The sequence below is a fragment of the Polypterus senegalus genome, chromosome 7 (assembly GCF_016835505.1).
Source record: "Polypterus senegalus isolate Bchr_013 chromosome 7, ASM1683550v1, whole genome shotgun sequence".
NCBI lineage: Eukaryota > Metazoa > Chordata > Cladistia > Polypteriformes > Polypteridae > Polypterus > Polypterus senegalus.
In genome coordinates this window covers 84,472,474-84,544,562 of record NC_053160.1, presented here as the reverse complement: position 1 = coordinate 84,544,562, position 72,089 = coordinate 84,472,474, and positions in this window count along the sequence as shown.

Below are 72,089 nucleotides of genomic sequence, written 5' to 3'. Positions count from 1 at the left end.
ACAATAATTTTTGATGATGTTCTTTTTATTAACGTTCGTCACTTTTTTTTGAGAGTTTAGCTTGTTCCATTACACCCTCAGATTCCCATGATCCTTTGAGGAATGCATGATTGATAATGTCATGTTGCGCAACAGTATAAAGGAACACCACTGGACTTTATTCATTATGTGAAATTGGATAAAAAAAGTAGTGATTCATGTAGCTTTCTTTCTGACTTTGTTATTGACCCCTGCTACCCAATTTGAGTATTATTCTTTCAGTTTGCGTTTAGGTTTTCTTTGATCTTACCGTATTGACATTGCTTTGTTTTCCTGACTATGGTTATCTCCCAACCCTTTCATAAAAAATAATACTGTTTAGCTGCTAGTCAGCACAGTTCCCTCTGTATTGATCTGACATAGAAAGTCACTGCTGTAATCTGAGTTTTATTTTTTCCTGTTCTAATTTCTTTACTTGTCTGTACAGGTTGTACTGTATTTGAGTCTGAAAATATTTTTATGTTATGATGGTGACAGCTCCATCAACTCAACACCATCATAGGAACTCACTTTTTAATAGAACTTTTGATTTTGTGCCTGTCTTTTCCATTTTGTGCTTGTCTTTGCAGTTGCTATATCTGTTACTGTCATGTTCCACCTATTTACAAGGGGGAGTCACACTAAAGTTAGAAAATGGGATTTATCAGAAAATGGAACAAACCTTAACAAAACTGATAGTCATTTCTCAATGTTGCCTCCACCCTTCTCAATGCACTTGTGTCACCTGCCTGGAAAGGCCTGGATTCCAGCAGAATAAAAGGATTTCTTAAAAGGAGCAATAAGGGCTCATCAGTAGTTTAGGGCAGTATAAGAAAAAGTGTTAATCAACACAGAAATTAGATCAAAGACGAGATACAGTATCACAAGTTCATTTGGTTGATGGCAACATAAACTACTTAAAAAAAAGAAAAAACTTTATTTAAGTATGGCAGGGACCCACAGTAAAAGTGAGCATGTAAGGTAGACCTAGCTCAACTGTCCATAATTTTATGCAAATTACCTTGTTAACTTTTTTTGTGTCGTTAATATTTTTAAGTAAAAAATAAGCTGGAGCTCCCAGCATATTTAAATTAGTTAATCATGAGGGATTAAAGATTTATAGAATTAGCAGACTTCCACTTGTAAATCATCAAGGCTGATTGGAAATATTTTCCAATTTACTTGCTATTTGTATGACTATAAGTATTGGTCAAAAGTTTTTTATGAGGTTTTAAGTAATAATAATCAAATCTTCAAAGGCTGTAACACTGTTTGTTTAATTAAAAAAACAAACAAACAAAAAAGTACACACCAGCAACCATAATGAAGTCTTTTTGTTTTCCTTTTAGACTTACACCTTTAAGTGAGCCATATCTCATACTGCAGAGAATCCCAGCAGCATTAACTTCTTGTATTTGTAATACTGAAGTGCAAAGATGTAGTTTAAAGTAGTCTTTTTATATTCTAATAGTGATTTCCCAACTAAGATTGAATTAGCAACATTTCCTAACAATATTTTATTGTCCCTTCTCTGGAAAAGCTGCACTCTCAGTTATACTTTTCTGCTCAAGCTAGAGTTACAATACTCTGTCGATGAGCTTACTTAACCACCATTGCCCCAAAAGAAGTAGAACAAGCTTATTAAAGAATTACAGCTATACAAATATCAGGCATACTGCCTCTGACTGTTTCACTTTCTAAAATTTGTTAATCTCTAAATAAAAAAAATTGCAATAAGAAATTGGTTGGTAAGCTGACATTTCACTGATAAGTTCTGGTTAGCAAGACACTTTCACAGCATGCAATTACTAACATTGTTTTGAAAAAATCCAATTTTTACTTTTATAATGCCAAAAATTGATCTGACCAAATCCACTGCAAAATGTTATGCATATTTCAAAGCCAGATGCAGAGTTTATGTATTTCATGGTTTGTTATATAATCTTATGATGTAATAATTCACTTGAAGACTTTTTGCAGTTACTTAATTTTGAAAAGAAAAAATATATATTGAGTTTTTTTCTCTATTCTCCTTTGTCCCTCCTTTTTTACAAATGGAGAAATGTGAGCTGCCTTCAAACATCTATGAAGGTAAAGAAGCTAGTGAGTCTTTCTGACAAAATACAGTATGTTGTGCCCACTTCAGTTCATCACTGATAGTCATTACAAGAAATTTAAAGCTGCTAACTCTTTTAACCCTTTGATGCAGACGGAAGTGTATCAGTCTTATGCTTTCACAAGTCAATGACCAGCTCCTTGGTTTTGCTTACAATAATGGTGAGATTATTATTCTATGGTATCTTATGTGGACTAGTTGAGACAATATGCAAACTGGAGGTGATCAAGTCTATTTGGACTATATGTGTCCCAATACCAGTGTCTCAAAGCACTTCTGTATGATTAGAGTAAGTACCAATGGTCTGTAGTCATTCAGATAGTCAGTCCAATTTTGCTTTCTTAGGCACAGGAAGGCAGGCAGGGAAAACAGATTCTCTCAGGTTAGGTCAGGTTAGGCTGGAAAGCATGCACTGGTACAGCACGTTGCCACACCCACCACACAATGAAACAGCTTGGGATACTGGTTGGCAACCCCCCAGGCAGACACATGGTCCAGTCCCACCCTCCAGAAATGACCCTCTATCTGCTGCAGCTATGTGCAGCTCGCCTCGTCCAGCCACTCAGGTTCCCAACCATGAGGGTCCTGCAAGCTGGATCAACCTTGGGGAATTACGCCACATGGCCATAGCGCCGTAACTGATGCTCCCTCAAAATGCAGGTAATGTGCCTCATTTGGGACTCCAACCTCTCATTCGACACAAAGTCAAACCAGCAGTACCCAAGGATTCTTCGAAGAGGCACAGTACCAAATGAGTCCATTCTTCATCTCAGGTCACTGGATAGGATCCTTGTCTCACAACCATAAAGCAAGACAGGAAGTACTAGGACTCTAATGATTTGGACTTTCCTCCTTTTGCATAGATATCGGGAGCACCACACACCCCTTTCCAGCGACCTCATGATTCCCCATGTTCTCTCAGTCCAACTGCTGACTTCAGGAAGAGTCACCAGAGATATGAATGTCACCGCCAAGGTAAGTAAACCTCTCAACAAGGTCGACACTCTCTCCGCAGACAGAGAAAGTGCTGGTGGTTGTGCCTAAGAGGTCATTAAAGATTCTCTCAGAGAAATATTAAAGTCATCACTGAAGATGTTAGATAATTTGGTTGCTACAGATTTTTAAAACACATCCTGTAATTCCATCTGGACCATATCCCTTGAGGACATTAACTTGTTAAAAATTTCTCGTTAAGTCATGCACGGTACATAAACAAGGAAGGATGATTCATGAGGTATTGTTGGTAATCAGATGATGGGCTGCATGTTGTTGCAATCAAAATATCTATAGAAAACATGAACTTGGTCTCATAGGTTAAATAAAGATTCTATTTGGTTAGAATTTACGTTGTAGTCTGTAAGTATTACTAATTCCTGCCAAAGTCTGCAAGAATTTAAAATAACATGGTAAAGCATCACCATAGTGAGTGTGAAAGAGAATTTTTTGAAATGAAAAAAGACAAAATTCATCTGCAGCTGCTAAGAATGACATATAGAGTATGAAGCTTTGTCAGTGCATTGTATAATGACCAAGATTGTGGATTTTTTTTAAAGAGCAGGGGAATAACATTCAAACTTTAAAGGAAAGCACCAGATAAACAAAGTGAAGAGCTGATTGTACTCCAGCAGAAGTCATATGTAATGACTTTGGAGAGAATTAGGTAAATTTTGATTTGAACAGGCCATTCAGCTCAACAAATCTTGGCAATGCTAATCACCTAATTTCTACTCAATAACATTGTGTACAGTTTTGAAGGTCCCTAAAGTTCAATTTATTACCATGCCATTTATTAATTTATTACATGTGTCTAAGTTTCTCTATGTGAAGAAAAATAAACTAAGGTTTGTGTTAAGTTTACTTTTTATGAGCTGCCACCTGTGTCCCTGTATTTTTCCTGATGAATTTTACACAAATGGCTTGGATATATTGTAATAATGTACTTTGTAATTTTTAACGGTTCAGTCATGTCACCTCTTATTGTCATTTTTCTATATTGAAAAGGTTCCGCTTCATCGATCTTTCTTCATAACTCCTACCTGGCATTCTTTGAACTAACCTAGTTTCTCCTATCTGGACTTTCTCTAGATCTGAGAAAACTATATGGAGGTTAACGCAATACACAACATTCCTGATACAGCCTCACTAGTGCATTATATAGCACTACATACAAGCATAACCTCCATTGACTTGTCCATCCATCCATCCATTGTCTAACCCGCTGAATCCGAATAGGGTCACGGGGGTCTGCTGGAGCCAATCCCAGCCAACACAGGGCACAAGGCAGGAACCAATCCTGGGCAGGGTGCCAACCCACTGCAGGACACACACAAACACACCCACACACCAAGCACACACTAGGGCCAATTTAGAATCACCAATCCACCTAACCTGCATGTCTTTGGATTGTGGGAGGAAACCGAGCGCCCGGAGGAAACCCACGCAGACACGGGGAGAACATGCAAACTCCACGCAGGGAGGACCCGGGAAGCGAAACCGGGTCTCCTAACTGCGAGGCAGCAGCGCTACCACCGTGCCGCCCCATTGACTTGTACTCTTATGAAATACATAATTTAACAGCCCATTAGTATTTTTAATGGCTTTTGTACACTGTCTGGATTTAAATGATGATGAGTGTACTACCACTCCTGGCTCTTTCGCTTAATGTATACTCTTAAGTATCAGATCTATCATTGTGCATTCAAATCTAGCATTATTACTTAGCTCACATTTACTTCCATTAAATTTCATCTGCCATAAATCTACCAAACCCTGTTTTCTGTCCAAGTACATATGCAAACTCTGCAAGCTTAACCAGTTTATTATTTATATTGTTATCAAGATTATATAACATATGTACAGTATATTGAAAACAGCAGTGGCTCCAGCAAAAATGCCCAGAAGACATGTAGTTCTGATTAGGTTCCCCGCACCATAACCCTTTTCTTACCGTGTTTGTGTCCATCTATACATTGCAACTTGAACTCTCACCTCTTTTAATTTGATCGGTAGCCTCTCATGTGGTTCTTTACCAAAACATTCCCGAAAGTCAAGATAAATAATATGATACGTATGCACATTTAATCTCTACAATATATGCATTAATCTTATGCCAGTAAATCCAATTTAAAATTGCTGAAGTCTACAATGTGGCATCAGCAGGTTATTTACAATAACAATAAAAGTGATCTCACAATGCCTGTTTTCTGAGTAAGCATAATTATCACCCAATTATCTGCTGCCTCAGACTGCCCTTACGCATTTGCATTGCAATTAATACTTTATAAAAATTATAGTTAAACCACACCATTTTGTAGACTTGAAGCTACCAAGCAGATTTTCTGGTTATAGTCTACAAAAAACTACTAAAATCATGAGGGGGTTTAAGGGATCATGTACACTTTTGTTCTACTGCTGCTGAACATTTTATTCTCTACTTTTGAGTCATCATCTTCCTAGTAATTATTATTCTGCTCCATATCCCACCATTGACAAAGAGCCACAGTTGACAAATAATCCAACAAATAGTTTATAAAGTGTGATAAATAATGTATTTTAATAGCTTACTCCATCATACAAATTGTAAATAATAATAAACAGTAAATTATTAAACATTACTATGATATTGATGAATATGGATGTTTTGTTGTTGTCATAGAAATAACAAAATGTACTTCATGAAGGATGATTCTAAAAATGATATGAAATGGGATAGGTGATATTTATTGTTCAAATGCATTTAGAAAAATATAATGAATTAGTTTAGAAGTTCATCCAACTGTTTCAAAAATCTGTTTATTCCAGGCAGAGTTGTGCCAAGTGAAGGTCTATCCAAGTAGCATTAACCCTAAGGCAAACGCCAACCACATATGACAAACCAGGTCACTCTACCACAGACAGTGGCATTCATATTGTAGGACAAAGTAGGCATTGTCCATTCTGCTAGGCTTTAGTCGTAAACCAGGCCTGTTAAGAAAACAGTTTCAACGTGGATGCAGGCATCCAGCTGCACCTTCCACTACTTGCATTCCAAACTATGTGATTGAACTCCAACTTGTACCAGGATCTGCTTGGACTTCATCTGATAACAAAGGTATAAATCAGAGATGCACTGACTTTAATCCAATCAGGAGAAGGTTCCTTCCTTTAAATCCACATATACCCCATCATTCAAAGGAAAAAGCAAAAATAGGGAGAGAATGGTGAGTGAAGAGACGTTCAGAGATTATCTCAGGGAGGGATAACTTTCTGAAATGACTGAAAACCTCTGAAACCTGCTCTCTTAACCTAAAAACTATGAACTGCTCCTCCTTGGAGAGCCAAAGCTGACAAACTCTTTTCTTTGTGAGGAGAACTAAGATCCAGTCTACTAAGCTAAGCGCTGAGCCATGTTGAGGAGCATCTGCTACTTGAAAAGGGAACTTCAGCATTTAAAGTCTTGTCCCAGAAAGACACGTTTTTCTCAATGAAGAGGCAGATGATACAAAAAAGGGCCTAAATGAGGAAAGAACTCCACACGATAAACTGCAAAAAAGCATATGCAAAAACTAGACAAAAAACTTTAAATGGGAGTTGTTCTGCTTGTATTTAGCAAACAAATCTGCCAAAGGGGTAAGCAAAATTTACTTGACAAGATTTCTTAAAGTAAACTAATTTCTGGATTAGTCAATAATTCTTACAATAAAGAAAACTAGATTTCATGATTTAAATACTTTTCACTTGGCTTAGATTTCATTTTTTGCAGTGTAGAATCGTTAAGCAGAGAGAAACAGTGAACTCCACCGCATGAAGAAGCCTCCGCTTGAGCCCAGACCAGCACCAAAACTCCACACAACGTCGGACATCACCTTTAAAGACTCAGTAGATTAAAACTATTTATATTTGCCAAGATAAAGTAAAACTCAAAATTCCAGTAAATAGCCAGCCTATATGAGATATGTTTGTCTGTCTGCACCCAGTCTTATATGTCAATACATATATGCATTTATCACATTTTTATAATCCTTGGGTTTATTAATAGTATCATTCTGTTCCTTAAAACATGTGTGCCTTGGTTACCATGATATAAATGTAAAGGCCGGAGAACCACTTGCTACAACAGAAAAACGTAAGTTAAAGAAAGCAGGAACCTTGCCATAGTATCTGGAAAATTACCGGTATTGGTGAACTTTAAATTCACTCTATTCCTACATTTAAATGAACTGTCCTTAGGTGGGCAAGTTAAAATTTCTTTTTCAAATTCTACAACTTACACTGAGCTAATTCTGAATTGTCAATCAAAATAACATGTATGACTTTGAGATGAGAGAGGAAACTCAAATGATCTGAGAAAACTGGACACAAAACACGCATATGCAACTGAGACCGTAACTGTGCTAAGATTCAAACTCAGACATCTTAAATTGCGTGACAGTAATGTTAGCCTCCTTGGTATTGTTTATTGTTATATTTATATGTGGAATTTACTTCCATAATGTTTGTGTAATAAATAATGAAATTATGGTTAAGGACTAAGAATAAAAGTCTTAGTAACCATAACATACACACAAATATATATGCATATTTTAGGTATTCAAGGTTTTAATGCATCTAGAATCTGAATATGTCATCTTTTTTGTATTTTTTATGTAATTAAAAAACATTATTTTTCTTATTGTCTTGTTTTACTGTATTAACACAGGATTGCCAGCTGTAATCACTTGGTTGCGATTGTTGTGCTTATAATAGTGCAGAAAGTTTGCCATAAATAGGGCAATACTTGTGTACTGGGCTATCTCTCAGTGAATACAAAAATATTTTTGTCCTCTTCAGTGATTAATTAAAGTAGGCCCTAATGCTATATGTGTGTCTTTTGTTTTGACCGTTTCTAACTTTAACTTATGGCTTCATTTTGCTCTTTGTTCCTTGTTTCTTAATCTCGTATTGTTTCTGCTATTCCTTTAACAACAATTTCTAGCCTTTCTTCCATCTTCTGCACAATAATCCTTAAACACTCTGCATGTCCTCAATAATAATAGACTAATTTAGGGCTTTCCATTAATGTTACTCTCATATCTTTGGGATGTGGGAGAAAACAGAAGTACCTGGAGAAAACCCAGACAGACCCAGGGTGAAAATGCAATCTCCCCATATATACTTGAACCCATATCCATGGCGGTGTGAAATAAAAATGTTAATTGCTACACCATCACATCCATTTAAGCAAAATATAATGTCAATTTTCCTCAAGTGCAGTATACATATCAAAACCTTTAGTATTTATTAAATAAATAAAGACATCATTGTGGAAGATTAAAGTTTATAAAATTACAGTAGTACATTTTAAAACAAGTTAATGCAAGACATTATTCATCTGTAACACACTTATTTAAACTTGATCATTACCAACAAGACAATCTTTGTTAACATAACTATAGCACAACGGTTATGAGTTTAAAAGCAATACATTATACATATATACATTTTCAAACAGGCTTAATTCAGTTCTCAGTTACATGATGTCAGAATCTATTCTGACAACACCCAGCACAAGGCAGGAAACAGTCACATAGTGCCAGTCCACCAAAGGATACACACACACACACACACACACACACACCAAACCTAAGTTGCAAGTCTTACATTAAATATGAAATATTGTTTAAATCTACATTAACACCTTCACAAATAAAAATAATGAAATATAGTAAAGAATGCGAGGAAAGAAACCTACGGTGCAGCATATGTCTGAAATATTTCTAACTAAACACAAAGTACTGTCAAAACAGAGAGTAGCAAATCCTATGATATGTAATTCAATATTTTTTCTTATCAGGGATAGGATGCGTCCTTTTAATCTGAACATCTGTTACTCAGAAGTCAATTTCTTTTGCTCTCAGTGGACATTTACAAGTTTTTCATTACTGCTTATTTTGGATTGCAATATCAGACCTCATTTACTCTTTGCAGCTAAACCTACAAGCTTTGACAGGCTCAGGAAAGAGAAATATACCTTTTGTCATCTAACTCCATTCTATTCTCATTTTCACCTATGTTAGGAAAAGTCTTTTTTTGTACCATATAATTTTCTGCCTGTCATTTTTTTCCATTCACCACTTCTCCAATTAAGGTATGATTTACATTATTATATCCATTACACATTAATTGTTTTAATAATAAACTACAATTATAATATTAAATTTGGAAGCTGTTAAAACTACTGCTTTCCTCATTCTGCCTCATGTCAGCATATCTGATTTGATTGCATCTGATGGAAAGTCAGTTATTTCACAGTTTATCCAGCTTAAACAAAAACCTACAGCAATCTGGTATTCCATAAGGTTATTTTCATTTCCAGTAAGCACCAGCTTGCTCATATCTATGCCAGAAATCCAGCAGAACACTTTAAAAAAAAGTTTTGTCATGTTTAAATGTTGATGACATGCTTCCTGTCAATTTCTTCAAAGCAGCCCAAAGTGATTCACTTCATTTTAATAAGAGTGTGTGATGCAGTGATAAAGAAAGCATTTCACGACTGGCACTGTTAAGAAGCTCATCTGTTGTGCGCAATTTAGGAAAACGCTAAATTTGCATTCCAACATTCCACACAAAATGAAACATTATGCTTGCATAGCCATACTCAAACTCCTGTTCTCTGGTCATGCCAGGTTTTTATCTGCCTCTCCGCAGTAGAAGGGAGTCTTGTCAAGAATCACAACAGATGGTGGAGTGATATTTGAATATTTTAAGACATTTTCCTTGCTATAGCATCACATTCCAAAGCTGTCACTCAGAGTAGAGTGCAGTCATTTTCAAGTTTAGTGTTTTCTGATGAATATTTCCCTCCCAGGAGACATTTTTGGCTCATTGGCCAAGAAAAGTTTTTCAAATTTCTATTTCCTGGCCTTTAATTTCCATGAATTAATCTTGATGTTGTCAGCACAGTAATACATGCAGTATTTATAGATCAACTGAACATATGCTATTTAAGGTTTACATTTTACACAATGTTTGTCTGAAACAGATATTGTGTACTAGACATTTAACCATGTCTTAAAAGTGTACGATAGATACTCTATTTATTATATAAAACAAGAAATGTCCCTTTTGGAACCTGAAATAAATCTTTAGTTAAGGTTCTACCTGTAATGCATTTGTATGCCACATATGTTTCTGTAATCATAAACAAAGGCCTCCTTTGGTCCTAATAACACTTGCAAAGCATTAGTAAAATGTTTATTTATCTGTATGTTGTGAGACATATTAAAAGCTTGTGATATGCATATACAATTACTTATGAATATGAGGGTTGCATTCGGTCTTATTCAGCATTACTTGACAATTCACAAGCATTATACTGAAGTATGCAATACTGTGAGAAACATAGAAGGCACCAAAATGTGACATTTCACAGAGATAAACACTTTAGTGATGCTTTGTAAGTGTTATTAAGACCAAAAGAAACATTTTATAATGTCTTGTTACAAAACAGCATTTGATTATTAGATGCATTATGGGTAGTACCTCATCTAAACCGTTACCAGTGTCTTTTCCAACAACACAACAGTGTTATTCTTTTCACTTTCTTGTCTTCTCTCTCTGTTGACTCAGCTAGTTTTGCATCCTAATGAGACTAACCTTTACTCTACAATGAAGATAATCAATTCAGTTAAATTCATGACTCAAGGTATAATTTATGGGTTGCTTTAACAAAACCCTGCAAATGCCTCTGTCCTTAATTACAATCCTTTATAGACAGACAGTCATAGGGTGCATTGTGACATTAAAAACCTTCATAGTACCCATGTTTACCCATTTTTTCTATGCTGCATATCACTTTCATATTATATTTTATATAAAGTATTTTACTGTATATAGGGGCACAGTGATTGAGTCATTAGCATGGAAGGTTCATAGTTTCACCATCTTGGATTCTAACCCATTAACTTTGTTGTTTGTTTGGAGTTTGTCCTTTCTTTATGAGTTTTATAGATCTTCCTCCACATGTACCATCTTCCAGTTCAAAGATATGTGTGTTAATATAACTGGAGACTTGAAGTTGGCACTGCTTAAGTGTGTGTGTGCCTGGGCCCTGCAATGGACTTAGCATTCTGTCTGGAGCTGTTTCCTGCCTTGGACCTACAACTTTTGGGACGATGAAGTGTTTAGGCATTTACTTATTCATTTATATATTACTGTTGGAAGGTTTCGTGTTTAGATTACAATATTTTATCAAAGCAGCCTCATATATTTTACTTTAATTTTGATTTACTCCAAGGTTCTCCTTTTTTTAGCTCACCCCCTGACCCTGTTACATAGAGTGAGTCCAGCAACTCTGCTAAGGAATCTTACCCCACAGATAAAGAATTTGAGTGTGGAGCCATAGCTCATGTTGAATAAAATCCCTGTTTAAAAGAATCAGGCTTCCTCTCTGGATGGATGGAAGAATACAATTTTAAATGGAAAACTACACACAAAAACTAAGAGATGCAGGATGTCAAGAATTGTAGTTGACCTCAGAGAATTGACTTGTTGGGGAGACAAGAGGAAAGTGAAACTTTCTTCTGAAACTGCTCCTAGAGAGAGAGAGAGAAAGGTTAAGTGCATGTTTTGATACAGCACGTTGCTGTACCCATCACATGACGAACCACCTCAGGATCCCAAATAAGGACTCGAGTGTGGCCGTGCAACACCTCAGCTCCACACTAGTTTGAATGGAATGGAACTGTATGAGGTTTTTTACAATGGTTGGAGTGCCAATCCTTCCACCAACCCGTAGAATTTTCCCTTTCAATTTGGAGGACCTGTTTGCAGGGCTGGATGCAGGTTAATGTCACACCCAGGACAGAGCAATTGCAGGATAAGGTCCTTGCTCAAGGGCCCAATGGAGTGGAATCACTTCTGACATATGGGATTTTGCTTGAGGAAGGAAAAGCTACAATATCACTAGAACAGGAAGGAGAACGAATAGCAGCCAAAATGAAGAAGAAGAATCCTGATTTGGCCTTTGTGGATGCTACAATGAACAGTACATATTCTTTAAGAAGGCAGGAAGTAGTAGAGGATAAGCCTCATGTGTCTGATCATCAGATGGCCAGGCATTTTCATAGAAAGGCAGGCATTTAATTTTTTTACTGATTGTAACTTAATGAGGTATATTTGTTCAATTCAGTTTAAGAATTCCATAGCATACTTACAGTTGTATGTATTTTGTTCATAAATTGTGCTTTCAGAAGTTATGGAATTCACTATTCATAAGGAAAATTTACTGCTGAAAGGTTGATCGTTGATAGCTCACATGACTTAAAAGAGATTATCATTTATGTTTAATTTAAAAATTATCTTCGTCACAGATATTTCTCCTGAAATTCCTTAGGAGACAGCTTTAGACAGAAAGGAGACATAAGATACAACTGCGGTAAAAGGAGTCAAATTTTGTTTGAGAAACATGCTGTATTTTATGAGATCTCTTTCTAGTCTAGTTTTAATCTCTTTCAATTCGTTATGTTTTTCTCATCAATGGACTGATGCCTTTATCTAAGGTAACTTACAACATTTGAGATACGATTGGGTACATTTCTTTTGTCTTTCCAATTGGAGCACAGACAGATGAAGTGACTTTATCATGGCCACATGGTCCAGACTCTTAACCACTATGCCACACTGCCTGCCTTTTCTTCTAATTGGAGCACAGCAACATAAATTAGAGCAACTAATATGATTATTCAGAATCAAGAACTACAATTTAGCCATCCTAGTAAAGTGCTTTATTAACACAAAGAACCGTTTATGCATTTCACCAGATATGACTGATTGCACACTGTAAATATTTTCAAATTGAAAAAAAGATGTCATCACACTACTTGGAAAATCGGAGCCCACTGTGTGACTTTGCTGAGATCTCTACTGAAACTGAAGAGGAGACACTTGTGAAAACACTGGGGGATTTCGTCTCAGGGGAAAAATCTGAGAAACGTGAAACAAAAGATAATGTTACCATTTTATTTCTATCTCATCTCATTGTTGTCTAGGAGAAACCAAAAAGATATTAAGGAGATCTCCTTTTTGGTTTTTCATTCCTATGGGTAATATGATCTATTCTGATGTTTAGCAACTCTTTTTACAAAGGTTCTGACCAGCATCTAACAAAACCTCTGCACTTTTACAATTCAACCCGTTGAGAAGGGGTTTATTATATGACTGCTCTGCCTCAGAGCATTGACAAGGATATACATATTTTGTTTAACATTTCTTTTATATATTTTTTTTTATTTATAGTTCAACAAAAATATTTTTTGTTCAAAGGGATAGCTATTGGCATTGGATGAGTTCTTTGTGTAATTAGAGGTGATATTTCAAACTGTAGTATTTCCCATGAAGGGTTGTGTAAATCACTTAAATTATATTAGTTGTTTCTTTATAGCCCCTAAAATATTTATCTAATAATTCTATATAGTCAATCACCTATGTAAATGCTTGTGATGCTGATTCTGCTCATATTTTCCAGACACATGCACAAATACAGAATATAATATAGTTCTGTGTTTGCATGTCTATTTATGAAGAAGATGTTTCATGTCTAGGTAAATCTGTCAGTCTATAAGTGTTGTAAAAACCTTGTTTCCTGAGATTTTCAGGAAGTGTAATTGAGTTGGGCGTTTGGTGTTTTGATGATTTTGCATTGACTTGAGACAATATATTTTGTTAAAAATGTTTGTTGTTTTGTTTTCTATTCATGTTAGAGCATGTGATCTGAGATATTACAAGTTAAAACACTTGAACTGAGAATGTTAGCAATGACCTTCTATGACATGGGTGTCAAACTCCGGGCCTGGAGGGCCGTAGTGGCTGCAGGTTTTCATTCTAACCCTTTTCTTAATAAATGACCAGTTTACACTACTAATTAACTTATTTTCTCTTCATTTTAATAACCTTGTTTTTAAGGATTTAGTCCTCTGAATTTATTCTTTTTTTTCGTTAAATGACAGCCAAACAGAAATGAGATTTGAACAAATGACAAGCTGAGTCTGGCATCAAACTTCATTTCATTTCAACAAATGACCAGCTAAATTGGGATTTCAAACTCAACCAATTTCACTCCAACCAATCTCTTAATTAGAAGCCAATTCTTGCTGATAATTAAACCCGTTATTTAATTCCATGGCTTGTTGCTGCTCTCATTCTGCCACAGCAGATATTTCCGAAACTGTTGATTTTCTGTTTTTTTTCTAAGAACGCCATCAAGATGTTTTGGTGACCCAAGAGATCAGCCTTACTGAGACCTTCACCTTTCTTTATTTTCAGATATTGTGTGATGAGCACAGCTGAGCTGATCATGTGGCAGCTTGTTTTGTGTCTCATTATTGTATGGCTGCTAGATAAGGAAAAAGAAACAACTAAGGGGCCAAGTTAATTAAAACTAAGGCAAAATAAATTAATTAGCAGCAAAAACTGGTCACTAATTAAGAAGATGGTTAGAATGAAAACCTGCAGCCACTGCAGCCCTCCAGGACCGGAGTTTGACAACCCTGTTCTATGAGAAACATATTTTCCTGATTATTATATTCCCCATTTTGAGGGATACGGATTTTATTAGTATACACAACATACAACACAAATTTTAGTTGTATTTGCTTTTTGTATGCAGTTTTCACATATCTGTTTTAGACCAAACAAGCTGAGTTTTTTGTTTAAACACCATTTCTAAGATGGTAAATAACACATGCCTTATTTTTTGTAATCTTGTTTTCCCCAGTTGGAAGGACAGTAACTTGGGCTTTATGTGTGCAACCAGCACAAGCTCAAAGTATTAGGCAGGTTAAACTCTTTTGAATTAATTTCTCCTTAAATTATAATTGCAGATTTTGGTTGGTGAAAATAGTATGTTTCAGAATATGGGCATCCCAGTGCCAAAGCTAATTTACAGGCATTAATTCAGTTCATTAATAAGGCTGATGCATGCTGAATTTCTTTTTATGCTCTTCATTGTGTTTACATTAAGATAAAGGTTGTGCAATTAAACCAGACCAATCTAATTTATTTTTATATCTGCTTTATTAAAGTACTGTAGTTTGCATTAACTTGATTAAGGTCGTTTGGAAACACATAGTTTATTATGTTTTCTACCCTTAAACTTAAGATATTGGAAAGAATAAACTTGTAAGTATTAACACACATGCTCAGGATCCTCTTCTAAAGAGCAACAAAAAGCAGGAGAGAAAGATCATCTTTGATCTTGAAGTCTGCTTTCAGAGCCATGCTATGGGTGGAAGAAACACAACAGGCTTAATAATTTAACTCACAAAATCAAGGATTTATTTGTAATTCTACATGCAGAACCACAACGGACAGAACAGTTTATGTCAAGGTGTCTGTCCTCTCTCTGAGTCCAATCATTTTTTTATGTTCTTTACCAACCCACAAAGCCACAATGGCACAATTCTATCAAAGTCCATTACACATCAAGCAAGCAGGTTTAACCAGATCTGCTAAATTCCCCTTTCAACTATAACTTGTTTGTGTAGTTTTTTTATCAATTGCTGTCTCAAAGGTCAATACTGTGCTTGCTATAGAATCGGCTAATAACAAGTACAAGATATACTGGATTAACAGATTAAGATTTATACTGATTTATACTAAAATGTATAAATAAAAATAAAATAAAAGGTCAATACTTAAATATTTCAACATATGCATAGAGGTGAGTCCAGCTGTACCTTACTGTTGATTTTCAGTCTGCTGCATGACCTTTTAACCACAGAAGTTACCGTCTACATCCTAAAAGTCATTTTCCATTTCAAAGACTACTACCTGGATCTTTCCCTCTCACCTGACCATTATTGCTCCCAACCTTCATCCTTTGAACTGTAGTTTTTAGCCCATAAGGCAGCTATAACCAGCTTTTCTGAGACTGAGACTGACAGTTCTAAGTCATGCATCTGTGCCAGAGATCCTCACACCCAGTCCTAGCTTCCCTGTCTTAGTCAAAGTTCTCTTTCATTTATTTGAGATTTTCATGAGGGCTATTGATGGACTGCTCTTTGTCTGGACGTTATGCAGACCACCTTGGCATAATTCTCTCTATCAGGACTACACAACTCATGACAACTTAGCTCCAAGGGTTATTAAGGCACACAGACCTATGGACATTTTAGAAAATGTCTATTATTCATGTGCACGTGTTGTCAGCATAAATTGAATATTCTAGTTTTTCACAACAGTGTTTATTAAAGCTATTGGACCATTCAGGTTTGCCTTGGAACTACTTTATATAACAAGATAAAACATAAAGTTTACAAATAAAATAATAATTAAAACATATTCCTTGCTGTCCCGTAGGGAAATTAAAAAAAACACTGATTGGAAGAAGCATCTGGTGGTAATAAATATTTCATTTTGGAGTTAGGCATTTGCTAAGAAACAAAATGCCAGTGGCAGTACATTATTTCAACTGGAATTAAAAAGACAAGTATGTTGACGTTTACGTTTTATGACAACATGAAAATATGTATTTGATTGTAATAACAGCTAGCATCAATGTATGAAAACAAATGATCAAATCCTTGTAATGCCTTCAAATTTTTTTCTACTTCCCACACTTTTTTTATTGATTTTATTATAATCATTCCATACAAACAGACCAATTTTTACAAAAATTAGGATTGAAAACAAATCAACCCCCAACCCTGAGAAAGAGAGCATGGCCAATGAAGTAAAACTTAAAGCTTGTAAAAATACATAAATTGATGAGTTTAATAGGCGGATAAAGATAAATGGAGAAGAATGCTTTAAGAGCCTTTTCTAAAACATTATTGATTAGATCCTGCCAGGTTTTGAAAAAGTTCTGTACAGATCCTCAAACTGAGAATTAGATTTTTTCCAATTTCAAATAGTATAAAACATCAGTTGTAGGTGGCACGGTGGTGCAGTGGGTAGCGCTGCTGCCTCACATTTAGCAGACCCGGGTTTGTTTCCCGGGTCCTCCCTGTGTGGAGTTTGCATGTTCTCCACGTGTCTGTGTGGGTTTCCTCTGGGTGCTCCAGTTTCCTCCCACAGTCCAAAGACATGCATGTTAAGTGTATTGCCGATCCTAAATTGTCCCTGGTGTGTGGGTGGGTGTGTGTGCCCTGCGGCGGGCCGGTGCCCTGCCTGGGGTTTGTTTCCTGCCTTGCCCCCTGTGTTGGCTGGGATTGGCTCCAGCGGACCCCTGTGACCCTGTAGTTAGGATATAGCGGGTTGGATAATGGATGGATGGATAAAACATCAGTTACCCACTGACTTAAAAGAGAAGAGTTTGAATTCTTCCAGTTTATCAAAATAAGTCTGCGTGCCACTAGCCTAGTGAAGGCAATCACAGTTTGTTTGTCTTTCTCTACTTTAAGCCCATCTGGAAGAACACCAAACACAGCTGTTAGTGGGTTAGGAGGGATTGTGACACCAAGGCTGTCTGAAAGGCACTTAACATTTTGGTCCAAAATAATGTTAATTTGGTGCAGGCCCAAAATATGTGACCCAGTGAGGATGGGACTTGATTGCAGCATTTGCAGGTTGGAACTTGCCCTGGAAACATTCTGGACAGTTTTAAGTGAGACAGATGTGCTCAATATATAATTTTGAGTTGAATAATTGTATGCTTTGCGATTATGGAGCTCGAGTGAATTCTCTGCATTGCTACCTTCCACTCCTTTTCTGATATGTTGAATGACAGATATTTTTCCCATTGCCCTCTTGGATGTTTGAAAGGGAGGGACTGTAAAATAATTTTATATATTGCAAAAATGCTGTCTGAGTCCTCGAAACTGAGCAATATTTTTTCCAGCATAGAGGTGGGTGTGAGATGAGAAAATCGGGCAGGTTCTGTTTAACAAAGTTTCTAATTTGAAGATAGTGAAAGAAATGTGTTGCTGGAAAGTTAAATTTGCAATGTAATTGTTCATAGGATGCAAAGATGTTGCCTATATAAAGATCACTAAGCAATTTAATCACAAATGTTTTCCAGATATTAAAAACTGCATATGTTTGCGAGGGTAGAAAAAGGTGGTTCTCATGCAGAGGTGCCACAGATAAACAATTCTCTATCTTAAAATGCCTTCTACATTGGTTCCATATTCTAAGTGAGTGAAGCACAACTGGGTTATTAGTATATTGGCGATAACTTGCATTTATTGTGGGCACAAAGCAGGGAATATAAAGAAGCACTGCAGGATGTTATTTCTATTGCTGACCAAGCCTGTGTATTTTCATCTATTTGTGTCCGGGTTTTTATAGCTTGTATGTTTGCTGCCCAGTAATAAAACTGAAAGTTAGGTAGAGCCATGCCACCTTCTGCCTTAGGTCTTTGTAGGGTCGCTCTTTGGATACATGGATGTTTTGAGTTCCAAATAAATGAGGTTATGGTTGAATCTAGTTGCTTAAAAAATTATTTATTGATGTATGTTGGAATGTTTTGAAATAACAAGAGAAGCTTAGGAAGGATATTCATCTTAACGTTAATTCTTCCAGCTAGAGTGAGATGAAGGGTTGACCATCTATGCAATTCTTGCTTCATTTTTTCCATACAGATGGTGAAATTTTGTTGATAAAGAGCTTTATGTTTACTTGTGATACTTACCCCTAGGTATTTAAACTGATCTGCAAGGATAAAAGGGAAGTTGTCCAATCTAATATCATATGCTTGAGAATTAACTGGAAAGAGCACATTTTTATTCAAATTAATTCTGAAGCCAGAGATCTTTTGAAATTCTGTAAGTGCTGTTAAGACTGCAGGCACAGTATTTTGTAGGTCTGATATATACAGTACTGTAATATCTGCATATAGAGAAATTTTCTGTTCAACTCCTTCTCTGATAATCCCCTTTATCTGATAAGCATTTCGACAGTGAACTGGCAGTGGTTCAATGGTGATTGCAAATAGCAGTGGTGACAAGAGGCATCCTTGTCTGGTACCACATTCTAGTTTAAAGTAGTCTGAACAAATGTTGTTAATACAAACTGAAGCTTCTAGACTGGTATACAGTAGTTTGGTGCATGCACAAATGTTTGAGACAAACCCACATTTCTCTAATGTAGTGAAAAGGTAGTTCCATTCAATCATGTCAAATGCTTTTTCTGCATCTGGGGTGTTTGACTTTGCTGGTGAATATACAGTATTACATTAAACAGGCGGTAGAGATTGGAAGCTAAGTGTTGGCCTTTAATAAATTCAGTTTGATCTTGTGATATTACTGAAGGCAGCACTTTCTCCATCCTTCTAGCTAGGATTTTTGAGAGTATCTTAACATCATTATTCAGAAGTGAAATTGGTCTGTATGATGCACATTGTAATAAGTCCTTATTTTGTTTAGGAAAGACGGTGATTAATGCTTGGCGAAAAGTTTGAGGTTGAATTTGTTTTCCTCTAGCTTCTGTATATGTTGCTAATAAGAGGGAAGCTAGCTGAGTGGAGAATTTCTTATAAAATTCTACATGGTAGCCATCAGGGCCTGCTGCTTTCCTACTTTGAAGTGACTTTTTAGCATCTACTAATTCTGATAGCGCCAAAGGTTTATTCAGTTCCTCTCCTCTCCTATTTGTGGTATCTGTAATGTATCCAGAAAAGCATTAGATTGTGTGTTGTCTTCTTTAAACTCAGTAGAATATAAGGATTTATAGCAGCCTCTAAATGTATGCATTATATTTTTATAGTCAATGATTTTATCTCTGTGTGTAAAATTCGCACTATAACATGAAGTAAGCACAAAAGCAGAAATGTTCTTATGCACAAAAAAATCCAGATGCATAAATCTTTGCGTACTCCATCTTCCACGTTCTTCTGCTACATAAATCCCGGTCAGCATGGAAATTAACACACGTGCACGCGCCTGCTGTCCCGCCTTAACTCCTCCAAGAATTACACTAATTTGAATATGTAAATCAATATAAATAGCCCTTAAGCTTAGTGTTCTGTGAAAAGACAATGGCAAAACCATGATGAAGAATAGAACAATTTCAGCGAATACCAAGTAGAGGCAAGGAAACAATGGTATAAACAAGAAAAGTAAGTTGATTGAGTGACATAGCGTGTTGGAGAAACTCAAAAGCTAAAATTCACAAAGTCGCACAGTGTCCAAAATAAAAAAAAGAAGTTGTCAGATATCAAATTCGCCGTGAAAAGCCAAGTCGTAGCCCACTGTCTGAGTTTCTTATGAAAGCTTATTAGGGTACAGAGAAAAAAAAATAGGCACACAGTGGGAAAAAAAGCATGAAATGTCAAATTTAATCTTGAAATTTCCACTTTAATCACGTAGTTTATTTTGTCATTAAAGTAGAACATCATAAACGTCATGTTAAAATCGTTTAATTTACTAGTTTCTCAAATCCCATCGTAACTAAAGTAGCACATTAAATTCTTTGTTTTGTATTTGATCTTCTATGTGCTCTATGTGTTTGAATTACTACGTGCTTCCGTGCTTTGTCTTCCTCCGACAGAACACAGAATCTATTACATTCATAATATTACAGCTCTCTGAATATTTAAAATACTGAGATGTATATTTGATATAATTTTCATGATGATAGGAGTTAAAGCATGTTATTAAAATGGGAACACAGTGGCGCAGTGATTGTGAGCGACCTTTGATGAAATAATTTATTGCAGCAGTACTATGTCTTTCAAATGTAGTAAACTCCCAATTCCTGTCCTTCCTTTTCTTTCTCCAAATACCCAATCGGCACACAACCAGACGTTAAGCCATCTGTAGGCTTATAACGCTGATTCTTCAAAACTTTTAATAAACACTGAAATATATTCGTAGTACATGTTTAATTATTCTATCCTTCACACCAGTTAGGTGAGAAAATACTTTCTTCCTCTTTAATTGGTGATTCAGGCCTTTAACATTCCAGCTCACAAAGTTAACTGTCCAATCATGGAGACATTGATTCTGAAAGAAAAAAAAAAAAACTACTTAATTTCTTCCACACGTATAGCTAGAATTGTAATTAAAACTATTTAAACAAAAAGTGTTTGAAAAGAGATAAGGGTGTATAATTAAGGTACCCATATCGTTGCAAGCGGATCAGACAGCAGGTAATATCTTCTTGCCATGCCATGACAGGAAGCGACTCGTATCTATCGTATTTCAAAAAAGCATCGAGATCGGCTTTCATAATTCCTTTTCTGCTTCCTCCTTGCTGGAGAATATATATTTGTCTTCATTATCCACTTTCAGTTTGGCAGGATAGAAGAGGCTGTATCTGATATCGGCTTTCCGTAACCGGTGTTTAATGTTGTAAAAAGCTGCATGTTTAGCAGCTGTTGAGGGTGAGAAATCAGGGAAAATGCAAATGTGGTTATTTTCAAATATAATTTCTTGTTTCTGTCTGAGAAGTGCCATTACATTAAGCTTAAATTGTAATCTCTTGAAGCGGCCAATTAGAGTCCTAGGTTTAGAGGTATTTGACCCACGTATGCGATAAGCTAACGGTATCTCGGTATCTGATTTAAAGTTCTCTCCAATTATTTTTGAGAATAGTTCAACTACAAATTTCACTGGGTTTGGACTTTCACAATTCTAAGGTAGACCTTCGATTCTAATATTATTCCTTCTGCATCCATCTTCCAGAGCCGCAAGTCTGTCTCCGAGTTTTTTGCATTTGGAATTTGCAGGTGTTGCTTTTCCATCGGCGGTAGATGCTGAAAGTGCAGCTGTTTCAATTCGAGTCGTGAATGTCTGCTTAACATCTTCCTGTTGATCAGCAAGTTCTCGCATTTTCCTGAATGTGTTCCTCAATTTTTCCCAGCATACCTTTAAAGGTTGCATCAAAACGATTATATATATACGTTGTTCCAAGTCTTTATTATCCTGCCGCAGCTTCTCCTTTGTCTCGTTTTGCAGCTTCTCGTTTGTCTTGAACAAGCCATTTATGTCTTTCTTCATATTTTTCTGAATGTCTTTCTTTTTTTTTTTTTTTTTATTAATTTTATTACACTCCATACAAAGCAATCAAGCTTTTACAAAAAGAAAAATAGAGTTAAGAACAGATCGATCCCCACCCTTGAGAGAGAGAGCAAGCCAAACGGCATAAAAATTTTACAGCTTTTAAACATACCTAAATTAATAAATTCTCTATGCTTCATGAACTTATTTTAAAATATTACTGATTAGATCCTGCCATGTTTTGAAAAACGTCAGTACGGATCCTCTGAGTATTTGATTTTTCCAATTTCAAATAATATAACACATTAGTTTCCCACTGACTTAAAATAGGAGAGTTTGGATTCTTCCAGTTTATCAGAATAAGTCTGCGTGCCAAAAGTGTAGTGAATGCAATCACAATTAGTTTGTCTTTCTCCACTTTAAGCCCCTCTGGAAGAACCCCAAACACAGCTGTTAATGGGTTAGGAGGGATTGTGAGTCCAAGGATGTCTGAAAGGTAATTAAAAATTTTTGTCCAGAATAATGTTAATTTGGTGCAGGCCCAGAACATGTGACCTAGTGAGGCTGGAACTAATTTGCAGCGTTCGCAGGTTGGATCATGCCCTGGATACATTTTGGAGAGTTTTAGTCGAGACAGATGTGCTCGATAAATAATTTTAAGTTGTATAATTGTATGCTTTGCGCATATGGAGCTCGAGTGAATTCTCTGCATTGCTACTTTCCACTCCTTTTCTGATATATTAATTGAGAGATCTTTTTCCCAGTGTCCTCTTGGATCTTTGAAAGGGAGGGATTGTAAAATGATTTTATATATTGCAGAGATGGAGTCTAAGTCCTTGAGATTGAGCAATATTTTTTCCAGCATGGATGAGGGTGCAAGATGAGGAAAATCTGAAGGTTCTGTTTAACAAAGTTCCTGATTTGAAGATAGTGAAAGAAATGTGTAGCTGGAATGTTAAATTTGGAATGTAATTGTTCATAGGAAGCAAAGACGCTTGTCTATATAAAGATCTCTAAGCAAGTTAATTCCAAATTTTTTCCAGATATTAAAAACTGCATATGTTTGTGAAGGTTGAAAGAGATGGTTCTCTTGCAGAGGTGCCACAGATAGAAGCTTCTCCGTCTTAAAATGCTTTCTACATTGGTTCCAGATTCTAAGTGAGTGGAGCACAATTGGGTTATTTGTATATTGCCGATAGCATGTGTTTATTGGAGCGCATAGCAGGGAATACAAAGAAGTACTGCAGGATTTTACTTCTATTGTGGTCCAAGCCTGTGTATGTTCTTCTATTTGTGTCCAGGTTCTTATCGCCTGTATATTTGCTGCCCAGTAATAAAACTGGAAGTTAGGTAGAGCCGTGGGCGGCACGGTGGCGCAGTGGTAGCGCTGCTGCCTCGCAGTTAGGAGACCCGGGTTCGCTTCCCGGGTCCTCCCTGCGGGAGTTTGCATGTTCTCCCGTGTCTCGTGGGTTTCCTCCGGGCGCTCCGGTTTCCTCCCACAATCCAAAGACATGCAGTTTAGGTGGATTGGCGATTCTAAATTGGCCCTAGTGTGTGGGTGTGTTTGTGTGTGTCCTGCAGTGGGTTGGCACCCTGCCCAGGATTGGTTCCTGCCTTGTGCCCTGTGTTGGCTGGGATTGGCTCCAGCAGACCCCCGTGACCCTGTATTCGAATTCAGCGGGTTAGAAAATGAATGGATGGATGGATAGGTAGAGCCATGCCGCCTTCTGCCTTTTGTCTTTGTAGGGTCGCTCTTTTGATGTGTGGATGTTTTGAATTCCAAATAAATTAGGTTATTGTTGAATCTAATTGCTTAAAGAATGATTTATTAATGTATATTGGGATGTTTTGAAATAAAAAGGAGCTTAGGAAGAATATTCATCTTAACAGTGTTAATTCTTCCAGCTAGTGTGAGATGAAGGGTTGACCATCTATGCAAGTCTTGTTTAATTTTTTCCATGCAGACAGCGAAATTTTGTTGATAAAGAGCTTTATGTTTACTTGTGATGTTTACCCGAGGTATTTAAACTGTTCTGCAATGATAAAAGGTAGGGTATCTAATCTAATATTATATGCTTGAGAATTCAGTGGAAAGAGTACACTTTTATTCAGATTAATTCTGAGACCAGAGATCTTTTGAAATTCTGTGAGTGCTGCTAAGACTGCAGGCACAGAATTTTCTGGGTCCGATATATACAGTACCATGTCATCTGCATATAATGAGATTTTCTGTTCCAGTCCTTCTCTGCTAATCCCCTTTATCTGATCAGTATTTCGACAATGTATTGCCAGTGGTTCAATGGCAATCGCAAACAGCAGCGGTGACAAGGGGCATCCTTGTCTAGTGCCACGTTCTAGTTTAAAGTAGTCTGAGCAAATGTTATTGATGCAAACTGAAGCTTCTGGGTTAGTATACAGTAATTTAATCCATGCACAAATGTTGGGCCAAACCCAAACTTCTCCAATGTAGTAAAAAGGTATTTCCATTCAATCATGTCGAATGCTTTTTCTGCATCCAATGATAATAATATTTCTGGGGTGTTTGATTTAGTTGGTGAGTATATTACATTAAACAGGCGTCGAAGATTTGAAGATAAGTGCGGCCCCTAATAAATCCAGTTTGGTCTTGTGATATTACCGAGGGAGCACTTTCTCCATCCTTCTAGCTATGATTTTAGAGAGTATTTTAACGTCGTTATTCAGAAGTGAAATTGGTCTGTATGATGCACATTGTAATAAGTCCTTATTTTGTTTTGGAAAACAGTGATTAATGCTTGGCGAAAGGTTTGTGGAAGAGATTGGTTATCTCTGGCTTCTGTAAATGTTGCTAATAGGGGGGAAGCTAGCTGAGCGGAGAATTTCTTGTAAAATTCTGCAGGGTAGCCATCAGGGCCTGCTGCTTTCCACCTTGGAGTGACTTTATAGCATCTAGTAATTCTGATAATGCCAGAGGTTTATCAAGTTCCTCCACACTAAAAGCGTCTATTTGTGGTATCTGTAATGTATCCAGAAATGCATTAGATTGTATATTGTCTTCTTTAAACTCAGTAGTATATAGGGATTTATAGTAGTCTCTGAAAGTGTGCATTATATTTTTGTGTTCGATGATTTTATCTCCGTTCGTGTTGGTGATTACGAGATTGCATTGCACTTCTTGCTTGTGAATTTGTTGAGCTAAAAGCTTATTAGCTTTCTCTCCATGTTCATAATAATGATGTCTGGATTTGTAAATTAGTTGTTCAGTTTCTTTAGTTGTCAAGAGGTTTAATTCTGAATGTAGAGCCTGCCTCCTCCTATGTAGAGTCTCGCTTGGTAGTCTGGCATGTTCTTCATCTATTTTAGTAATTTCGCTTTTTATCTCTGCTACTTTCTTGGCTTCGGATTTATTTCTGTGGGAAAGATATGAGATAATCTGTCCTCTTAAGAAGGCCTTAAGAGTTTCCCAGAGTATTCCTGCAGAGATCTCAGGGATGTATTTGTCTCTAGAAAGAATTTGATTTGTTTGGATATAAATTCATACAATTCTCGTCAGCTAATAGAAGCGGGTTGAGGCCATCTGCGGGTGAGTGTATGGGGCTTAGTAATTTTAGCTCCAAGATCATAGGTGCATGGTCCGAAATAACGATAGCATCGTATTTACAAGATTTAATCTTAGGCAAGAAGTTATTGTCTATAAAGAAGTAATCAATCCTTGAGTAGCAATGATGTACTGGTGAGTAGAAAGAATATGTTCTTGAATTTGGGTTTAAAACCTCCAGGGTCTGATAAGTTGTGATCAGTTATAAACTTTGTAATTATCTTTGCGTGTTAGATGCGTTCCCCTGTGGAGGAAGTCCTATCTAAAAGTGGATTTAGAACACAATTAAAGTCCCCAGCCATTATAACTTTATGAGTGTTCAGATTGGGAATGGATGCAAATAAATTTTGTATAAATTCCTTATCATCAACATTAGGTGCATAAACATTTATCAAAATCATTTTACAGTTAGATAAGTCTCCCATGACCATTACATATCTCCCTTCAGGATCCAATACTACATCTGATGCTACAAATGGTACTGTTCTATTTATGAGAATTCCCACACCTCTAGTTTTCTTTGTAAAATTAGAATGGAACATTTGGCCAGTCCAGTCTTTTTGCAGCCGGAACTGATCCTTGCTTAGTAAGTGGGTTTCCTGTAAAAATACTATTTTAGCATTTAGACCTGTTAGGTGAGAGAGTACTTTCTTTCTCTTTAATTCGTGATTCAGGCCTTTAACATTCCAGCTTACAAGGTTAACTGTCCCATCATGGAGACACTGATTCTGAGTTTTTGATGTCATTTTATAGTCTTAACTGGAAGTGAGACAGCTTTGGTCTTAATTTCCTATTTCCCCTAGAGTTGTTGCCATGCAGCTTATTATTACGTTGGTAGTTATAATTATAAAGATTAATAGGATAGATTAGGTATAGATCAAGCCTGCTCTCTTTCTCTCCCCTTAACCCCCACCCTCCCTTTTGCCTCCCCAAGTGAGGCTAAAACCCACTTCACATAGTCCCAGTCCTCTGACATACCCAGAGACAGAGCACGTCCAAAGCAAAACAAGCCCCAATGCAGCGGCGCTTTAGGGTTAAAAGATAGAGATATCTGTTACCAATATAGTCTTTAAAAAAAGAAAAAAAAAAAAAAGAATTTTGCACTTAAAATATATATATAGTCTTCAGCAATTTTAGTGCATTAAGATGATACACCCAGATAATAAACCCGGTGATGGTGTTAAAGATGTGTCCAAATAAGCATAACAAGTCTTAATGCAGTAATAGCAATAACAATAAACCAAGGGTATGATATTGAACAGTCTTGTTTAGGGTAGAGATGAAATAATTAGAAAAGAAAAAAAAAAAAGGAAAGAAAAAGTAATTAAGCACAATAAAACATAAACAGATAGCCCTAGTAATACTAAGTAATAATGAGAATAAATGAGAATATTGCTGATAAAAACCCTTATTTTAAAACGAATAGATCAGACAGTAGATTATTAACCGCCATGACTCACTATTATGTATCAGAATAGTCCGGGATCAGCTTTCTTAATTCCTTTTCTGCTTCTTCCTTGCTAGCGAAGACATAGAAATGACCTGCCATTCCACTTTCAGTTTTGCGGATACAAGAGGCTGTATTTGACGCTGGCTTGCCGTAACCGCTGTTTGATGTAGAAGGCTGCGCTTAGTAGCTGTTGCTGGAGAGAAGTCAGGAAAGATACGAATGTGGTTATTTTCAAATGTAATATCTTCCTTGTTTCTGAGGAGTGCCATCACCTCTAGCTTAAATGATAATCGTTCAAAACGAACTATAAAAGATCTTGGTCTGGGTCTAACGGTGTTTGATCCGCGTACGCGGTAAGCTGCTGCTATCTCAGATTCTGCTTTAAAGTCGTCCTCGATTATTTTAGAAAAAGTTCAGCAGCGAATTTCACCGGGTTTGAACTTTCTCGATTCTCAGGCAGACCTTCAATTCTGACATTATACCTTCTACTTCCATCTTCCAAAGCAGCCAGTCTTTCTCCGAGTTTTTTACATTCGGAGCTGACATTTTCTGCTTTTTCTTCAGCACTGGTGGCTTAATTTTCGGCTAATTCAATCTTAGTCGTGAATGTCTCCTTGAGACCCTCCAATTGATCAGTAATCGTTTCAATTTTACCCAGCACCTGTCGGATTTCCACTTGCATTTCTTGTCGCAGCCTTTCATTTGCCTGTTGCAGCATCAGCCGCTTGCTTCGCTTGTTTGTTGCAACTCCTGCCGCTGCTTCGTTTGCTTGCTGCCATTCCTGTTTCAATTCCAGCAACTCTTGTTTCAGCCTCTCATGTGCCTTTGCCCTTGCTTTCTCATTTGCCTTCTCGGTTTTCTTTATATCTTGTACGATCTCAGCGAGCATCACCTCCAGTTTAGACATTTTAATTGTGCCTTCTTGTACCGTGGGTGAAGCGTCAGACTCTACTGTAGCCAGTGCTCCCGCTATTCCCGGCTCGCATGGAGTATTTGAGATTGCGGACTGTAAGGCCCCTTCCAGTTTCAGGTGTTCTCCGATCAGCGAGCTATCGAGATCTGCACTCCCGATCTTACATTCGCTCCCCTTTTCGCTCTCAGCTGGCGACGATGTAGCGGACCTTGGTCCCGAAGAGTCTGTACTTTCGCCCAGCTGTTCCAGCTCTCTCTCTTAAAGGCCGTATCTTGAGCTAGGGCTTCCTGATCTTGGCTTGGGTGCAGCTTTAGTTTTCTTTTCTTTCGGACCCCCTTTCTTGCTGGCCATATTTATATATGTTTACATATATAATGTAACAGTGTCCTTGGGTTGAATAAATGAGGGATATCTCAGGATAATAAGCAAATAATATGAAAAATAACACCGCTGCTAGCGGAGCTCCACTTCAGACGTCCATCTCTCGCATCGGACGAGACCAACTGTCCAAAGACCAATGTCTTTCTTAAGCTCACTTATGGCCGTGGCCAATGTTGCGATCATTTCCTTCAGTTTGGACAAATCGTTTCAGCTTTCGTGCTCCGCGGGTGAAGTGGCAACCCCGGTTATAGCCGATGCTTCCAGCTTGCGAGGAGTGGATGAAAGCATGGACTGCAAGGCCAATTCTAGTTTTGAGTGATCTTCTGGAATCGCCAAGCTATCGTGACCTGCATCACTTGCACCTTCGCTCCCATTTTCGCTCTCGACTGGAGATGATGCAGTGGAGCGGGGTCCTGAGAAGTCTGTGCTTTCGCCTGCCTGTTCCAGGTCAGTCTCTGAAGGCCGTACCTTGCATATAGGCTTGATGTCTGTCTAGACTTGGGTGTAGTTTTAGGTTTCTTTTCCGTTTCTTTCTGACCCCCTTTCTTGTTACTCATGTTTATATACTGTAGTAGAAACTCCTCGGGCTGTTTAAATATAGGATACCTCGGGATAATAAGAAAATAAAGCCACTGCTAACAGAGCTCCGCTTCAGACATTCATCTCCTATAACGGACGAGACCAACTCCTTCCCACACTTTTATTCACAGTTGTTTGCCTGAGATTTGAATTTAAAGTAATACATTTTTTTTTTCCTTTTCTGGAAAATATTGCTTTGTACAGTATGTCAAATTTAATGCTAAATTGAAAAAAACTTAAAAATGCAAAGCATCAGATTAAAAACTATTTGCAGGGCACACTCACTTCTCACACAGACACATGTTACAACTGGAGCCTTACACTTGCGAATACTCTCATAGGTCTTACATTATTGCTAACATTTCAAAACACAAAAAGCCATGTTATCACGTTTGTTATCTGATTATGGAAAAATACAGGTTTGAAGACCAAACAATTTCTAAAAGCGTTAACCTTTCCAAAGAGGTCAGTGTGAAGTCCATTTTGCAGATATGTACACAGATATTAGAACTACTGTCACACTGCACAGATTTCTCTAGACTAAGTTATCGAACACATCAAATTCTTAAGAAAGGTACGGGAAGACCCTTTGTAAATGTCAATACATTGGAAAAGTTAGTACCTGCAATTTAAGATGATTTTCATGAATGAGTAGTCTCAAAGGCATTCAAACAGAAATTTCAGCATTTGAGCTTTTTTTGCGATTGAATAGTTAGATTTCGATAGCACAGTGTAACAGAATTGACTAACTTTAAATGATAATTTAAAGATTCTTATGTCATATATGTGCATATCAAACATATTTAATGTTGAGCATTCCTGTGTGCTGTGGCCATTGCAGGCGGTTCATTTGTACAGATATGGAACTGGCATTTTAGCCATTCTATTTTTATATAAAGTTATATATTTCGCTTCAGAAAAGTGATGCAAGATTTAATGCAACAGCCTGAGCTTTCAGTTCAGAAGTTAAATAAAAAGCCTTAAGTACATATTAGTAGTCAGCTGTGTCTAGACCAGTTTCCGAGTCCTCACAGAGTCTCTGTGGACAACTTTCTTTAACACTCCGTTTAAGGTGAAGCATATACCTCTTTTTCTAGAACAGTTGTACCCATAACAACGTGGAGTTCCAGCCCTGACTGTAGCTAGAACCGAACTGCCTGTAGTATTTTCAGTTTTATATCTTTTCATCTTCAGTCCTTAGGCCATTCCACCAGAAACGATCGGGTAGATCAGTATTTATGTTGCCCTCTCTGAGAAATCCTTGGATTTCAGGTTTCTGGTGTCCTTGTGCTGGTTTTCAGTCTTCACATTCTTTTATGCTTCAGGTGTTCCTTGTCTTGGATCCTGGGTTTCCCCTGCGCTCCCAGACCTTGCTTCATGAGAAATGTCAAAGTTAAATCACAGAGGTTGTCCAGGATGAGAAGAATACCATTATTGACATGTATGTGCAGCCACTCAATATACAGTACGGAACGATATGACTGACATACAGATGCTGGTACACTTAAATACACTTGTCAATTACATGCACAGAAGTGCATGATTAGTTTCACATCTCATGTCCTTGCTACTTAATGATAAATACAGTCCTATGAGTCAGGATTCTGCTACACTAGATTGTACAGGTTTTCTTATCAATACTTGGCCTTGTACTAAAGTAGCAGCAGGACTGAGTCACAGATTATGAGGCTTTAATTAAAAAGCTTTCTAAGAGTGCTAAAGGCAAAGCTAACAATTAACAAGGACAGAAGTAATTCAATATAATTAATATATAATCAAACTGTGAAAATCATATTTTTCAGTAATAATCAACTCTAACAGATGGAAGTGCAGCTGAAAAAAGAGTTTAAAAATCTATCAAACATAACACAAAACCAATGCAATTCAGGTTCAAGGGAAACCAAGACCTATTCCAGAAGCACTAAGTGCAACGTATTGTAAGATTTCATCATGGAAAGGGTGCAGCAAAACATTTTATGACCCCAGAGGGCAAATATACTTTCTTAAACTTTATTATTATTATTATTATTATTATTTTGTTCAGCTTCTTCTGACTTTTCACAATAGTTAGCTTACAGTACCTATCCTAGCACCCTGACATTCTGATGCATTCTGTGAACTTATTTTGGCTGTTTATTTTCACACATACATAATTGTCTCCTGAAGATCAATTTTTTTTTATTTGCCAGCAATAAAAAGTAGCAAAAAAATCAAATCATTATTTTGTGAAAAAAAGACTTTGCAAATCTTTTTTTTTTTTCTCTGGCCATGATAATGTATTACTGTAACCCAGTTTCTCTTCAATGACAGCTTTTCAGCATAACTGGTTTTCCTCTTGTGGAGTAGATAAACCTTTTAATTGACAGTACATTCAACAAAACCATGATAGCTACACCGTGACCATTACATTTGCCATTTGCACAAAATGGTATAATCTTTTAGTATGTTAAAAGTTTTGAAAAGCTTTTGAAAAGCTAACAAGTCAGACATGTCAAAATTCAAAAAGTATGAAAGCTTGAATTGCTTATAATAAATGGGTATTTTCAGGTAAACGTCTGACTCATTTGATCTCAAAAGGCCAAGAAATGCACATAAAATGGAAAAAGAAGTAGATCAGCATCAGACAAAATTGGATTTCTATTATGCACTGCAATATAAATGTATAGAAGATATATAAGTTCCAGTTAGTTTCCATTGTTTTTTCCTCTCTTCCTAAATTTTACATTAAGTTGCAATGTGCAGTTATACATGTTGATTGTTGTTTTTCTTTACTTAAAACTGTTATAAAATTTGCATTTTCAATTACTAAGATGCCATCTTTTTATTAATCTAAGGAGGAATGATTTTCTTGTTAAACATTTTTAACTTATATTTTATTAAACAGTAAAAGTCAGCTGTGTCTCTGGAGTTTGAGTTTGATTTTATTAAAAGTACTTGTAATAGCATAGCTAACGAATGTAACATAGGTTGACTTCACTCTTCAACTGTAAAAAAACAGCCACACAATCCTCCATGCTTTTTAAACTGGAAGAAAAACAGTTGTCAGTTTTTGATATCAATCCTCTAACATAAGATATTTACAAGTTGAATACATCTAAGAAGAATCCATTTGGTTCTTTAATAATAATAATAATAATAATAACTTTATTTATATAGCACCTTATCATACATTTACATGCAGCTTAAGGTGCTTTCCACAGATTAATCAACAAAAACAAATATAAACCATATTTACTGGGATTGTTATCATTAAATACATATAAGAAAAAGAAAACATAAAAAAGGCAATGTATTAGTGCCGAGTACTAATTAACTCGGGAAGCATGGCGACGCAGTGGTAGCGCTGCTGCTTCGCAGTAAGGAGATCTGGGGTTGCTTCATGGGTCCTCCCTGTGTGGAGTTTGCATGTTCTCCCCATGTGTGCGTGGGTTTCCTCCCACAGCATTGGCAATCCTAAATTGTCCCTAGTGTGTGCTTGGTGTGTGGGTGTGTGTGTGCGCCCTTCAATGGGCTGGTGCCCTGCCCAGGATTTGTTCCTGCCTTGCACCCTGTGCTGGCTGGGACTGGCTGCAGCGAACCCCTGTAACCTATGAGGGGCCAAACAGGCCATAAATCATATATTTCTGTGTGTAATCTATTGGTTTACGTGTGAACACTATTGGTTTATGAATATTTACTATCGGTTTGCGTGCATACTTAATTGGTTTGCATGCGTAAAATACTGGTTTCATTCATATGAACTACTGTATATTATCAGTTTGTGCGTGAACTATATCTGTTTGTACTTGCATACCACTGGTTTGCATATGAACTATATTGATTTGCGTGTGTATATCATTGGTTCCAGTATGATTTATTATTGGTTTGTGAGTGAACTGCATTGGTTTACGCTTGCATGTTATCGGTTTGCGTATGAACTATATTGGCTTGCGTTCTGTGCCGGTCTAACAATGGATTTGCATAATATAAACTTGTCCAGGACAGATTCCATTGTTAAAGTTGAGTTTAACATTTTCAGCCCATTCATGTTTTGGTTGAAAATCTGGAATATTTATTTTATCAAATAATGGATCAGTTTGCGGATTAATGTACACACTGTAGAATATTTTGCCTTGCTGTTAATATAGAAGAAGAAGCTGGTTTGTGAATAAGTAGCTGACTGCAAGCTTATACTGGATGTAGCTAGAAGTGAATAAAAAGGCAGCTGAATGTGCACCTATCTTAAAAATAATTACCACCAAACCCTTTCACAAACATACTGTGACGTGCAAAAGTTTTCAATCCCCTTGAAAGTTGTCATAATTTTATGCAAGACAAAATATTTGTACACATATTTATTCATTTAGTATTTTCCATGCTGTAACAAAACATTTCCAAAGTCAAAATAAACTATTTTATGTAGACATTTAATTGAAGAAGAAAATCTCCAAAGTTAGTGTTTACATAAGTGTTTAAACCTCTGTGCTTTGGAACCTCCAGGTTTACACCAATGACAAATTAATTACAAAGGTGGCAGACATTTGACAGACATATTAAACATAATGAGGTGCTACTTTCTCTCTGGATATAAAAAGCCCCCTTTGTAGGGGCCGTAGTCTTTGGACAGTCACAGAAAAAATGAAGAGAGAGGAGCATTCTGCTGATGTGAGAAACAAAGTTATTGAAATGCACAAGGTAGCAGGAAATGACTATAAAAATATCAAGAGTCTGATGTCCCATTGCGCACTGCTGGATCCATCATCAGAAAGTGGAAGGTTCATCACAGCACAGAGACTTTTACTAGAACAATCTTACATCTTGCCTGAAGAAGGGGCCTAATTTGCCATTGAAAGCTTGCAAATTGTAATCTTTTTAGTTAGCCAATAAAAGGTGTCATTTTGCTTGGACTTTCTCCACATTCATAATGGCTAACAAGGTACAACAAACTAGTACTACAGATATAATTACTGGAAAGCCAGATTAAAAAGGGTTGTGGAAAGCTGCCTCACCAGGGGCCTCATGCATAACGCTGTGCGTAGAATTCTCACTATAACATGACGTAAGCACAAAAGCCAAAATGTGCTTACACACAGAAAAATTCAGATGCAGGAATTTGTGCGTACTCCAACTTCCACGTTGTTCTGCTACATAAATCCCGGCCAGCGTGAAAAGTAACGCATGTGCCTGCTGTCCCGCCCCAATTCCTCCCAGAATTACGCCTCTTTGAATATGCAAGCTCAGTTTGCACATGCCTAAGGCCGCCCCTGCAGTACTGTCTCCTTCAAAAGTACTAGCCTCCAATTCCTGTCCTTCCTTTTCTTTCTCCAAGTAACCAATCACCACACAATCAGCTCTGTAATAGACGTTAAGCCACCTGTAAGCTTATAACGTCGATTTTTCAAAAATTTTAAGGAACATTGAAATATCTTCGTTGTACATGTTTAATTATTCTATCCTTCACGCCAGTCCCAGTGAAGCATACAGTGCGAGGCAGGAACAATCGTGAGTGGAGCACCAGATCCTTGCTAGCGTAGCAACACCGTGTCCTTTAATTGTTAACAATATAGATTATTTAAATGAAGTTAAAGTTTTATCTGTATAATATAATAAACATATTTTGCTGCATTTAAAAATGATATTTTCATCATATGTAAATACGCGCTTTATAATGTGGCTCAGGTTGTGCGATATTATAACTGTTGTGCAAGTTCACAGTGAGGTGATTGTACTTATAAGTGCAAACAGTTCTACAAGGAGCAGTTGATGGACTGATTGAGTGCATTTAGAGCTCTTGGGATGAAACTCTTTCTAAACCGCAAGGTCCGTACAGGAAAGGTTTGAAGCATTTGCCATGTGAGAAGCAGCTCAAATAGGAAGCATAGCTGAGGCAGCGTGTGCTTGATGCTGTATACTGATAATTCTCTTTCCAATCAGCTGCTCCGAGTGGTGCATTGAGAGTAATATGGAAAAAGGTGATCTGCTGTGGCAACCCCTAATGGCAGCAGCTGATAGAAGAAGAAGAGGAAGGTGCAGTGAGAGTAACAACGTTAAAGCAGTTATGGTATTTGGAATAGTTTGACCATTCTGTGGACCATTATATTGTTACAAGTTAATTAAACTAATCAACAATATGCGGTTAATTTCAGTGTATTTATAAAGCCGTGTCACGGACGTGGACCTGAAAAAGAAAGATAAACCACACAGGAACAGTAGCACTGCTTTGACGCTGTGTGGCGCCAGTCTGCAAAAACCGAGCGGAGAACTTGCATACGACAGGGTATGAGGTACCATGGAAATGTGTGTGGCTTTATGCCAAGTTTAGGTTTTATACATCGCGATTTGAACGTGGAAATGTTCTTATGCAACATTTCTGTGCGTATGCACCGTTTATACATGAGGCCCCAGTTCTTTTATGCTTTAAAGGAAAAGAACCTCAAAGTTCTAATATGGGTGGGAAAGGCACTAGTGAGCTTTAAGTCCTGTAAATATGATGTTTTCCAGTTAACAGATTTCACTATGTCATCAGTTAGATAAGACATTTGTTGTGGGGCTGGCTGGTCATCACTTGTAATACCTCAGTCAGCTATATGACAGGATGTATATATTTATATTGTTACATATGTCAGTTGCAGGATCAACTTCCTGGCTTTGAGAAGGTAAAAATAGGGAAGGATAATGGTGAAACAAGAGCACTAACTGACTCTGTGTTATTTCACCTAGATTGGAGGAGAACTTTTCAGGTGAACAATGATGTCACTTCCAACCCCATAGACTAAAGCTCTGCCTCTTCTACCCCATTTCCCTATATTAGTCTTGAAGCCACAAGAAGTTGGAGTTCACTCTGATCCCTGCTCTCATAGTGAACAGATTATCCAATTTTTAGGAACCACAATCACATGATTAAAGAACAAGTGATCCCTTTATTTCTTTTTTTTTCTTCTGTTGATCAAACTTTTGGGACTTCCACCTTAAAAACATATTGTAAAGGCCAGCCCTGACATAGACAGACATAGGACACAAGCTCAAAGCACACAGGGCTTTTATTTTCTTTTATACCTTGTGGGCAATGCCTTCCCCATTCCCACAAGTTCAACAGAGTTCAGCACCAGCACAGCACAATACAATAAGTCTTCTTTCTTTTCTCTTTCTCTTCCACTCTCCCTCCAGCAGGCTTTGTCTTCCTCCTCCTGACTCTGGCTCCCAGAGTAGTGGCTGCTAGCTCCTTTTATAATGCATCCGGAAGTGCTCCAGGTGCTTGACGACCTGTTTCTGGCAGCACTTCCTAGTGTGGCAGAAGAGCTGCTCTGTAGGGCTAAGCAGCATCTACCATATCCTCTGCCATTGCCCACGGATCCCAACAGGTCTGCACCAAACTCCAACTCCCATGAAGCCCTGCGGAAGTCCTAGGCACCTCTGCAACCCAGGGGGGGCTACCATCTAGCATTCCAGGGAAGGTACTGTCCTGACCAGGCTTGCTTCAATGGTCAATACAAGGGAAAGGTATCCCAGCTGGGCAAGGCCCCGGCCATCAGCCACAATATATATGTGTATATTTTGTAAATCTGGGACTTGTAAATGACTTATATTTTGTTCTGTGCTCTTTGTTTGGGATGATTATTTTTGTATCCTTGTCCCAAAACTGATGTTATTCAATTTTGTTGACTTTTTTTGTAAGTTGCTTTCTGCTAAGCAAATAAATGTAAATTAATGTGTACACATATTCAAATATCTGTATTTTATGAATGCAAAATTCACAAAAAGTGAAGCAGGGTCACATAGTGGGGTAAAAGAAAATATTAAAGACAAACAGAATGTAGAAAGACCACTGCACCTACTGTATTTCTTGCCCACCTCAAACAAGTTCTTATATTTACTTATTTGGCTGACGCCTTTATCCAAGGCGACTCACAACATTTATGATACAAATTGATTACGTTTCATTTTGGTTTTCCAATTGGAGCACAGCCAGGTCAAGTGACTTGCTCTTGGTCACTCAGTGTCAGTAGTGGGATTCAAACCCACATCTTCACCATCTGAGATCCAAACCCTTAATCACTACACCACACTGCCTACTAAGTTCTTGAAACACCAACTACTTCCTCTGCACTCCTGTACTTTCACAATATTAATTTCTTGCCTGTTGACCCCAAGATCCAGTATATCTTCTTTTTTTTTGTTCAATAGGACTCTAGCAGGAAGTTGCCTTCAATCCCTAGCTGGAACTATCTCATCAATGCTCCCTCTGAGCAACCCTTCATAGCTCAGCAGTTTTCCATGTGCTATTCAAGTAATTGTACAAACCTTCATTAGAATTTGTCCAGACTTTATTAATGATGTTCTTAAGAAATCATAATGGGACTCATCTAAACACTCGGATGCTTCAGTTTCTTTGAGTGACACCTCTCTTTCATAGCTCTCTGGACAGGCTGTGGATGTTATTGAATCTGAATTAGATATGGAATATTGTATTGCTTACTGCCTGCTGTATTGTTCCTTACTATTCTTGTTGCAATATATGTTTATACAACTAATAAAAAATAAAATAAATTAATTTTATTTGGAAAGAATATGCAATAGTGAAAAATATACAGTACAGGACATTACTAGTAGTTTATAATAACCAAGATTACTTTTAAAATACAAAAAAACAGCATGAACAGCCATATAGAGATAACCATAGTAGTCCATGTGTCTGTCTATCATGAAAACACTAATCGGAGACAACCACTGGAATCTATCTGTTCATGTGCCCTGAAGTTTAAAAAAACTGAACTGAACTGACGTATTATGAAGGACAATTATTAGTTTCAGTATCTGAATGTTGTATAAAAGTAGAAAGTCTCCAACAGAGAGTGTGGATTTTAGGATAGAATTATCTGGAGAACCTTGAATAATTAACTGTTTTGAATTTTGGATTTGGCCCTACATAGCATTTGCATAAAGCGTGAAGGTGAACTACAGGTTATTTGTATTGACAATTTGAAATTGTCCCTTGTGTGTGCTTGGTGTGTGGGTGTGTGTGTATGTACCCTGCGATGGGCTGGCGCACTGCCCGGGGTTTGTTTCCTGCCTTGCGCTCTGTGTTGGCTGGGATTGGCTCCAGCAGACCCCCGTGACCCTGTAGTTAGGATATAGTGGATTGGATAATGGATGGATTGTATAGTAGATGGTTCATGTAGCAAATGTATGAACTAAAGTAAGTAACAAAATAGCTTATTCCATTTTAAAATGCAATAAAATATAATATTTCTGTATTTTTGTGACGTGCAATCAGCAACCTTTAGTAAAATTCTGGTAACTTTAATAAGAAAATAAACCTTTCTTATACTGGACAGCTTATGTGTATTCTGAAACCATTTATTTGAGCAAACAATACATAATTTTTAGGATGTCTGAGGAGACACCTTGGTAAGAATGAAAAAGCCCCAGAGAATGTCGAGTAAATGAAAAATTGCAAGGACTCCTGAGCACAAACTTGTCTGGAATCGACAGTACATTCCTAGACTTAACCCATAAGCTCTATTTTTATTACTGTAATTGTAAAAATATTTTTCAAAATAGGTGTGGGTAGTTTAGTTTCCAGTCATCATTTTTAAGATTAGAAAGTAATTAATACCAGTGTATATATTGTGTCCCAACATCAGGTCATTAAAGAGCTGTAGACTAAAAGAGCAATAAGAAGACAATTTATTGTTGACAGTCAACTTTACGTAAGGGGTTCTCATGTAGGAGGGAATGAATGCAAGTCATTCCAGCTACCTAAATAAAATGAAGAATATACTGTAGCTTCATCCAGCAATTGCCAGTGTTAGTCATCTATACTAATAAAATGCAAAGCCCTCACTGACTGACTCACTCACTCATCACTAATTCTCCAACTTCCCGTGTAGGTGGAAGGCTGAAATTTGGCAGGCTCATTCCTTACAGCTTACTTACAAAAGTTGGGCAGGTTTCATTTCGAAATTCTACGCGTAACGGTCATAACTGGAACATACTTTCGTCCATATATACAGCTGTAGCCTGCAGCTCGGTCGCCGTGTGAGGCGGAGTTGCGTCCGCGTCATCACGCCTCCCACGTAATTGAGTGCCTGCCCATATAAGGTAAACATTCGCGGGTGAAGGACTGTGCTTAGCATATTCATAAGTGCAGCTACTGCGGAAATCAGCACGCCTCCCACATAATTGAGCTAAATATTCGCGACCACACACTTGGTATACGAACAAGCCAGTTTCCCTTTCGGTTTGTACATGTTCAGTCTCTCCCTGTGCATTTTCTGTGCAGCGAGCAAGAGACAGAGCGCGAGACATCCCAACACACACACACACACAGATAGCGCGAGAGAGACAGACGCACACACACAGTCAGCTCGAGCAAACACACACAGGCAGCGCGACACACACACAGGCGAGACAGATAGCATGACACACACACAGGCAGCGCGAGAGATGGACGCAGACACAAAGTCAACGCGAGCACACACACACAGGCAGTGCGAGCACACACACACAGGCAGCGCGACACACACACAGGCAGTGCGACGGAGATAGTGCAACACACACAAAGGCAGTGCTACAGAGATAGCGCGACACACACACACACAAAGAGGCAGCGTGAGAGATGGACGCAAATACACATGCAGCGCGAGAGAGAGCTGGACGCATTAAGGTAGGAAGGCGATTAAAGAATGCACTGGTCTTGATTTTGTTTTCACTTCTGTTTCCAGCGATCTGTTCGTATCGTGCATTGTTGCAATGTTATTTTTCTTGTTGGTTTATTAAATTATGGATTTTTTCAAGTGTTCATTTTTACCCTGTGCTTAAAACTCATTAAAAAGTGCTTTTAGCCAGCGGTTGGTAGTGCTATAGCACGAACTATTGCAGTGTTAGTTTTCTCTGTTGTTCAAGGTTTTCTCAGTGTTATTCAATGTTTTTACATTTAGTTTACTATTACGCTGTGCATTCTATGGTATAATTATATTTGTGCTTAAAAACTAAAAAAATATATATTTACATACAGTTCATATGGTCTGGAACTGATTAATTGTATTTACATACAATCCTATGGGGGGAAATTGCTTCAGTTCACGACCAAATCAGTTTACCTCCAAATACGAACCTGATTGAAAGAAATAATGATGATCAAATCCTTGATGACAGCAACACTCATAACAGTCACAAAACAATTACATTGACAATCATTTTACATTATTTTTAAAATGTTTTCTTTTCTTTTTCATAACTTCTTTAACATACTACTTCTCCGCTGCGAAGCGTGGGTATTTTGCTAGTCATACATAAAGAACTAAACATTACATAAATTTATCTGAATTTCATGTAAATGTTTGTTTTCTGAAGATCCCTTTCTCCATTACAGATTTGAAAGGGTTCTGAAGCAAACTTGGCAGTATTACGTGCAAAGTAGGCACACATCCTGGTCAGAAAACCTGTCCATAACTGGGCATTTTTGTGCATTCACCCACATTCCATCATACAAGGCTAGTATAGGCCTGTTATTCTTATTTGCAGCATGGCACCACTCTCCAGCAATTTGATTATAGAATATAACTACCTTATGTTGAATTTAAGAACTTATTTTGTCATTTTCAGAAATTATCAATTTGAAAAGAATAACATCAGGTCTGTAAGTTTATGTTGTCCTCTTAACATTAATTAAAATGTTCAAAGTCACCATCAAATTAAACTGCACATATTCAGTATGTGAGAAGAATAAGAGTAATTTAACAATGAAGGATATGCAAACTCCTCACAGACGACGCACAGCCCAACAATTGAAGTCATGACTCTCCAGTTATGAGTTTTCTGTGCCCCAATTCTGTCCCATGTAAATAAATATATCCATCGGGGAACTGGGTTAGTCAGTTTGATAATGGATGTATCTAAATAAACAATGCAAACTGTAGTGTAGTCATAAGATAGTTCATATGAAAACAACATTCCAAATGGTTGTGTGATTAGAATGACAGAGGTTGTCATACAAACATATGAATTTTTTTTATTTAGCAGTCAGACATTTGCATAAATGCAAAGCGCATCATTGTTTCTTACATTTTCATAAATTGTCTTATACTTTTTAATGCTGAACATTAATGCAGATTGTAGAAATCATGCGCTAGATATCATTGGAAAATACAAAATGAGATTTCATAATAGTCATTCGGCAGGAAACAGAGAATACAAAGAAGAAAAGAGAAGAACCTGAGATGGTCATTAGTGGAATCTAATGGGGATTGGCAATAGGAGTGTTGCCATTCCCAATTTATATTAACAATATACAGCAGATTCAGAAATATACTAAGTAAAGCTATGCAATTTGTAAATGCCAAACATCCAATACTGAAAATAAAGCAAAATAATTTTAAAAATATTACATTGAAGGTTTTATAATAAACATGAAAAATGGCAAATTTAGATAACAATACATGGTGAGGTATATTCAGCTAAAAGAAGTAAATGCTGAATAGTGTAGGTTTGTAAAACACTTAATTCTGAAACACTTGTGGATGATGCCCTCATTCCAGAAGCAAGCATGTGATGAAAAGGGCAAAGATTACTAAAAAAACTAAAACCTTTTTTTTTTTTTTTACAAATAAAGGGAAGTTTATGCAACAAAAAATATGAAGCTTAATGTAAAACAAGAGGAAATAGGAAACATTAGTTTCTTTCTGGGGTTTCCTAAACTAGACAGGTTACCTTGTTAATCACTTGGGATTGCTGAGCTACTCCTTACCTCTGCTTCCCCTTTCCTACTATTATCATATATTATGGCCACTCTTTCTGTCTGTTCCAAGCTCATTGATGTGCTGACCTGAAAGAGCTTGAAGTTGCCAGTGTGGCGAGTGGCTGGAGGTGGTACCCAGCTGGGATGCCTGGAAGGACCGAAGGAGGAATTACACCTCTTCTGGACCAGGAGAGGGCGACCACCCTGGTGGCTATGGGGACCACGGGAAAGGAGCATGTAAGCTCAACCCTATAGGGGACCATGGTCACCGCCAGGGGGCACCCAGATGCCTGGAGAGCCCTGGTCCTTTTGCCACACCCGGAAATACTGAGGGGAAGAAGCCCAGGAACACCCGGAGTGCTTCCCGGCGCACAACCGGCACTTCCGCCACAACAGGGAGTGCCGGCAAAAGCTCATTGGAAGGCACCTGGAGCACATCCGGGTGGATATAAAAGGGGCCACCTCCCTCCATTCGATGGCTGGAGTCGGGTAGAAGAGGACAGAGCTCGGAGGAGAGGAGAGAAGTGGAGGCGGACCTGAAGAGAAAGGCATTGTGAGAGGCCTGGGCTGAGGGTGTTTGTTACAGGGTACTGGGTTGTGTGCTGTGTTGTAAATATTGTGTAAATAAACGTGTTGTGCTGCTAATAAGGATGTCTACCTGTCTGTGTCTGGGTCGGCTTCCATAACAGTCAGAAACTACTATCAGGGACATCGTGGTAAGAATTTCTAAGGTAAGGCCCTGATGGCTACCCTTTCGAATTTTATAAGAAATTCTCCACTCAGCTAGCTCAACCTCTTATTATAAACATTTACAGAAGCTAGAGACAATCAAATTCTACCTTAAACGCTTCGCCAAGCATTAATCACCGTCTTTCCTAAGCAAAACAAGGACTTATTACAATGTGCATCATACAGACCAATTTCACTTCTGAATAATGATATTAAGATACTCTCCAAAGTCCTAGCTAGAAGGATGGAGAAAGTGCTGCTTTCGGTAATATCACAAGATCAAACTGGATTTATTAAAGGCCAACACTTAGCTTCCAATCTCCGACACCTGTTTAATGTAATATGCTCACCAACAAAGTCAAACACCCCAGAGTTGTTATTATCGTTGGATGCAGAGAAAGCATTTGATATGATTGAATGGAACTACCTTTTCATTACATTAGAGAAATTTGGGTTTGGCCCGAATATTTGTGCATAGATCAAACTACTGGATACCAGAAGCTTCAGTTTGTATTAACAACATTTGTTCAGACTACTTTAAACTAGAATGTGGTACCAGACAAGGATGCCCCTTGTCACCACTACTATTTGCAATAGCCATTGAACCACTGGCAGTTCACTGTTGAAATGCATATCAGATAAAGGGGATTATCAGAGAAGGACTGGAACAGAAAATTTCTCTATATGCAGATGATAGGGTACTTGTTGTGATGTGGGATTTTTCATATAACTTGATAAATGTTTTGTATGTCTTTATTTATAATTTAGGCAAACCAAGTGGTGAGGGGTATTCGTGTTTGCAAAAATTTTACGACTGTCTCTTTGTAATTTTATGACACGATTTGGGGGGATGTGTCTTAAACCAGTTTGATTAGTATTTCTTTGCTAAAGTTTTTGTCTCATCCCCCACACAAAGCCAGGTTAGCTTAACACATGGTCTTGGGGGGATTGCAGGTGTTAAAATGTACTATTTCTCCCATTGGTCTGAGATATGGCTGTCTGGATTGGCTGGAGGTGTTGAACAGAAAACCTATAAATTTGCTTGCTCAACCACATTCTTTCTCTCTAACCAACATATGATGAAGAAGCATCTCTCTTGCTAACCTGTGATGATTAAGACAACACAATGAAGAGCACAGCTCAGCAGCCATATTGAACAGACATGTGGCTGAAAGCTGAGCTATAACGATGCTTTAACTAGAGACATTTTAAGTAACTACAAGTCTGTGTGCCACCTGAATTACACATCACCATTTTATCAGGTTGTATGGCTGCCAATATTCAAATGTAATGTACTTTGCAATTTGTTATTATTTATGAATATTATCAGTGATACATTATTTTATGTGTAACTTAACTCCTGCTTGTCTTTTTACTAAATCTAATTGCCTGAGGTTATAGATATAGAAGGGAAGGTGGGGATAAGTTATATAAAATAATACCTTATAAACAGTGGTAAGTCTGTGAGATTAGGCATTCTAAGGCTGCATATTAATAATACAATAGGGGAAAGTAGAGCAATACATATATTACTCTACCAAGATAAAACAGTACTGTATATATCAGACCCACAAAATACTGTGCCTGCAGTCTTAACAGCACTTACAGAATTTCAAAAGATCTCTGGTCTCAGAATTAATTTGAATAAAAGTGTACTCTTTCCAGTGAATTCTTAAGCATACAATATTAGATTGGACAACGTCCCTTTTATTATTGCAGATCAGTTTAAATATCTAGGGGTAAATTTCACAAGTAAACATAAAGCTCTTTATCAACAAAATTTCACCGTCTATATGGAAAAAATTAAGCAAGACTTGCATAGATGGTCAACCCTTCCTCTCACTCTAGCTGGAAGAATTAATGTTGTTAAGATGAATATCCTTCCTGAGCTTCTTTTTTTAAGAGTGAGTCTACAAGGACCAAAGGCAGAAGGTGACATGGCTCTACCTAACTTTCAGTTTTATTACTGGGCAGCAAACATACAAGCTATAAAAACCTGGACACAAATAGATGAACATACACAGGCTTGGTCAGCAATAGAAATACAATCCTGCAGTACTTCTCTATATTTCCTGCTTTGTGCCCCAATAAATGCAAGTTATTGCCAATATACTAATAACCCAATTGTGCTTCACTCACTCAGAATATGGAACCAATGTAGAAAGCATTTTAAGATGAGGAATCTTTTATCTGTGGCACCTCTGCATGAGAACCACCTTTCTCAGCCCTCGCAAATATATTCAGTTTTTAATATCTGGAAAACATTTGGGATTTAATTGCTTAGAGATCTTTATATAAACAACATCTTTGCATCCTATTTACAATTACATTCCAAATTTTATTTTCCGGCAACACATTTCTTTCACTGTCTTCAAATCAGAAACTTTGTCAAACAGAACCTGCCCAATTTTCCCCATCTCCCACCCTCCTCTATGTCCTGAAAAAACATTGCTCAAACTCAGACAGCATTTCTTCAACATATAAAAATGTTTTACAATCCCTCCCTTTTAAAGATCCAAGAGGACAATGGGAAAAAGATCTCTCATTCAACATATCAGAAAAGGAGTGGTAGGTAGCAATGCAGAGAATTCACTCGAGCTCCATATGCACAAAGCATACAATTATTAAACTCAAAATTATATATCAAGCACATCTGTCTTGCTTGAAACTGTCTAAAATTTTTCCAGGGTAAGATCCAGCCTGCGAATGCTGCAATCAAGTTCCAGCCTCACTGGGTCACATGTTTTGGGCATGCACCAAATTAACATCAATCTGGACAAAAAAATTTTAAGTGCCTTTCAGACAGCCTCAGTGTCACAATCCCCCCTAATTCACTAACAGCTGTGTTTGGTGTTCTTCCGGATGGGCTTAAAGTGAAGAAGGACAAACAAAGTGTGATTGTCTTCACTACACTAATGGCACGCAGACTTATTTTGCTAAACTGGAAGAATCCTAACTCTCCTCTTTTAAGTCAGTGGGTAACTGATGTTTTATATTATTTGAAATTGGAAAAAATCAAATTCTTAGTTAGAGGATCTGTGCAGATACAGTATGTCTACATAGTGTTGTTCTCCTTCACACAGAGTACCAAACAGGGCAGGAGGTAACTCTTTAAAAGTAATGTTTATTACATAGTCAGATTACTTTTTAAAGTAACACAAAATTTATTTTACTGAAGTAAAAATATGTGTCACTTAAAAAAAATATTACTGCCAAAGGTTATTCTCAAAACAGTGTTTTTTTTGCAGAAAGTTTGTTTATTTAGCAACATTGTGCATGCATATGCTGTTGATAGCTAATGAAGAAAAGATTAAGCAAGTAAGAAGAACTGAATGAAAGTTATAAACAAACATTTAAACCTGCATGTGCTAAGCGGTAAACTTAATTGCCCAAATTTAGGGTCATGGGGAGCTTTCACTTTGTGAATCTGGCAGGCTTGTTGGTTTTATAGGTTACCCTGCATCTGGCTCAGCTTAATTGAACTGTGGACTGCCAACCCATACTGTTGGTAAATCATCTCCTGGCTAATGCAATCTGTCATTGCAATTAAGTAGCTCTTTCATCAAAGTCACTATCCCCAGAAACAACGTCCAGCTCCTTTCAACAATAAATTCTTACAAATGACAGGGTGACCTTTCCTTTTTATTTTAGCCATTTGGCTGGTGACAAAGATACATCAGCAGAGGTCTTAAGTTTGTGATTTCAGTTAAGTAAAACCATATATAAAATCACCAGAAATGTCATTACAGTATTTTGTAACAGCCGACTCACTCTCCCTAACTGGAAGCTACACCACCAAAGACCCATGGCCTGGCAAGCTGAGAACGTTAGACCGGACAAGGCGTACTTCTTCCAAATAAACTTCCCCAATCGACGATCAAAGATAAGCCAAAAGACAAACTATATGTAAAATAATAAAAGGAGTATACATTAATAAGAACATTAAACAAACTCCAAACTATATATATATATATATATATATATATATATATATATATATCATACCCCAAAACAGTCCTGACCTAACACTCTACCCCAAAAGAGACCGGTGGAATGTAATACTAAAAAGGTGCTGCAAAAAATATACAATACAAACCCTCCCTTGACCCCACACTGAAGATGAAACCAATGAGACACACAGAAAACCCGAAACACACATAAAAGTCCAGAAGATTAAAACAAAAAATGAATAATGTTTATGAACCTTGTTTAGATGGAAAACTGTCCTATGGCAATATTATATGGATGAAAATGGGTGCTTGCTCCTCTCCCCAAATGTGCTTATACTCAGTACATCAGTGTAGTCCAGAACCCTGGGGTTTTGCATTGCAAAGGTGATGTTGCTAGGAGTTGAAAGTGGCAAGTAGAAATGATCCGGATCGCTGCTTCTCCTTGATATGCAATGAATTGGCGGTATTGTAGAATTGGAATTTTTTTTTATCTTGTTTTTGACCTCCTGTTTAAATAGTGAATGTCCCGGATGCAGATGATGGGATTGACAGAACAAATTATCATGAGGGACCACAGTTTCACGGTGTTTTCCTTCCCCCTTTGTTTCCAGGGGAGCATATTTATATAGACACACGGACCATGTAAACAGGACAACGCTACAAAAGACATTACTCAGCACAAAATTATACACTTATGATGACGTTAATCATGTAACACGACTACAATTTTCCACACATTTGTAGTAATTAGCAGACAGCCTGCACCAGTTTCCACTTGGACAAAAAAGAAGATGGCAGAGAGGAGGCTAGGCAAGCCATGTGTGAAGAACACTATTGTGGAAGGCATCACACTCACAGAAATAACAGACATGACAATGTATTGCAATACAACAAAAATAGTTGATTTTCTTTGCTTGATGCTGATAGGCATCCAAGACTGTGGTTCTAACTAGAAGGACTAATGCAAAGTGGAACTTGATTGTATATGAGGTACTGTTCAGGAAAAACAATCATATGGTTTGAGTGTGTATTTGCTATCCAACCACTGTATATGTATGTTCAGTATAATGTTGTTGTCACATTTGGACTGAGCTTCACTTTATAATGCAGGAGCAGGTTTGGTATTTTTTTATTTAAAATACTCAAAACATAATTTTGTCCAATTGAAAACTAATATCCCAGGAACATGAAGAAATAACCTTGACTTGAAAAAATACCACACTTATCCTATAATAAAAAAAAACAGTGTTTCGACACTAGTAAAACAGTGGTTAGCTCTGTTACCTGTAACTCCAAGAGATCAGGTTTGAATTCTGGCTAAGTCAATGTTTGCATGGTGGAGTTTTTTTCTGGGTCCTCCACTTTTCCTCCCACATCACACAGGTTAACAGATTAGGTTAACAGATTAATTTAACTGGTGACTTAATTTTGCCCTGGTGTGAATGTTAATGAATGGGTGGGTGTACTGTACTGTTAAAAGAGGGTGCCACACAATTGACTAAAGTCACTTTCTTTCAGGGTCCAATTGGTTATGGGATATAATAATGGGGATCCAGAAGTTACATAGTGGCTTTTCTATTCTTGGTTTCTGTCACAGCCAAGAAAACATCAATTTGTCATAAGACGCAATACAGACGTAAGGATACAACTTTTCTTTCATTATGTAGGGACATTTCCTGTTCAGACACAGCGCTATGCAGAAAAAAGTTAAAATTTACAGTTTATATCTATAAACTTCAGTCTCAATAGTTGTTAGGGGATGTTTTATTTTTGAAAAATACAGTAATGTATTTTTTGCTCCAGGCCAAATTAATTATTATTTTAAACTGAGATGCAAGGATTATCAGTTAAATTATAGTTCAGGCAAATACATCAGCTGTGATTCTTCTCACATTTCATATCACAGTGATTTGCAGGTCTTGCAGTAAAAGTGTGCTTTCTCTCTCTTTTATAGCTTCACACACATAAATCACATAAATTAGACCTGTTTTATCAGCAGTTAAAAGGTCTAATTTGTGTATCAAAATATTAAAAATAAATAATACAATTATATTGTCAATCTTAGTTGTATAACTGCATTTAATTACTGCTTCCTGCATTAAAACTTGGCAATTTAGAGTCAATGATTAACCAAACCTCTACATCCTTGGGACTGTGGGAGGAATAATGGAGTACCTGAAAGAAAAATGCATGCAAACACGAGGGAGACTCTAAGCAGATAATCAGGCACTGGATTCAAACCAATGCTGGGGCATCTCTGAGGCAGCAGTGCTAACCACCACACCATCATGTCACTGGGCATTTTACCCAATATAGTAGATTTAAAAAGTATTAGCCAACCCGCGGCGTAGCACACACCACATATAGTTATTTATTGATGAGTGAACACTTCCTGAAAGACACGGTTGTCCAAATGGGGAGGGTTTAAGGATACAACTGTCAGTGAATGAAAAGATAAAACTCTGGAGAGAGCAACATACAATTATCCGTGAGTGAAAACAGGTTTTGGCAGATACAGGCATATTTTTTTGAAAGTTTGTCCTTGTGCCTTATTAATAGTCATTGCAAACGCCAATCTAACAGGAAATTGTCGGCGTGTAAAAGTAAAAGGCAAATTAGAATCTGATGGGGTCAGTGAAATCCGGGGAATAAGGACAGTTTGTGAGGTAGTAGATGTGATAGTCTTACACTCCAGTACATTGCGGTGAATGCTGGTAACAGAAAGTCTAGTGCCATTAACACATGGGCGGGGCTCTGTGAGTTGGCGGTCGTGGCTCTCTGTCTTGCATGTGGTGAAAAGTGAACGTGGCTCAGAGGTGCATGTGGACTTTTGCACAGACGAAAGCGACTGAGGCTGTGTTTGGTGAGTTGTTGCATGCTGGCACATGAGCTGGCAGTGCACATGCCTCGAGAGCGACGCTGAATGTGGGAGGATGGTTACAGTTGGTGTGCATGGCTCTGTGGTGCATATCCCATGACGCGGTAGGAGGGTTGAGTTGGCAGGCGGGGCTCTGTAAAGCGTATCCCATGGTCTTAGAGTTTGTGGGCGGGGCTCTGTCAGTTGGCAGGCGTGGCTCTCTGTCTTGCTTGCGCTCACTGTCTTGCGTGCCCTTAGTGAATTATATATATAAATTTAAACCCCTTCTCTGTTATTTTTTTATGTTGCAGACTTGTGCTAAATTCCATTTTCCCCACATGAAGCAACAGTCGATACCTTAGACTGACAAAGGAAAAACAGGATTTTAGAATTTTTGCAAATTTATTAAAAATAAAAAAAATAAAATAGACATTGACACAATTATTCAGACCCTTTAATCAGTACTTAGTTGAAGCCAGTAGCAATTACAGCCTGGTATCTTTGTGGCTATGACAGAACAAGCTTTGCTCATCTGGATTTAGGTATTTTTCTGCCATTTTTCTCTGCAGGTATTGTCATTCTCTGATAGGTTGAAAAGAGACTGTTGGTGGACAGCTAATTTCAGGTCTCTGAAGAGATGTTTGATTCAGTACAAGTCCAGGCTTTGACTGGATCACTCAAAGACATTCCTAGAGATGCCCCTAAGCCACTACTGTGTTGTCTTTGATTTGTGCTTAGTTGTTCTGTTGAAAGTTAAACCTTCATCCCAATCTGAGGTCCAAAGTACTTTTAAGCAGATTTTAATCAAGGATATGTCTGTGCTTTGTGTCTGTTCCCTAACTAGTGTCTTAGTACCTGCTGCTGAAAAACAACATCGCAGCATGATGCTGTGACCATCATGCTTCTCTCTGAAATGTATTGCACAGATGATGAGCACTACCTGCTTTCTTCCAGACATGACGCTAATCTTTGTTTCATCACACCAAGTATCTTGTTTCTCATAGTCTAAAAGTCTTTTCTGTGCCTTTTTGCAAACTCCAAGTGGGTTTCCAGGTGTCTTTTACTAAGGAGTGGCTTCTGTCTGGCTATTCTGTCATAAAGTCTATATTGGTGGAGTGTTGAAATAGTTGTCCTTCTGGAAGTTTCTCCCACCTCGACACAAGCTCTCTGAAGCTAAGTCAGATTGGCCATTGAGTTCTCGGTCACCCCTTTTACCATAGTGCTTCTCCCACAGTTGCTCAGTTTGGCTGGGTGGCCAGCTCAAGAAAGAGTAGTGGTTGTTCCAAGTGTTTTCCATTTAAAAATTATGAAGGCAACTATGTTCTTGAGAATATTCATTGCTGCAGGAATTTTTTTATAGCCTTCACCCAGATCAGTGACTAAGCTCCATGGCTTGTTTTTTGCTCTGATACACATTTTCATCTGTGAAAACTTCTATAGACATGTTTGTGCATCTCCTAATCATGTCCAATTAATTACATTGACAACATCCATCCATCCATTATCCAGCCCACTATATCCTAACTACAGGGTCACGGGGGTCTGCTGGAGCCAATCCTAGCCAACACAGGGCACAAGGCAGGAAACAAACCCCGGGCAGGGCACACACACACACACACACACACACACACACACACACACCAAGCACACACTAGGGACAATTTAGGATCGCCAATGCACATAACCTGCATGTCTTTGGACTGTGGGAGGAAACTGGAGCACCCAGAGGAAACCAACGCAAACACGGGGAGAACATGCAAACTCCACGCAGGGAGGACCCGAGAAGTGAACCCAGGTCTCTTAACTGCGAGGCAGCAGCGCTACCCACTGCCGCCCAATTGACAACATGTGGACCCCAAACAAGGTGCAGAAACATCTCAGTTATGATCAATAAAATGGGATGCACCTGAGCCATATCTCAAGTGTCATTGCGAAGGGTCTAAATACTTGTGTCAATTGTGATATTTTAGTTTTTGTTTCTTTAAATAACTTTGAAAAACTTCCTAAAATCCTGTTTTTGATTTGTCTTTCTGGGGTATTGAGTGTTATTGAATGAATTTAAATGATTTTTAACATAAAGCTTCAACATACAAAAATGTGAAGGGGTCTGAATACCTTCTGAATCCACTGTATATATATTTTTATATCTCAAACTTTCTTTCATACAGTATATATTAAATAAATATTTTACTTATATTTTCATGTACAAATTCAGTTGCTTTTAACTTTATTTAGTTAGCTAATGCATTAAATGAAGAGAATTTATAATATTGGGATTCAGTACATGCACTTATAGACATTTGCTTAGGGTCTCAGGTTACACATTGAGAGCTGGACAAATACAAACCCTAAACCCTAGATTGTTGAATAAACAGTGGTAGAATGTAACCTTACAATTATGGTAGGCTATAATGGTCATGTTTGGTGTATGTTTGTACAGAGGCTGTCTCAGAAGATCGATACTGGTTGAAAATGTAGTAGTCTGTGACAAAAACTACTTCCATGATGGCAAAGGCCATTAGCTAAAAAAAATAATTTTGGTAGCTAAAGAGTAGACATACTTATCCCAAAGCAAAGGCATAAGAAGAGTCTGATTTGGCTGTTATGTATGTATACAAAGTTGCAGGAACACCACAAGTTGCAAGAGGAAGTTCAACACAGCAAAATCACCAGAGTAAATTTAACACTTAAAATGTATACTTCTTCCACAAGATAATACTGCTAGTAGTACTACTACAACGTTCCACCCTTTAAAGAGTTCCTTTAAACTGCAAAAGCTTATTTAAAACTGATGTTTTTTGTTGTGGAAGTAATTTTAGTTTTTCACCCTGTAACTAAAGAAATGACAGGTTATCTGTGTTGAGAGGGCAGTGCTGGTCCTTGTTTATAGTCTAAGGATTCACCAAATATCAGTAATACAAGTCACAGCTTCAGAGGACATACATATTATACAATAGTGATCTTCTTTGAAGTTGCATATAAGTCATATTTTGCAGAGCACTATGGTTTTCCTCAAACATCTGTAAGATGTATAGATCAATTAGCAATTTTGAAATGGCTCCATGTATGTTCTGCACTGGAACAGTGTTATGATCAGGCTTTGTTCCTGCCATGTGTCTAAGACTACCAGATATTTTGGCCTTCATGACTCTATAATTAATAAAGCAGATCATACAATGTTATGTGGCAAAACAGACCAGGTACTTCTATTTAGCAGATGTTTGTTATAAGGTAATGTTTTATCTGTGCCAATGACACCTACATACTATAGCAACATGAAATTTATTAATCCGCTATTGGCAGGTTAAACAAAACAAATGAGAGAAACAATAGTAATACCACAGTAAATGGCAACAAATGGTGCAAAACCAAACCCAAAACCTTATGTTACTGCCTAGGGAGAGTGTTGCATCATCTTTATGTTAGTGTTTAATAACTCAGCCTCAGAGATGACTTCCTCTGTTACCAACAGTCTAATGATGAAGCCTTCTGACGGTTGCATGCTGGTAACTTTAACCTGGGTAACTTTGAAACAAACCTCTATTAGTATGATGTATTTGTTGACCCAACAAGCTGGATCTGCTCTAGCTGAATGTTACTGCCTTTAATTGTAAACCTATGGCACAACTGGACAGACAAGACCACATCTTACTCCCACTTTAAGACTGTTATCAGATGGCAAGAACTCTATTATCCAAGCCAGAAGTTCTTGTGTATGTTTGGGGGGATATAGCTTTTTTGAGCTTCTGTAAAGTTTTAATGTGATCTTGCGGACAAAGTATCTATCTATCTATCTATCTATCTATCTATCTATCTATCTATCTATCTATCTATCTATCTATCTATCTATCAAATTCTTTGAATCATTGACACTCACCAAGCATTTGATCCGTAAGACTCTGAGATGTGTACATACTAAACTGCGGAATGTTTTAAATGTACCTATCCTGCTACAGTATTAAATAGCAAAACCGTTCCCTACACGGACCTCTATGTGCATGTCTTTTGCAGCCTCTTACAATACTTAGTCACTTTACTTTTATTTACTTGTCATGATTAATAACAAAAAAAATGTACTTCCAAAAAGTTGTTAGTGATATTTTACAAATACCTAGAAATTCAGATACTACAGTATATAGCAGTAGATCTCAAGTTCAGTCCTAGGATTCCCAGAGGCTGAAGATTTTTGCTCCAACCAACCTTCCCTTTTAATGAAACTCCTTCCTAATTTCACTAGGCTATTATTTCTCAGTTTCAATGTTTTGGTGTTGATCCAGAAATGACAAAAACTGAGGTTGCTAACATTTTATTGGAATGTAACAACTATTTATGTATATTATATGAGTTTAGTTTAATGTTTTTTATGTTGATTTATAAGATTTTCATTGTTCTCCTTATCATTCTGCTTTACTGGGTGTTCTGGTTATTTGCTTATGAGAACACCACTGGAGCTTCAATTCTGAATCTTTCAGCATTCAATTTTGTTTGGCCTGGTTCTGCTCTGCTTGTTGTTAATTGTCATTAGGATAATACAATTAAGAGAGCAAACACTACAGAAAAAAGTGAATTAAGTAAAGTGATAAAAGATAGTTAAGTACTTAAGGCTATGGAGAAATACGTTTATTTCCTCTTATTGTAAATCTCACACTATTATAATTTTTTGGCAAAACAGAAAAAAAAAAGTTCATTAATCAATGAGACCAATTAGAGGTAAAATGACTGACTGGTTGTGAAAGAGCAGCTACATGTGCCCCTCGGGACTGGACTAGAAAGCCACTGCTATATAGAACATTTCTGTTTGATTAAATTGGTAGTGATTAGTTTAATCTTTGTAATAAGGATTATTCTAATTTTGGTAACATACAAACAGTATATGCATATATTTTTGAGTTATGAAATGAAAAGTTTAATTAGGATTGCAATAAGCATGAATAATTTTATCTGTAACTTTATTTTAATAAAATGGTGAGGTTGTTAGAGCAAGTTTTCTATCAGACCCAGTGGCTGCCTTAGGCTAAAATTGGAAATTATATTCATGGTCATATTAGCTATAAATCTGATTATGTTAAAGAACCAAATGTATTCTGAGTTTTCTGCAAATGTTTAACCTAATAGTTCAGCTTTTTCACTTAAAATGTTTCATTAGAAGTCATATTAAAGAGTTCTCAGTGGCTCTACTGACAAATCAAATCAATTTGGCATAAGGCAGAGATTTAGTTTTCCAACTCAACTCCTTTTTTCCATTAGCTGTACTAGATGGGCTGTCAAACTGTCTGAACAGTATCTGTAGTAAAAGTGAAAATTATTAGCAGATTGTTTCAAAGTCTGTACAAATTGGAAAATTACAGGGTTTCGTTTGACTGTACAAAATCTGACAAATAAAAATATGATTGGAAAAAGTAAAGGATGGATATCATCTTGTCTTAATGTTGCTTCTGTCCAGTGTGGAGATTAATTTGAGTTAATATATCAAGACACCCATTGTGAAAACATGCTAATGATAGTAATGTATGCCTTTGGTATAGTAAATGGACATACATTGAGCCATACTTATACAGTGATTCTGCCCTAAAATTGGTGTGTAAACCAGTCCTAATTAATTTGTACAAATGTTAGTCTTAGTATTTATATTAAAGCTAAAGGCTAACTATTGTGCATAGCATATGCTTGTTACAGTAGCTGCCAAGGCTATTCACTTTTTTTTTGGTCATTTTTTTGTTTTGGACCTTTACTTCATGTTGTTCTTGTGACACTTGGCTTTCTTTATAATGGGTATGTAATTGCCAGTTTAACATCCAACCTCAGACCTTCATGATATTCTGTCTTAATCATCAATGTTTGCCTGTACCATGATCCATTTAAGAGTGCAGCAAGACTATTTTTTCCCATAAAAAATAACGGAAATACCCATAATGCGCTCCGAACCACCCACAGCAACACTTACTTAACCTTTTCATAATAAAAAAGGGTTGTATAATGCGCATAATTTACCAAAACACCAATAGTTTTTTAATGTACTAACCAAAAAGTTATAAAAAGTGCCTAGCCTACCAGAAACAACAATTTCATACTGTACTCACCATTTAATTTGACATCTTTGGGCTGCAGGAAGGGAGGAGGAGGAGAATGAAACAGAAGGTGGTTATTGTTTAGAAGGAGCCTCCTTATGCAAATCTTTTCTTTGTAAAATTGTCGAGATGGTGGATTTCGACATGCTGTACATATTAGCGAGATCGGTCACGAACACCACTCTCATATTTCCGCACAATTTCCTTCTTCGTTTCGATTGTGATCGCTGTTTCTCAAGTTAATAATGACAGTAGTCGAGCACTCAGTTCAAAGCTGGCCGTGTTGTGAACTGCTGTAATAATACACTCCAAAGCAAGCCGGTGCTGACTCAGCCTGATGACATCATCATGTGCCGTGCCAGCCCACTAGCTAACATCCCTTAACAATCACTTTCTTTACCTTCGTTACCTTCTCTTCCTTCCTTAGCAATTATATATTGCTTGCCATGGTCTTAGTGAATTATATATATAGATAAATCACTGCACTGACCGAAATTACGTCCACAAACACTTGTATCTGGGCTCTGACTGACGCTTACAAACGCTCTCGGCTGTTTGTTTACAATCGCACAAGCGGATACACGTGACCGCATTTGGGTCGTAATGCAAGATGTTGGTCGTAAATCAAAACAAAAATTTTGGTCGTAAATCAAGTTGTTCGCATGTCAGGCCGGTCGTATGTCAAAGGTCGACTGTCTGTATATTTTTATATATTGCATGTTTTTTTTTTCCTTTTTTCTAGGATTGTATTTTTCTATTTTGGCTGCATACTATATTTGTGTATTCTGACTATATCAGAAATTAGTATAAGGCATGCCAGGCTTTTTAAAAATAACCTGAATTGAATTTAGGAGTTGAGTTTCTTTAATGAAGCCCAGGTCTGTGTATACATGTTTTAACTATTTATTTGTTGTTTGTTTGTTCCCAAGGAGTTGATAGAATAATTACAGGGGCCACAACTGCCACTGAAATGGGTTTACCTAATCTGTAGCACCCTGAAACACCTTTGAAGCTGACACAAAAGTTAAAAACAAAATACAATAAAAAGTAACAAAAATAAATATGTGATGAAAGGTATCATTTTAACTGCAAATGCAGACCTATGCATTGTAAGATATACTTTTCAGTCCCATAGCTTCTGATATACACACTTTATGTTTGATAATACTTTAAGCTATATGGGTACAGGAAAGATGATCTATAATAAAACTCATTATTACTATTATTATTGTCCACAATAATAATAGTAATAATTACATGTCCTGTTCATGCCAAGTGATTAACCTGTGAATTGAAATAATGTAATAGCTCTGTCATTGAGGGTGCTGCTGTTATCAACCCAATTTGCCTCTAGAGGGCACACAAATGTGCAGTGTTGGCTAATAGAAAACTTGTTCTTATTATTCTGCATCTTTCAATTTTCATTTACATTGCTTGGTGATTTGAAATTTATGATACTAATAAAACATCTATTTTATTACAATATAATTTTTTTCATTTTGCATGTGCTTTGCAGGTGTATACCATAGGTGCTAAAGGAGTTACAGTAGTATTTTATATCATTAGTACATCAGATCAAAGTTAGCTGAAAGATAATGTTTCAGATGGTATGAAAATACAATGCTTAACACGTGACTAGCCATTTTCTATTTATTTTTATGTAACACTTTTGTTGTATAGTTTTACAGATATAAAAAAATATTTTCTTGCTTACATATGCATTTAAAGTCAAGCAATAATTAGACAGGTGAATTCCTGCTTCTCGGCACCAAAGTCCTGAGTTTAAATTCCATCCTGTCCAAGTTCTGTGTGATAGTGTAAGTAACTGTTGTCATGTTATTTCTAGTTTGTCAATTGCTTTTCTCCTCAAACTCAAGCTTGCTATGTTGAATGTCATCTCCAAATTGGCCTGGTATGAGTTAGTAAGGGTATGCATCAGAGGTTAAAATACATGGGCTCAGAAACCAGGTACCTCTCATTCAGTTGTCAGGCACCCACAATGGTTGTATTTGATTTATGTTAATCGTCAATTGTCTATCTTTTGAGCCACTCATCTCCAAGGGGACCACATCCCCCATCAACCCTGAATGCTACATTGATTATACATGAATCTAGCCATGCTTAGTAAGGACCCTGGGACCTTAGGTCAATCGTTAATGAATCAAACTGTTTTAAACTTCAAAGAAAGAGATATCACCTCCGGTCCACAAAAGATTTTAAGATAAAAATGGCTTGTGGTTTGCCAAACCAATTGTTTCCAGGCTGCCCACTTTGCAATTTCTGGCTTCATGCTGGTTTGTATGAGTGTATCCTGGGATAGACCAGTGCTTCCTCCAAGGATGGAGGCCTTACACCTGTTACTTCTGGAGTGCACCTGACACCTTTTAACCCTGAATTGGAATAAATGGTTTTTCAATATTTATGATTTTCATTTACAGTCACAAATTGACTAAACTACACATCACAATGCAGGATCCAGAATACTTAATAAACTTTTTATTTTATTTTAGGCAAATAATAATATTATGGCTTGTGATGGTTAAGACTTGCTTTTAAGACTGAATTGCTTTTTTATTTTTAAAACTAATGAGTTTTACTCCTGAATGCCTGTCTTAAAATGCAGAGGTCTGCGTAAGTGTAATTTCAGCCTGTCAGTTCTTCATAGTATGTAGGTCACACAAAGTGCTATCTTTCATTTTTTATATGTTTTGGTTTCAATACAGCACTGAATTGCATCATTTTTGAATATTGAAAAAGTAAAGCCCTAAATGAAATGATAAAAGATCGGGAGATTGTAAAAAGCACTGAAAGGCCTGAGTAAAAATCATCATGGTGCCTGGCAGTGCATTATATTTAATTCAACCAATTTTGTGCTCTTTATGGTGACACAGAATTAAATCAAATACTTTTAAAATTTGTTTGAGAGTGGCTTGGTATTGAAAGGATAAATAATATTGTACTCCACTATATGCTGCTAGTTCACATAACACCACCACCACCACTTACTGTACAGTGGCTACAGATGGATGAATTCTAACAATGTAATTTACTTCCTACTCCCCTGGACCTCACACCTCTTATGTATCTTGGAAATGCATTTTAAAAATGTGAAACCAGTGTCAGAAAATATAACAAAAAAATATCTGGAATTCACATAGTTATGGACTTTGCTGACGCAGTATTCATTTATACTCAGTGGATTTTGACTTTGAAGTGAGCTCAATATATCCTGACTGAGAGGTATATGCTGACACACTCAGTGAGGTGATTTAGCACTGTCAGTCAGTCAGCACTTGTGATTACACATTGATCAAAGAGTGGCAATAAGGTATTTGTTTCCACTGTTACACTTAAACATGTTTAATTCAATTGAAGTCACAAATTCATTTCAAACACACCATCTTTCTCCCTGCTAGTAAATACTTATGTACACCTTTAACTTTTTTTTTATTTAGCTTTCTTTTCACTTCTGTTATAACACTTTTTCAACAAAGGTAATACCTGTTAATTATCAGTTTCTACATTTAGCTATGCCATGTTCTTGTTTCTTTGGCATTAATAACCAACAGCATAACACAACCATTGTTAATCCATGTTACGTGTCAGCACTGTGGAACAGTAGTTATCTTTGCTGTTTTACTACTTCTAGGACTTGATTTTCTTTTCCAGTTCAATCAGTTAGAGTCCAGCATTAGACAAAGGGGAACAAATAAATTAACTATTTCTATAAAGGCTTAAATAATGAAAGTTATCCAACAATTTTTAATGGCACTGCACATGTGTTTTTTGTGTAAGGTCCTATGGTGACCCTATTTTCTTTATTGTGTACACCTTAAAAATATGTCTAAAATCCCATATAATTGCTACTCTGTGACCAGGAATTTTAGCACTTCCTCCCCTCCCCCCTTCCCTTCTACATCTATAACCTTATGCAATTAGACAGAGTAGAGAAACAAGCAGGAGTTAAGTTACACTTTTAATTATGTATTATTGATAAAAGTCCCAGAAATATTAAGGAAACAGAATACTATGTGAATATTGAACAGCTATACATACCCATACTGCCTAAATAGCCATCCATCTTGCATCCATAGGTGCTTGCTATGCTACTACATGACCTTTGAATGGAGTAAAGAAACATGCCACATGCCTGTGTCAATATGGTTGCTGAGATCGAGATGTCTTCTCATGGTCTTCTTTTCATGGCCAGATGGTGGGAGAGAGAAGTAAAGGAAAGGTGACTATCTATATACCGTTCTCAAACCAGTGTGGCAGGGTAGTACAGAATCCCCCCCAATTCAAAACCAATTTTAAGCAGCAATACTTTAGACCAGTAGAATTAGTTTATCTGTGCCTTCCTGACTAGTTACCAATGAAACTTTTCAGGTGCCACTCATCCCCCTGTTGCTTTGTTTAGTCAGTATATTGAATTCCTGCAGGCAGTGGCTTATAATATATAATATAAATTGCCCTTAAGCTCAGCCTTCTGAGAAAAGACAATGGAAAAAGCAAGAGGGAAAATTTCAGCGAATACCAAGTGGAGGCAAGGAAAAACGTACTATTTGTTGGTTTAAACAGTGGTATAAACAACAAAAGGAAGCTGATCGCCTGACATAGTCGCACATTGCCCAAAAAAAAAAAGAAGTTGTCACATATCAAAGTCGCCGTGAAAAGGAGAGTTGTAGCCCACCGCCTGAGTATCATATGAAAGCTTATTAGGGTACAGAGAAAAAAAAAAGGAACACAGTAGGAAAAATGCACGAAATGTCAACTTCAATCTCGAAATTTCCACTTTAATTACGTGGTTTATTCATTAAAGTAGAACATCATAAACTTCATCTTAAAATCGTTTAATTAACCAGTCTCGCAAATCACATCGTAACTAAAGTAGCATGTTAAATGCTTTGTTTTGTATTTGATCTTTCATGTGCTCTATGTGTGTGAATCACTACGTGATTCCACTTTCTCTTTCTCCGACAAGACACAGAATTAATTACATTCGTGATATTACAGCTGTCTGAATAATTAAAATACTAAGATGTATACGTGATATCTTTTTCATGATGATAGGAATTAAAGCATGTTATTAAACAGGGGAATACGGTGCGTGATTGTGCGCGACCTTCGATGAAATTATGTTAGCAGTACTGTCTCTTTCAAACGTACTAATCTCCAATTCCTGTCCTTACTTTTCTTTCTCCACATACCCAATTGCCACACAATCAGCTCTGTAATAGAGGTTGAGCCATCTGTAAGCTTACAACGACGATTCTTGAAAACTTTTAAGGAACATTGAAATATCTTTGTAGTACAAGTTTAATTTTTCTAGATAAAATTCAGAAAGAATACAGCACAAGGTAGGATCAATCCATGAACTAGTTAGCGCTGCAGAACCGTGTCCTCACATGTTTAATAATTAACAATACAGATTATTTAAATGAAGTTAAAGTTTTATCTATATAATATAATCAACATATTTTGCTGCATTTCATCTTAAAAATGATATTGTCATCATATGTAAATACACACTTTATAAAGTGGTGCAGGTTGTGCAATATTATAACTGTAGTGCAAGTTTACAGTGGGGTAATTGTACTTATTAGTACAAACAGTTCTACAAGGAGCACTTGATGGATTGATTGACTGTTTAAAGTTCTTGGGATGAAACTGTTTCTGAACCGCGAGGTCCATACAGGAAAGGCTTTGAAACGTTTTGCCATGGCTGAGGCAGAGTGGGCTTGATGCTGTATACCGATATTTCTCTGCTGTGATTCCCTACTCAGATACAGTGATATAAATACTCTGAGTGGTGCAGTGAGAGTAATATGGAAAAAGATGATCCGCTGTGGCAACCCTTAACGGAAGCAGCTGAAAGAAGAAAAAAAATGCGCAGTGAGAGTAACAACGCTAAAGCAGTTATGGTATTTGGAATACTATGGCTATTCCCTGGACCATTATATTGTTACAGGTTAATTACAATCATATGCATTATACTAATAAACAATATGCGACTAATTTCAGTGTATATATAAAGCCAGGAAAATAAAGGATAACCACTCAGGAACAGTAGCACTGCTTTGACGCTGGGTGCCGCCAGTCTGCAAAACCGAGCGGAGGACTTGCGTACGACATGGTATGAGGTACCGTGGAAAAGTGTGTGACTTTACGCCAAGTGTAAGTTTTATACATCGCGATTTGTACATGGAAACGTTCTTACGCAACATTTCTGTGCGTACGCACTGTTTATGCATGAGGCCCCAGGAGTTGACACTGTGTTCTGATGCCTTCTCTTACTCCGTCTTCAGACCATAATATAGATGGCTATACCACCGTTGACATCACTTCCAGTGTCCGTCCATCTGGATCTGCATCTTCCTGCTTGAAGGATTTAAAATTGGAAGATCTTCCATCTTGAGTCAGTTCATACTTAGACTCAGGTCTGAGAAGATGTTCTCATGATTATTTTAAATCTTTGTTTTTTGTTATATGGGTTTTGCATATTTGGTGCCCCTGCTCTTTATGATCTCTTTGTTCTTTTGATACATTATCTTCACTGCCTCAATCTGATAAATTTTGGCATGCTCCAGAAGCAAAATTACAAAAACATTAATGTACTTGAACTGAAAATAAATCTTTTATGTTAATGTTTGGCCAAGCTAAACAGTGGGCAGCATGTTCAAGCAGCTTAAGACAAAGTGGAATTTGTATTTCTATGAATCTTATAAAATTGTCAATCAGAAGTATAAAATTCCAGTTTAGCTATGACTATGCAAAGTAGGTTTGTTTTCACCTCACATTTGCTTGTAAACGTTTATATAGAACAGAACATATAGCACCCTGTGCAGTGTAAACGTATATTAAATTTCACCAAAGGCTACTTTTACTTTAATAAAGGACAATGTTACAATAGAAAAATGGAGCAATATGTTGAATATAACAGTGGTGCAAGAAGTAGTGCTCCTTCCTTGCAGCAAGAAGGCTGGGGTTCAATCTTGGGTCCTGTTTGCGTGGAGTTTGCATGTTCTCCCTGTGTCGATATGGGTTTCCTCTGGGAGGTCCAGTTTCCTCCCACAGTCCAAAGACATACCAGTTAGGTGGATTAGCTATGCTAAATTGGTCCTTAGTATGTGTGTGTGTGTGTTTGTTCACCCTGTTATGAACTGGCATCCTGTTGAGGTGTTGTTCCTGCCTTATGCCCCCCTATGTTTGCTGGGATAGGCTCCAGCTTTCCCACAACCTTACTCAGGATAAAGGTTTGAAAGATGGAGGGATGGATTTTGAAAATATGAACTACCTGATTTGTTCAATAAATTAATGATTTTCTTTACCTATTGTGACAGATAGGGGGCGCTGCCATCGCCTTGAACCCTCAGATCAGACGTCCCCTGGCGGCCCCAACGTTATCCAGCAGGGCTGAATGGGAAAACTCCAATGTCCATGATGCCGTGCTGGAATTCGGGGCACCTCCATGCTATAGGAAGGGCTCCATCTGGTGTCCTGGAGGTATTGGCCGGGATGAATGGCTGGCCATATATCACACTATATTTAAAACCAAGTAATATTTACATTATTGACACAATAACCTTAATCATATTTAATTTGATTTAATGGAATGCATAGAAACAAATAGCATAAGAACAGGTATTTCAACTTCCCAACTGCACACAGACAACCAATTTAGCAAAAAAGACAATTCATCAAATTACTGTTGATGACGCTTAAGATCAAGGTGTATAGTTTATATAAAGTAAAGTTTAATTTACTAAAAGAACAGCAACAGAACAAATGGCATAATTATGCTTACTAGCCAACCTGCGGCGTACCATACGCCACATAATCAGGCCGGTTTTTTGATAATTTTTAAGCACAGGGAGAAAATTTAACATTTGCAAAATCGGTAATGTAATAAATCAGCAAGAAAAGCAACATTGTAACAATGCACGGAATGAACCAACACACAATCGTCCGTGTGGCGTATCGAGGTGGGAGGGGGGTGTGTACAAAGTGCAGGAGCATCTAAGAAGACGCATGTTTGTCGCGGATGCGAATTGCTGTATGTAGCATGTACAACACTTTGCTATGCTGCACGCGGTCCTGCGTCGTAACCGAAAACTTGTTTTTTAAAGACTGCTCACTTCATTGTGTTTTAACCTCAGTTGTAAAGGAATGTTTTAATGATCCCATGGGATACCCCTCGCAAACAGTTTTACACGCTGCATATGGCGATTCACCTCCGCGAGAAACATGCCTCTATTAACAGTCAACGTGTGGGAGGGGGGTGTGTACAAAGGGTAGGGACAAAAACAGTGGGAGCGTATGAGTCGCACTTAGTGGCAGTTCCATGGTTTGCAGCCCGAATGGGGTTCAACGGCTTACCCACGCCTAGACACACGCTGAATCTAATGCATAGTTATTTATTGAATGGTAAACACTTCTGGAAAGACACGTTGTCTAAAACAGGTTAGTGTGAGAAGACAACAGTAAGTGAATGAAAAGATGAAACTCTGGAGAGAGCAAAATACAACACACTAGTGAACCTGCGGCATAACAAACGCCGCATAATTATTTATTGATGGTTGAACACTTCTGGAAAGACACAGGGACACCCCTCTTCTACACACCGCATACAGCGATTCACATCTTTGACAAACAAACTGTTTTACACACTGCATACAGCGAATCACATCCGCAACATGATTTTTCCTAGATGGTCCTGTCGCGTCCACCCTCGCACTCGAAGCATACACACTGCCTGGTTATGTGTCCGCTCGCAAGAGAAACTCACGGAGAGCCGCCCACCAGCTGCCTGTGTGTGTGCCTCTTTCTGTCTCTGGCGTGGCTTTCTCTTGCGCTGCCTCTGTGTGAACCGGTCAGGCACAGAGAAGGTCAGCTGCTGACAAAGCGTCTCGACTGTTGCAGGGCCTGCATTGGTGAAGCAGGTGAGACGGTAATGAAACAGAGGCACAGGGCTTATTGGTTTTTAAAGACTGATTCCTTCATTGTGCTTTAACCTCAGTTTTAAAAGATTGTTTTAAGGATCCCATGGGATACCCTTCGCAAACCGTTTCACACGCTGCATATGGCGATTCACCTCTGCGAGAAACATGCCTCTATGAACAGTCAACGTAGCCTTGAGGTACATGACATTAACCTGACCTGCAGCGCATGTGGCCTCTACGACAGACGAACATAAATGACGCCATTTTTTCTGTGTCGTCGCGTCCAAGTTGGTGGCCGTGGCCCTGCGAGTTGTCGTCATATCCAATGGTCTTGGAGTTGGTGGGCGTGGCTCCTTCCTGTGTGCGCCATAGGTGTCTCACTTGGCGGCTTAGTGAATCCACGCCCCTTCCGGCGTGCTTTTCATGGTTGTCTTGCCTTAGTGAATTATATATATAGATGAGAGAAGCTGTATAGTGCCATAATTAAAGAAGAAATAAAAACGATATTTCAGGAGTATGATGGCAGTTGTAGAGAGTAAGTAATGTGAACACTCAATTATTCCTTATTTCATAAAGTGCCATTAACAGCATACCATTTATAGTGGTATTAAGATTACAGTGCAATATAAAATTTAACAACTGAACAATACAATACCATAAGTAATGGCACACACAATTAGCAGATAAAATACACAATTGGTAGACACCAAGAAGTCCTCAGGTGTCAAAAAACTACACAAATACTGGAAAAGGTTTCCCTCTTGGAGGAGGGTTGCAGAAAGAGAATAAGGACAGTACAGGACAGAACAACACCTAGAGTGGAACCTTCTACAGAGTGACAGCCCCACAGTGGCATCAGAAAAACTCTTCTGTGCATTAGTGTTAGTAGACAGTATGGCTAGAGAGAAGTAAGAACAGAATGTATAAAAAGAATATTGAAAATGCATTCCCTGGTAGAACCAAGCACAGAGAAAGGTTGTGGTGGACTGGAAAGAAGCCAACACCTTAGGCCTCTAGCAGATTAGTGATGGGGTTGTTCTGTTAATAAACATAAATAGCAGGACTGGTGCTATTGCAGGGGTTGGCAAAATGGGCCATCACCCCCTCAACTGGACTGTCTCACCCTACCAGTGCTGGGTGAAAACCTTTTTTTAATTCTTTCACTGCTTAACTTGCACCTTAAAAAATATTTGAATTTTATCAGTGGTCAGTATAGGTACCTCTCAACGTATGTGTGTCAGGTATACAGTAGAGTGCATGACTGTTAAGATATGTATAGGAAGACAAAAATAGATTGAATAGTATTTTTAAAAGGAGCTCAGGGAAAGGCATAGTCACAAACAAAGCAAAGACAAATACCAAACATCAACACTTAATGTGCTAAGCCAACTCATAGTTAAAAAAAAATGAGGTGCTGATAGTCAACCAACAATTTTTAAAAACTTGAGAGTATGCTTTGAATCTGTCAAACTGTGACAAACAGAAAATGTCCTTGCTGACCTTTATACATTTCAACCTTGATGTTACCTGACAACACATAACTAATTACCCACTAAATGGCAGTGTCCAAGAGAGCTACACCCATGTGCAGATTAATTGAAACAAATTATGAAAACAACAAAAATCAGTTTTGCTCAATTTTTTTTATTATGAATAATATTCATATACTCATATCAGTACATGATATGACCTCTTTCCACACTTGAGAAGCATCTGGGTGTTATTTGGCATGGAATCACCCATTTTGAACAGTCTTGGAGAATTGTGGGGTCTCTGTACCAAACTTGAATTAGGGCCTGAACCATTTTTTTAGTAGTTATGCAGTCCATTCCATAAAGTCTTTGCTTACAACTAGACCACACATTTTCATTTAGGTTCAGATCAGGAGACTTTTCAGGCCACTCAAGTATGTTCATTTGATTGTCATTGAAAAATGTCTTCACTTGTTTCAATGTGTGACATGGGGCCAGATCTTGTTGAAAAACATGGGATTGTATTAAACACCCACAAAATTAGATGTGGGGTTGCTTCAGCTATTGTGACATTGGTTGCTCGCACCCCATCAAGGGCATGATGCGCTTATCACAATACATTGAACTTATCCACAGAAAAACTGTTCCAGAACTGAAAACATTATTTTCTGTTGGAGCCAGTGTTTTTCAGTTCAATCCTTTCAATCTATACTAATAAAAGGCAAAGCCCTCACTGACTCACTGACTGACTCACTCACTCACTCACTCACTGACTCACTTATCACTAATTCTCCAAGTTCCCGTGTAGGTAGAAGGCTGAAATTTGGCAGGCTTATTCCTTACAGCTTACTTACAAAAGTTAAGCAGGTTTCATTTCAAAATTCTACACGTAACGGTCATAACGGTCAACAACGTCCGCCATGTTGAACTTTCTTATTCATGGCCCCATCTTCACGAAATTTGGTAGGCGGCTTCCCTGCGCTAACCAAAACCGATGTACGTACTTATTTCGGTGGTATGACGCCATTGTCGGCCGCCATATTGAATTTTCCAAACGTCACTAATTCTCCAACTGCCCGTGTAGGTAGAAGGCTGAAATTTGGCAGGCCCATTCCTTACAGCTTACTTAAAAAAGTTAAGCAGGTTTCATTTCGAAATTCTACGCGTAATGGTCATAACGGTCAACAACGTCCGCCATGTTTAACTTTCTTATTTATGGGCCCATCTTCTCGAAATTTCCCTCCACTAACTGAAACCAATGTACGTACTTATTTCAGTAGTATGATGCCACTGTCGGCCGCCATATTGAACTTTTCAACAGTCTTTGTTACTTATGGGCCCATCTTCAAGAAATTCTATCGATCAAAGAACTGTCACTTACCGAGTGGTTTCCATGCCCGGAGATACCACCTACCTTTTCCATTCTCTTTGTTACATATTGCATGGCCATATCAGGCTCACTCTTGATATCCGGAGGAACATTGTGTCTTATGTATTGAATGACTGGGACAGGTTCAAGGTGTGGACTGATGACGGAACAGGAGATAATTATACTACACAGGAGCACTAGAAGAGTGAAATGCTTAAGCCCTTCACCTATGGTTCTGCATGTAAGTTGATGGCTGCCGCTGAATTGTTCGGTTGTTGTTTTCAGGTGCACCGAAATGGCCAAATATTTTACACCTTTTGACAACCGCCAATGCCTCTTAAACATCTTAGATTGACAGGTGACAATTTCAGTAGTGGACACTTTGATGTTTATGAATGTTTAAACTCTCAAAAGCTGGATGTGAAGTTATCGATGAAACCGGTTGTATGCTTACAACGCTTGACAGATGCCGAATGTCACTTCAACACAACAAATCCTGCAAATACTGTCGTAATTGAAACAAACCATGAAACTCAAACCGATTATGACAGCAGCAATCCAAGCTGTGAGATTTGAGAGAAGATTACTGTTCACATGGCCAACTGTAAGTTACATGCTCAAGAGTAAGCTCAGCGCACAGCTTGGTCATGTTACAACCGGAGGGCCGAACTGACAACATGGTATACAAAGAGATCCTTAACAAATAATTATTGGCATATTGTCCCACAGTTTAAAAAGTTTTAATTTTCTTCTTAATAAAAATTTGAACGCAGTACTTCACCGCTGCGAAGCGTGGGTATTTTGCTAGTCCTAAATATATCCAGCCCTAATAGATAAGCAACCCACAACAGTCAAGGACATCACAACTTTTCCTAATGTCAAAAAGATATTACACGGACATCCCTATAAGTAAACACAAATTGGGTTTAAAAAACAGACAGAAAGAGAAGAGATTGAGGAGAGATGCTGATTGGTGCTCCAAAGGTATATAAAGTCACACTGTAGACTAGTAGCAAGCAGTTCTGTATCTTCCTTGTGTTGTGTTATAACAGAACACTACATTAGCTGAACATTATGATGTCCTTAGTATTAGACCCGAGCATCACTTGAGTTATCAAAACAATGTTAAAAGTGTTAGACCTGAGAGTCACTTGTGCAACTGTATAGACACGTCTCTTACTCAGGCTGTAAAAGTGCTAACAGCATTAGTCCCAAGTGTTACTCGGGCAACAGTATAGGCGTTATTTATGTAAACATTAGGCCTGAGAGTTGCCCAGGCAACGCTGTTGATGCATCTTCTCCTAGCATCATAATAGTGTCTCGTAAGAAACGTTTTTCAGCAGCTCAGGTGATTCATGCTGTTGACAGTGATACGAGCAGTAATGTTGAGGAGGCTCTCATCAGCAGTGATGACGAAGTGAATCTGCCTTCAGGAAGTGAAACTGAAACAGACAGTGAAACCGAAAGTGAGTCCGATGAATCTGGTTATGTTTGTGTTTCTGTTGACCCTGCTTCAAATAAATCAGCACCACTTTGTTTTAATTTTGTGGGTTAGCCAGGAATAAAAATGAACGTTGACAGCCAAGATAAACTTACTTACTTAAAGTTATTTTGAAAGAATTGTTGAGGTGACCCATTAAACTGAATAGTGTTGGGTAAATGACCGAACACCAAAGCAGTTTTCCTATTCAAAGATATACCACGCAAAAGACATACAAGGGACGTTCAAAAGGTTTCTGCACTTTATATTTTTGTTCTAAACAGTGAAGGCAGGTGGAATAGTAACTGGGCATTAAAAAGTTGGTACAATGTTGGGAAAATGGCATCACAAGCGAAGGTGTCTATGTAGGAAAGTGATTAATTTGTTTTTGAAATTCTTAATAAATATAGTTAAAAAAAGTGGAAACTTTTTGAATGTCCCTCATATGTTGACAGTATATATGGTAATAGTATTATCATTATTATTATTATTATTATTCATTTCATATTATTATTATTATTATTTGTATCATTATTATAGCTTTTACACTTCTGACCTTGTACTTCAACTGTTTTGCACATTTTACAGTAGAAAGATGAGATTTAATAAAAATGCAATTTTTTAAGACAAAAAATGCAGCGGTCTTTACATTTTTTTTGATAAAAAATGTAGCACTAAAGAGGTTATGCTCCTTTCTATAAAGTGTCCATCAGCAGGTTTGTCTTTAACAGCATATGTAACAAACGACTATGAATTCAGTAGTAGGTAACTGTGCTACAAGATATATTAAAACTAATGGCTCCCTTATGGTGTGAATATTATATATAAATCACCAATTATGCCCATAGTTAAATTAATAAATTATTTAGACGTCCCAATGGTAAAATGGAAAACACATATCTTTTGGAGTTTAAATGTTACATTTTTGCAGAAATAATAAAGTGCTCAGTTAGCTTGTCAGTTAGGAGAATGACTGACTCTTCAAAGGAGAGCATTGTAGAGTCTCAGGAATAGCAATCAACAATATGAAAAAGTGTATGTCAGATATCCTAAACATTTTACCTTTGTAATTCAAGATGATCTTTATCCGTAAGGTCTTTCTCCTTCTCATCAAAGAACTATAAACTGTCCTTTGCCATTTCTTTTACCTTGTAAGTTATTTTTCTATCGTACTTGTCCTTCAGCAAATACTGTATGTATACACATTATATCTTTCTTGTGATATGGCTTCTGTGATGTTAATACAAATTCTAAAAGCAGTGGTTGCCCGATTGTAAATTCAAAATCTTCTTGTAATTGCTGACATGCAAGGGTTCATATGAGCTGAGGGTCTGTGAGTCTCTTGCTGTAAAGAAATCTTCCCCTGACAGGTCTTGAAGTAAATGTTTTTTGAAAATGACACAGATTGTAAATTGAGTTATTTACCTACGGGAAAGAGTCCCTTTGAGGTTGTCTTACCTCCTTATTACAACTCCTCCCAGTAGACAGATATGGCATTTGTCAATGTGCCATTGCTGCACTCATATTATAAGGATGGACACGAAGTACTGTACTCCAGCAAGTACTGACTGCATTTATTTATTGAATACATATTTAATAAAGCATACTAATCTATGATTCTAAATTTATTACACTGTTAAACATTCAAATTTATTAGCTTTGTTTGCAAACATGCTATCCTTTTTATCAAAAATATCTCCCTTGGGACATTTGAAATTCAATTCAGTTCAGCCTAATTATTATTTTTCAGTTGTATTATTTATATTTCTTTGTTATAAAGACAAATACATTCATGCACTGTGTAACCCAATACCACAGATCACAGCATTGCAGAACTTCAGTCATGTATTATGCATATTTTCTCTAATATAACTGCAGAAGGAAATATTTTCTCTAAGGACTGATGAGAAGCAAGAAAAGTAAACTCTTTAAGTCAATATGCTACTTTTTATGTAAATGTTGTAGCTCAGTCACAGCCCAAACAGGCTTTTTGCCGTCATCTAAGACAGGAAGAAAATCATATGTTGCTCAGGTATAGTATGGTAAATATGGACATTGCCAATAAGTCATGTCAGTACAATGGATACCGCTAGGGGGCAGTAGAACTTGTGAGCATTTGAGATGCTTCAGAATGGTTACAGGCAGAGGATTCATCATATATATTATCTCTGGACATTAAAGGACAGACATCCAAATCAGCCAATCTACAGGGTGATGTGACCCTCTATTAGAAAGTAAGTATGGCCCTGTGATGATTTTTTGATGGTTTAGAAGTGCAGGAACACCAAATGGTTGACCAAGGCAGCTATAGCTTGCTATCCCTGGTGAAAATGTAGTTTAAGTTGCAGTGCATGGATAGTTACATTCACCACACAGCCCAGGGGTATCAAACTCAGGCCCTGGAAGACCGTTATGGCTGTAGGTTTTTGTTCCAGAGACTTCCTTAAGTACTAATCAATTACTGCTGCTAATAGAATGGATGTCTTTGGCCTTTATTTTAATTGACTTGCTTTTTAAGGCTCAGATCCCTTAAATGTTTCTTCTTTCATTAACGAGCTGACAAACAGTAATGAGATGCAAAGTAAGCCAACAGATGACCAGATAACTCAGGGGTCTCAAACTGGAAGGCCACTATTTTCACTCTGATTTCTAATTAGAAGCTGACTCATGCTATTAATAAAGCAAGATTTTTTAACTTTACAGGCTCTTAATGATCGCATTCTGTCACTCCAGACATTTCCAAAACTATTGATTTTCTTTTTTCTCAGTGTACTATCAAAATGTTTTGTGAACTGTAGAAAGTCAATATTTCTCAGACCTTCACCTTTTCTTCTGAAAAAGAGACATTCTGAATTTTAACAAGCAAGTCAATTAAAATTAAGGCAAAATATGTTTTTTCCATTAGCAGCAGGAATTAGTTAATTATTAAGAATGTGGCTGGAAAGAAAACCTACAGCCACTGCGGCTCTCCAGGATCTGATTTTGACATCACTGACTCTTTAAGAGAGTGTGAATTCATGAATAGAGTCAAAAAAAGCTGAGGAATCAATCCCAGAGTGGAGAGATGTAAGGTTAAATTGTTTGATTTGTGTTTGGGCACAGTATAGAAGTTCCTACAATCAGTGCATTTACATGCACACGCATAACTGGGTTAAGGCAGAAACCTGCTTTCTTAATAATTTGTGATTGCATGTGCAAAGTTTTCTGCATTCCTCCTTTGTCAAAATGCTCCAACGCCATTAAACTGCGCAAAGAAGAGTTAAATGTCATCATTGGCCACTGTGAATATGAAAATAAACATGATGCCTGTGATCATTTTCTTGTGTTTTATAAATATGTTTAGTCAAATCAATACTTTATTTATATGTTTATGTAACCGGATTGCTTGTTTCTGCTTGGTTGTGCAAATAACAGACTATATGTGCTTTTTGCCTTACACCCAATATAATAAGGCAGGTATTTGTGCTTCAATAAGATAAGTATTGCATTAAGTTACTCATTATTTTCAAAATTATTTGCACTACAATAACACAAATTAAATTTAACATATTATTCTACTGACATTAATTTTAACATATGTG